This window comes from Clytia hemisphaerica, unplaced genomic scaffold (genome assembly GCF_902728285.1).
Source record: "Clytia hemisphaerica strain Z4C2 unplaced genomic scaffold, Clytia hemisphaerica genome assembly, whole genome shotgun sequence".
Classification (NCBI taxonomy): domain Eukaryota; kingdom Metazoa; phylum Cnidaria; class Hydrozoa; order Leptothecata; family Clytiidae; genus Clytia; species Clytia hemisphaerica.
Genome location: NW_027104380.1, coordinates 386600 through 458688, shown reverse-complemented (window position 1 = coordinate 458688; position 72089 = coordinate 386600). Strand labels below are relative to the sequence as shown.

At 35.6% G+C, this 72089-nt stretch overlaps 3 protein-coding genes across 5 annotated transcripts; 2 read left to right on the top strand and 1 right to left on the bottom strand.

The window, feature by feature from the left end:
* Positions 1-26193: 26193 nt before the first annotated feature.
* LOC136819144 (hatching enzyme 1.2-like) lies at positions 26194-33005 on the top strand. Of its 2 annotated transcripts, XM_067075349.1 has the most exons (8): positions 26194-26299; positions 27362-27520; positions 28449-28581; positions 29121-29227; positions 29982-30050; positions 30766-30864; positions 31539-31694; positions 32829-33005. In XM_067075349.1, the coding sequence occupies exons 1-8, from the start codon at positions 26230-26232 to the stop codon at positions 32936-32938; spliced, it is 903 nt and encodes a 300-aa protein (XP_066931450.1). In that variant the 5' UTR covers positions 26194-26229; the 3' UTR covers positions 32939-33005. The 2 variants fall into 2 exon arrangements, with proteins under 2 accessions (XP_066931450.1, XP_066931451.1); XM_067075350.1 differs by lacking the exon at positions 30766-30864.
* A 1328-nt stretch (positions 33006-34333) lies between these two features.
* On the bottom strand, positions 34334-43750 carry LOC136819164 (mitogen-activated protein kinase 14-like). The gene is made up of 13 exons (XM_067075374.1): positions 43607-43750; positions 42959-43088; positions 41984-42042; positions 41664-41775; positions 40769-40798; positions 40338-40385; positions 39103-39220; positions 38532-38603; positions 37928-38007; positions 37345-37423; positions 37111-37220; positions 36698-36764; positions 34334-35909 (listed from the first exon to the last, which is right to left on the bottom strand). Exons 1-13 carry the CDS (start codon positions 43720-43722, stop codon positions 35842-35844), a joined length of 1089 nt encoding a protein of 362 aa, XP_066931475.1. The 5' UTR covers positions 43723-43750; the 3' UTR covers positions 34334-35841.
* An 8750-nt stretch (positions 43751-52500) lies between these two features.
* Positions 52501-55502, top strand: LOC136819162 (uncharacterized). Of its 2 annotated transcripts, none has more exons than XM_067075373.1 (3): positions 52501-52604; positions 54366-54482; positions 55319-55502. In XM_067075373.1, exons 1-3 carry the CDS (start codon positions 52581-52583, stop codon positions 55433-55435), a joined length of 258 nt encoding a protein of 85 aa, XP_066931474.1. In that variant the 5' UTR covers positions 52501-52580; the 3' UTR covers positions 55436-55502. The 2 variants fall into 2 exon arrangements, with proteins under 2 accessions (XP_066931474.1, XP_066931472.1); XM_067075371.1 differs by lacking the exon at positions 52501-52604 and adding an exon at positions 53907-54097.
* The last annotated feature ends 16587 nt before the right edge of the window (positions 55503-72089 follow it).

Below are 72089 nucleotides of genomic sequence, written 5' to 3'. Positions count from 1 at the left end.
AAACCTACTTTCTATTCAAATAAAAATGTCTCAAGGAACATAATCACCATGGTAATTGTTTGAATACGAGGCAAGTGATGTTCGTGACGTTGAAAAGGTCTATTCTGCTCTTGACAAAAAGGTGTTTTGTAGGACGATGCTATCATCCGTTTAAGGGATAGCAAAAGCGGGAGAAATTTATATAAGCGGAATTTACAGCTGTAACGGGTGACTGACGGAAAAAATAGCGGCGGTAGAGTTTGGGAAAGCCTCCGTAGCTGTTTACTTCGCCACGTGCTAATCCCTGTTCTCCTAATTTATTCCCTTTTTAGTGCCCTTATGGGTCCTTGTGTAGACGATAAGGTCGTCTAATTATTTAACTTTAGTAAACCGAAATTACAGGGTATACTAAATGCAGCTCATGTGCTCGAAACTTATTAGAGAAATTTATAAATGAGATAAGAACAGAATAGTTCTTACAAAAAAAATGTTAAATTCGAGAAATCTGAGTTGTAATATTTGGCATACCTTTGTGAAAAGAACTGCATTGAATGGAAAAAGTTTTCACTGTCTCATTTCTCTGAAGAAATTTGAAATTACACCTTTGTGGGATGGGGAAGGTTTGCCTCCACATTTTTTTCTTTCCTTCTCTTTTTCTGCTTACACGTTTTTTATAAGAATAAACTATATAAGAACATAAGGTTTCCATAGCCAAAATGTTAAGAACAAGTTAAGAACATTTGAAAGCTTTGTGGACTCTGTGGATAATCGATTTCTTATAGAAAAATTGGTCAAAAACACTCACAAAATGGTGAAATTAAGAACATGTTAAGAACATTTTTATAGGTTGAAAACGTAAGAACATCCGAATACTTCAAAATTATGGATGTTCTTTTTGAAAATAACGTGCATTTCAAAACTAAGATCTATTTTCGTTCGTCATTCAGGCATTTTGAAATTAGGCTGGAAAAAATTTCATCAAATTTCACATTTTTTCACATTTTTTTCACATTAAATGATGACTCATTTTCTAAGTGGTAGCTCTATTCCTTATTGAGATATTGGCCCAAAACGAATCGTTATTTGCGTTTTTTTGCTTATTTTAACGAACTTCCCACTTTAAAACACCATAGGTCAAGATCTAGTTATCCTAAAACATTGAAAATGGGTCATCCCCTCCGTCTACCTTTAGTTTACAACATTGCAAAGTTTCAAGGCGAAAAGAGCATTTTCCCAAAGGCTGTTATTCTTTCTGAAGCAAGGCTTTATTAATTTTCCTTTTCTGCTGACTCGGAAATGTTTTTGGAAATTGTTTTTTTCCCACTTTTTATGTTAATCCATCATTTCAAAGTGTTAAAACAATATAAATCGACTCATATCAAAAATATATTTCAAAACCAAAAAATTAAAAATCCATAACTCGGAGTTTCATGCTCTAAGCAATCATCAGATGTAACTAAAAAATTAAAAAGCTGTGTGAAAACATATGTTACAAAGTTGGTAAAATGCTGATTAAAAAGTCGTAAAAAGTGATAAAATCGTAAAACTATGAATTGTCACGAAGGACATCAAATGTGTCCGGAGGGACGTCTTTAAAGTTTTTTAAAAAGAATTTGCTCATATGACGGCACGTGGAGATTAGTTCGGTTCTTTTGTTTATAAGTTTGTCTTTTGAAGTAATTATATGGTACTTTTCGGTCATGCAAAGGTTGCACGATTTGCCCCCATTTGAATAGGGTTTTGCATGATCGATGACTTTCCAGGATAACAGGGGCGAAATGTTTTTGCGCTGTAGTTTCCATACGTGCTTTGAAAGTTCAGTGGAATTCTCTTTTTCCTCATACCTAAAAGTATGTTTGTGTTGGTTCCATCTCGTTTTGAATGTATTTTCGGTAAGGCCGATGTAGTTGACACCCTCGTCGTCTGGGGAGGATTTTACCGTGCATTGGTATATTAAATGCTTATCCAGACAGTTTCCGTTTAGAGGACATTCATTTTTTGCACGACAGTTGCAGGTTTCATGGGTGGTATCATTGGTTGTTTTGCGGTTGAGAACTTTTCTATTATGGGATGAAATAATGCTCGAGACATTTGGGAGGCAGCTGTAGCTGACCTTGAGGTTATTTCTATTGAACAGCTTGTGTAACCTGTGCGTTTTTGGAAAGTTTTTGCTCACGATTGATAGGAAACGTTTTGCGACATCGGTTCTGACGTTGAGATTGAATGGCGGATTAAACCAGATGATTTTACGTTTTCTGTTTTTCTTCTTTTTGTTGATTGTTTTCTTCTTGAATTCGAGTTTTGACTTGTACCCGCTGCTACTTAGTGCGTCGTTATAAAGTGCAGAAGCTCGTTTAAATATCGATTTGTTAGAGGAAATCTTGTTGATTCTGTCTGAGATCATTGATGGGATTTGTTTTATAATGTTGGGTGGATGGTTTGATTGTGTGTTAATGTATGTTGGAAAACTGTTTGGTTTGGAGTAAGGTTGGTAGGTTCCGTTGTTAAGGTTGAACGTAACATCGAGGAAATTGACGATCTTAAGGTTTGTTGATATGGTGATTTTAAGTTTAAATTCGTCCTGAAACATTTGGATCATGTCTTTACGGATTGAATCTGCCATATGGCCATTGATGTTCTCGAAGCAAGAAAGTCCATCATCTCGATAAACACCACTTTTCTTGACACCAAATTTTTTTCCAAGGCGGTAGAGAATGTAAAGTCCGACTAGTTCACACAATTCGGCTCCATCATAACTTCCCATTGTAACGTCAAAGTTGGGGTCGCCTTCTTTTTTTACCCAATGGTTATTATTAGCGAAAAGGAGTGATTTGCGGGAGTGCATGATGATCGATTTCTGCTCATCTGTAAGTTCAACAAAACGCTCATCGACTCATATAAAAAAATGCTTTTAAGAGTACTACCACCTTAAATTAAAGGTTTTTAAATCTTTTTTCGCATTTATGACGTTCAAAGATTGAAGAATCTCTGAAATAAAAATGAAGATCATAGCATCATTATATAAGAAGTTGATTTTCTTCTTCTTCCTTTTTAATTTTAATTTTTCAATTAATTTTTTAAAGATTTCCTTTTTTAAATAATATTCCACTCCGGATTATCTTTTTAGCGTGCACGAAACCGCTAATTAATTCAAATTCTATCAAAAGTTATTGGGGTTTGAAAAAACATTGCCAGCTAATTTGAAATAGACCTTAAAGAAAAATTGCAAAAATTATGTTTTTTCTAAAATACTTATTTTTTGGCCTAAAACCACTCAAAAAAGGCTGAGCACGCGCAGCGCGCTCAAACGCACGTTCCACATCCTTTGGCAAGATCTGCGTACGCTAGACGTAAATTTGTATATGTTCGAGAAATGCTACCGATTTGGTTCACGAAAAAAACCCAGAGCAAAGTAGACTTTTCTTTATTTTATAAAAGTGTTTCTAAAATGTGTTTCTAATCATTTTTGCGACAATTGATTGGAGTAACCATTCCTATTACATCAATTGATCTCATCGAAAACTATTTTTATGGCTTGAGATCAAACCAAATATCTGTAAAAGTCAAGTCAGATTTAAAACAACATTTGAATTTCGAAATATTTTAATATTTAGACTTTATAATTTTATTGGAAATGTCATGTCATGGTTAAGCTTTACATTCAGCCAACAATGATTTTTTTTGTCATGTTGTCAATACACTACACGATTCAACGTATTTGAATAAATGCTTGGTGCATGTCACTAGTCCGACACTTTCTAGTCCGACAATAAAACAGTCCGAATCTATAAAATAAATCCACAACTTGGAAGTCTTTTTTTCCGACGTCACTTTTGTCCGAAAACGAAAGATTTTCGGACGTTGAATGTTGAATAAGGGTTTTTCTCTGAGATATTATTATTTTGGTGACATTTTGGCATAATTAGAAATAATGGACCAATGAAATTTGCGTAAAGATAATTTATAGCAAAAAAAATGTACCGCCTTTAAGGGTCCCTTTTTGCATGTTCATTGTTCAGAATTATGCTATAGTATAAGGGTTGTAAATCACAAACTTTAGTTCCAGCCAAATAGTATTGATTGGCTAAAATTGGCTAATTTGAAGCCTGGAGCCTCTTCAACCTTCAATGTGTCTCCTCTTCGGCAATTTGTATTTCGTTTTATATATATTTTTTTGACTCGTTGTCGGACAGAATTGTTGTCGGAATACTGACGCATTCGTCAAATCCAACATCGGACATTTTTACTGTCGGACTAGAAAGTGTCGGACTACTGACGACCTCCCAACACAACATTAGATAGACTTTGTTGTAGTTTGAGATCAAGCATGGAGGTAATAAAAAATATAGATGGAGTAACAACTTTTCTGTAATAGCCAGAGAAGTCATAAAACTCTTTAGAAATTTCTTTCAAATCGGCCTCCTTTGATTACCAATCCTTGATAGCAAAAATCTGTCAAGATATAGATTATAAGAACTAAAGTAAAGTTATATTCTGTCCAACGAAACCTCGTATTTTTAGGTAAAATGCGATTTCTTTTCGGGATGAGCTGGAGTTTTTATAAGATACTTTACTAATTGGTCATTTGAAGTAATATAGATGACGCGTTCTTTAGAAAAAGTAAGAGCTTGTAAAAACTCCAGTTTGTCCCTTCTTTTCGAGTAATAATTTCTTTATAGTTTTAAAAGAAGTCTTTATTTTATCGGGAAACTTTCGAGATCGAGAGGTAAACTTCTTCAAATTTTGCGAATTCTTTGTTGTTTGTGGAAGGTTCTTTGCTATAAATATCTTTAGATCTAAAATGCAGCTGCCTCAAAATTTTGATAGAATATAGTTGAATGATTGGCATTATTAAATATGTAAAAATTGACAAAATTTGCCGAGGATTCCCTGAGCAGCGAACATTTCAAATTCGATGTGCTGTGCTTATTCTTGCAAGGTTTTCTTATGCTTTATAAACAAAACTGTCATCGCACAATGAACGAATTAAAAATGTAGCGTGATTTTATTCAAATTCTCTTCGACTAAAGTATTCCCATGAGCGAAAGCAAAATTAATGGCTTTTTCCCAAAGCAACAAGGCAACAGTTTGCTATCAACGATACAATACAATAGTAGAATAGTAGGAGTGGTATCTCCATCTATATTTTTATTACCTCCATGGATCAAGCAAACGCAAACATTACCAGATTCCCATCAAGATTTAATATTATGTAGCTACGTATAATATAGCCTGGATATTTTTTCTGGTTTACCTAGATCGTCTGCATTCTCATCTGAGGATGATTCTGCGGATATTCTGAATGGTTGGTCCAAGCGAATCAGAGATCTGAATGGTGGCGCCCGTATAAGAAATTATGCGAGCCGACTTGAAGTGTTCGCCAAAGTATTTGGATGGACCGCGCGGGCGATCAGCAAGGCGCATACGCTGCTTTGCAAATCTCCCTGATTTTTCTTTTTCGAAGCAAATAACAATAGAATACCTAATTATCTCCCTTGGGTGTTTGACCACGCATCCAAATAAAAATAACAATAATGGTAGGGAAGAAGTGGGAAGATCAAAACATGGGAATTTTTAGATGTTCTGGTTGTTTTCTTTTCAATTACTTGCTTAGATATTCTTGTTTTTATCTTCTTAAGACTTGGTTGCATCGTTTATTTTGCTTCAATTCTTCTTTTCTGTTTGCCAATTTTGTATTGCTGTTTTGGGTTGGATTTTGAAGAAAAAAATTTCTCCAAAATTCACTTTGCACTTTCTGTCTAACAGACTTTCCACCACACTGTCTATATTTTATGGTCAAGGCTGCCATTCTAAATTGATTTATCACTGCTGGGGTACCATCGTGAAATTATGCATGTCATTATGGGCATATATTTATTTGCAGCCATGGGATTCATGCAGGAAAATCTGTAAACAGGGGTTCACCTGATTTCTAGGTGAACCAAGCTCTATAATTTTAGAACTTTGTCTGGCTGAGGTAAAACTTATTTTTTCTAAAATTTTGAGCTTGGGTATCCAGGCTACGTATATAATGCAACACAAGAAGGGGGACAAATTGCGAATGTTTTGGTGGTACATGGGATGTTTTGTGTGTGACATGTGATGCTTAATGATATTAACTTTTACATGCAGCAATCAGAAAATACACTCCCATTTTATTTTTAATCTTTTTAAGTCAGTAGTAGAAAATTTCAAATTCACTGGTGCTGGTGGTCGTTCAAACACTTTAAATAATTTCCAAATAAAATAAACTCTTTCACAGCATTTTCCTCAAACATGTTACTGGCAAAATGAAATGCATGGAGGGGTTCGCAGGCACGACGCAACGGATACGGCAGGTACGGCGGCTGCCGTACCAGATTTTCACAAAAATACCCGAAGTTTTCCTCTTCGTCGGTAAAATCGCTATAAAATCGCTTAAATTTCCTCATTCGCCGTACCAGATATAAAAAGCTTCCGTCGTGCCTGGGTTCGTGATCGCTGCCTTATAATATTGGAATGTTTCAAGAGGTTTGAAGTCATTGTATTTGTTTTTTTGATTGCATGAATGTATGAAAACTAGTCGTGGATTATAAATTAGTGATAGTTTGGTAAAAATGGATTTTATTCTTTATATACCGTCAACTGCTCTAACTTGGGACTATCTGACAAAACATGGGACGGAAATTCGGCCACCATTTCAACGAACCTCCAAAGTCATTTGATTTGAGTTAAGGAACGGCGTATTTAAAAATACACGATTTCTCTTTCGATTTTACAGTAAGTGAAAATACAAACCAGATATGAAACAGTCCATGGGACTCATTTCGACCAATCGTCCCAAGTTAGAGCAGTTGACGGTACCACTTTTAGTTATGACATCCTAAACTATCAAAAAGTCTATATTACAATGTCACATTTATTGTAATATTTTAAAACTACCGAATCAAAACAATGACGAGAAAGACTACATTCTTACTAAGACTACACATCAGGCATCAGTGTGTTATTGTTTTTATGACTTCATGATTTAAATAGGGTCGTTTTTTACAGGATACGTTTGTTGAAAAATTCTAGAATGATCTTTTAAAACTCATCAAATTATTTTCAGTTTAAAAGCCCTGTATGAAATACCGTGTTGCTCTTTTAAATACCACTGTAATACCCCTATGTTATTAAATCCATGCTACGATGCTACTCTTTACAGTTTTAGTTGTTTTTTTTTATTTTACCTTGTGAAAAGTTATCTTTGTACTTTTTCGAGGAAGATTTTTTGAAGCTACTACGAAAGTATTACAAAATCTAGTACAAATGACTTTTTTATCTGTCTTTTAATTTTTCCAACATCCTCTTCTTTGACATTATTGTTATGACTCATTGGCAATAAATTCTAGGTAAAATGTAAAGGTCTTATTAGTTTGTTTTTTAAATCGTGTATTAATAATGGAGTCGTCGATTTCTTGTACATTTTGAAATTTCTTCGCTTTGCGAAAACAGAACGCTCGTTCCGCAAGCCCTTTTATGTTGATTTAAAATCAATGATCTTCAAGATAAAATTTTACGATTTGACGATTTCACTTGCCCAAAAATTACAAATTATTTACAAAACATCTTTTCAATAACCGTATAGCGCACCGCGCTGAATCTAAAAATAGATTTTATTTTTGACATAATGGTCATTACCTTAAAGGAAGAAATTTTGGCGGGAATTTAATTTGGCGGATGGCAGAAAAAGTTTTTTCAGAGGGAATTTTATTTTGGCGGATGGACGAAAAAACTAAATTTGGCGGGAATTTAATTTGGCGGTCGCTTAAAAATTTAACCTTAAGATGGCGTCAAAACAGCGAAAAAATAGCAAAAGCACCTTAAATAAAGAGATCATATTTTCAAAATGTTTAATTTGGCGGGAATTTAATTTGGCGGTTGGCGGAAAAAAGAAATTTTGGCGGGAACTTAATTTGGCGGATTTCAGTCAAATCCGCCAAATCCGCCAAATTTTCTTTCCGCCAAAATTTCTTCCTTTAAGGTACTCTCGATGTGTTTGTACGAGTTCCAATCCCATCAACCTTTGCGCTAATTTCTTTTGCACGTTAATTGCATCGTTTGACAAAAGATATATAACAACTTGCACGTATCTTTAATTGAGCCGCGTTGAATTGTGGGATTGCAACTCGTACAAATGTCAAAAAAAGTGAAAAGTAATAATTATGACGTATGCATTGCGGAGCGCTATTACTTCGAATTATTGATTTCTTAGCTTTTAGGAGGGGCGTTTATTCGAGAGGGCGTTAATGCAAGGGGCCGTTTATGCGAAGTAAAGGGACAAACTGGAGTTTTTACAAGCTCTTATTTGATTTGGTTGGTCGTTAAGATGTAATAAAAGAATCTTATTACTTTTTCTAAAGAACGCGTCATCTCTATCACTTTATGATGACCAATTAGTGAAGTATCTTGTAAAAACTCCAAGGCATCTCGAAGTAAAACGGTACATACTAACTCTTATAAAAATAAAACTTAACACATCTTTCTTTAACTTGCTAACTCTTATATATACTGCAAGATTTTATTGGGAAAAAGGTTTCAATAAAAGATCACATTTGTTTACAAATCTACTATAAATCAATCAACTACATTAAAATTCCTCCACAGAGAGTTTTTATTCAGCGAAATTTTCTTCCCACACACAACATTGTCCAACAACATTAAAATGATGATAGTCCATGTTTTTCACGGCAATTTTCTCGCAAACAGCCACCAGATTGACAAAGTTTTCGTTGGTTTCTTCCTTGTAAGTCTTTTGATCCACTAATCCGCATATAAAGTGTTCCAGACCGTTCGGTTGGTTCCGTTGAATAATTCGAATGTAAGTATCTCAGACTACTACTTTGATATCTTCTTTTGAAGTAGCCTTTGAAATCGCTAAAATAAAATCCATTGCTATTCAAAGGAGATATATAACTTGATTTTAACTTAGATAAAGCAATATTCAGCTCGTAAAACTTTTACTGTCCTTTGCTAAACCTCCAAATTTTTGTATTTTCACAATAATCAATGGAGTGAGTGCACTTTTCAACTTCAGAATAAAACAATATTATACGGTTTGTAAGAAGCATCTTTTATAGTAGATATGCCTCCTTTTATTCCTTGCCCTCTTATTTAAAAATATAGAAAAGTCTAATCCATGAAAATATAGAAAAGTCTAATCACCAATCAAAATTGATCTATATTGTTATATTATTACCTCGTCAGAAGGGCGAAAATTTTTGCAATTTTCCAAGAAAATGTGGAATTTTTTTCCCCTAGTGCAGTTTTGTAATTTCCTACCCTTACAGTGCACTAGCTGAACTATAAAAAACCTACCCTTAAGGGCCGAACGTCTGGTAGGTCATTTACCTTGAGTGCCCCCCCCGGATAAGAACATAAGGCTTTGATGGCTAAAATGTTAAGAACAAGTTAAGAACATTTTAAGGCTTCGCGGAATCGAAAACAAGCAATTAATTAGTAAAATGGACACAAAAGTACATAAAAAAGCGAGTACATTAAGAACATGTTAAGAAAGAACATTTTTAGGCTTGAAACTCAAAAAGCTAAGAATATCCGAAGGTTTCAAAAATTTTGGATGTTCTTACAAAAAAATACTATTGCTATTGGTGCAATATTCCCTTGGTATTGCTCATCACTACTTTCTTTAAATCCACAATAAACAAAACGGATTATGGAATGCGATGGAATTCAAATTATTCTTTTGTTTCTCCATTTTTTTCGGGGAATAAATAGATGGACATATGGATGTCGCCACTAACTAATTATGCGTGGGCAAAGCTACTAAATTATTATGCCTCTAGTTGAAGTTGAAGTAATGACAATAAACTTATCATTCAAAAACAACACGACTTCCTTCAAGGGATGAGCTGGAGTTTTTAAAAGATACTTCACTAATTGGTCATTTGAAATAATAGAGATGACGCGTTCTTTAGAAAAAGCAATAAAATCCGTTGTCTCAAGATTCAACCATCAACCGAATCATCGAAAACCTTGTAAAAACTCCAACTAGACCCTTCTTCAAAGGCTTAAGGCTTAGAGTTAATCACAAACACCCTACATACGTAAGCAATAATCTCTTAATAGCTTAAAAATCCACACACTATTAAAATCCATATACCTAAATACGAAGCTGAAACTGTTTATATATATATAAAACGTGCTAAATATAAATCGTGATAACAAAGGGTCTGTTTGGATTTCTTTATTAGTAATATTAAACATGTTATCATGAGTGATTATTGCTCCCATAAAGCAGGAAGAAGAAAATACCTAGACAATTGTGAATGGTATTCAAAACCCGGGTCAAAACCAGACCACAAATATACTTCGACAGCTTTTTTTTAGATTTGCGTTTTTGTCTTTGAATGAGTATGACCGGAGACTTTAGCTATTCTTTTGAAGACTATGAATTACCCAGCTTCCGACGTTTAAAGATAATTAAATACTTGATGCCTCGGTATAAAAGGCCCCTCGTGTACTCTTTCTCAATCAGGTTTTCATATTGTTTATATCGTGACATGTAAATGTCTCTCTTGAACTTTCTATATTTATTTGTCAAAGTCTTTTTAAAAGAGATACACGAAAATAGACAAATATGTCTCATCTTTATATAGATATGAAATCACAAAACTAATTAGTCTAAAGAAGGACAGTTTTAGTTTTAATCAATCATGAATATATATGAAATTTACATTCTTGTATTAAAAGATGTTTTAATTCTAAAAATCTTTTTTTACTTTATAGTGTAAATCAAATACAAGTACACGTATAATAAAAATATAGAAATTTGGAGTAAAAGTTTTACGAGCTGAAGAGTGCTTTATCCAGCTTAAAATCAAGTTATATATCTCCTTTGTATAGCAATGGATTTTATTTTAGCGATTTCAAAGGCTACTTCAAAAGAAGATATCAAAATGGTAGTCGGAGATACAGACATTCGAATTATTCAACGGAACCAACCGAACGGTCCGGAACACGTTATATGCGGATTAGTGGATCAAAAGACTTACAAGGAAGAAACCGACGAAAACTTTGTCAATCTGGTAGCTGTTTGCGAGAAAATTGCCGTGGAAAACATGGACTCTAATCATTTAAATGTTGTTGGACAAATGTGACTGTTGTGTTTGGGAAGAAAATTTTTTGCTGAATAAAAACTCTCTGTGGAGGAATTTTAATGTAGTTGATTGATTTATAGTAGATTTGTAAACAAATGTGATCTTTTATTGAAACCTTTTTCCCAACCAAATCTTGGAGTATATATAAGAGTTAGCAAGTTAAAGAAAAATGTGTTAAGTTTTATTTCTATAAGAATTAGTATATACCAATTTAGGCCCCCATATTACTTCGAATACCTTATATCGGGAAAAAATGTCGGAGTTTTATTTAGTCGGGAAAAATTTCGTCACCCCCTCAAAATTTTCGTCACTTTCCCCCGACATTTTTTTCCCCGATAAGGTAAACGCCCTCTCGAATAAACGCCCCTCCTAAATCAAAGAAATCAATAATTCGAAGTAATACGGTTATTGAAAAGATGTTTTGTAAATAATTTGTATTTTTTGTGCAAAAGTGAAATCGTAAAATCGTAAAATTTTATTCTGAAGATTATTGATTTTAAACTAGGTGAAAAAAAAATTTGGAATATGATTTTTTTTTTGTGTTTTTTCAGCCTTTTTGAGTGATTTTAGGCCAAGAAATGAGTATTTTAGAAGAAAAAAAATTTTTTACAATTTTTCTTTAACCCTTTCATTTAAGTACCACGGTAGTTTTTTTTCTAAGCTTTTTAAAGAAAATCGCAAGTTCAAACTTTAAAGGCTTATATCTCTGGATCTATAAGGAGTTAGAAACTTGTTCATAGCTCGTTTGAAAGCTTAGAGTCTCCTCTTTCTTTTAGGCGTCTTCGACACCACTTGATTTAGGAGAGCCAGGGTGGGTGGCGGTAAAGGTGGGGGTAGGTAAAGGACCTGCCTGACGGACCTGCCTGAATAATAGAAAGAAGGCTGGTGGTGACACTTTAAATTAATTCGACAGAATCAAGTAAAGCAGGGCCAATTTTGGAGGTTCTTGAATCACTCGTTGACCAAAAATGGTCAAAAAAACGGTCAGAGTCTTAGAAAAGTCGATTTTTGTCAAATTTTTGCATTTTTTGACTTTTTGGCTTAAAATCTCGCTGGAAAGAGTCACTTTTGATTTTCTTTTTGCTTGACCATGAAACCCGATGCAATTCCTACGAGTTAGACCAAAATTTTTAACTAAAACTGGGCATTACAGGATGCCACTCCTATATAGCCAATGTGTAGTATACTCGTCATTGGTACTTAAAGTGTTAAGGTCTATTTCAAATTAGCTGGCAGTGTTTTTTCAAAGCTCAATAGCTTTTGATAGAATTTCTTATAGAATGATGCTATGATCTTTATTTTTGTATCAGAAACTCTTCAATCTTAGAACGTCATAAATGTGAAAAAAGATTTTGATAAAAAAATACAGCTTAAAACTGGTTAACTTAAAAAAGGGCTTTTTTTGTTGTTTTTTGATGATTTTTGAAGTCAATAAGGTAAAAATTAAAACAATTTCTCAAATTATTATACACTGGATATACAAGTAACTGATTTTCTCCGATTTCTCATGTTCTAGCTATGTCCGCAGTAATGACATTATTGTTCACCCTCCGTCCATCAGTAAATGATATTTCGTAGCATTTTAATTAAATTTTCATCGGAAATTACTCATCCAATTCCCATAAGAGACTTAAATTTTTCCTCTGAGAGTCAGATTCGTCTATTTAATTACCAATTATATGTCGTTATGACGTTTCAAGTTAGGAGAAAGATGCAAAAGACATGTTATGTATAAGAAATTGAATGTTGACACCAGAAACTTTCAAACTTCAACCTAAAAAAAGAACCCCATGCCACCACGTGCCTCAAAAAGATGTAAATTTTAGCTCTTCTCTGATCAGTGTTGGAAAGATATTCCAAATTGAAAATTTCGTGTCACTATAACCATTTTGGTTGACTTTTCTTGTCTAATGATGTTTTTCTCACACCAAATGTATCCGGCTTGGTATCTAGCCTTATTTTCAAACTTTTTGACTGAAAAGGTTAAAAAAGAAAGGGCTAGAAAACTTTTTAAAAATATGATTATAAAACATTAAAACATAAAACATCAGAGACCTTCGAGCCACCATGACAGTTGTCCTTTGTGGACAAAGCTAGAACATCAATTGTTTTCTGAAACAAGGAAAATACAATGATCGCTATCCATCGTTTTATGAGGTGGGTAGAAAACAGCACCTTACTCCAATACAAATAAAGAATTTGTTAGAAAACCCTAAAAATCGATGGCTACATCGAAAAATAGAAATTAAGTTCATTCAAGTATCCTAAATTATCCTAAACTATTTTTATTTCTTGCATACCTTGTACACAGTACAGATTTCAGTACAAGGCTTGCGAAGTTACGAACGCTTGATGAACTAGTAAAAAGAAGTTTTCCAATTGGAAAAACTTCCCTGCAACATTGCCAAGTTCAAAGAAGGGTATCGTTGTATTTTCCTTATTCGATTTTTAAGGGATTAAGACTATTCTTCGGATTAGAAATAGCAGCAGAGAGAAAGATTGGAATTACAGAGAGCATTTTGCATCACTTTCCAGCTGAGGGGACCATTTTTTTAGTTCGAATTACAGAAATATTCGAATTACAGAAATATTCGAATTACAGAAAGATTCGAATTACAGAAAGATTCGAATTACAGAAAGATTCGAATTACAGAAAGATTCGAATTACAGAAAGATTCGAATTACAGAAAGATTCGAATTACAGAAATATTCGAATTACAGAAAGATTCGAATTACAGAAGATTCGAATTACAGAAAATTCGAATTACAGAAAGATTCGAATTACAGAAAGATTCGAATTACAGAAAGATTCGAATTACAGAAAGATTCGAATTATAGAGGTTCGAAATAGAAAAACAAACAAAATACAGCAAAAAAAAGACATGAGATTAAACACAAAAACATTTCAAAGTATTCTTTACAGATTTCAGTACAAGGCATTTTGCATCACTTTCCAGCTGAGGGGACCAATGTTTTAGTTTGAATTACAGAAATATTCGAATTATAGAGGTTCGAATTAGAGAGAGTTTACTGTATTTACCTAACATGAGAATATTAGGAACATTTTCCAGGAGGGGGGGGGGGGGGTTTCAATAGTTGAAAATTTCATCAAAGCCGTAATAACCATAGTCCGTATAAAAAACCCCGGTTTGGAAGCCTTTTGTTTCTTTCCATTGTTTCTTACGTGAACTTGCGTTTGAGAAATTAATTTGTTTTGCTCACTTTTTGATCATGTGATTAAATCTTAAACCAATCACAAGAGGAATACTTGGTAACGAGATTAAAAACTGAGCAAAGCGAATTTTATCTTTTGATATTAACAAAGGAAAAAGCTAACAATTTAGTTAAAGCAATAAGCTTCCAGACCAGAGTTTTGTACGGACTATGGTAATACTTTGTTTTTTTTGGTCATAATGAGCAGTTATTGGACAGAGTCGAAACCAATTATGTAAAAATATTTGGCGTGCGAGAAAAGATATTGGACGAGACTTCGCAAATATAAGAAACGGATATAAGAAGGACTTTTTTATATAGCTGGATCAGATGGGAGTGCGTGGCTACTGACGATGGTTTTAAAAAAATTTGAAGATATATCGGTAAAAGCTAATTATGTCTTTAAAAAGGCTTCTCCATTATGTTTCCATACAGGGGGTGAGCGAACCATTTAAAGGCAAAAAAAAAAAGATTCTTAAAAATGTGTGCATACCCCATGGATGGATTTTGCATAACTTGCAAAAGAACCCTTGCAAAAATTATTTTCAGACCTTTAAAAATGAGGAACTAAAATCAGTCTTTTACCCACTGGAAATTTTAGAATAACATTTTAAATCCTGGAAAAATGAAAAAATACTCCCCTGGAAATTATTCTCCGATTACCCCCAGGAAATTATCGTCCACCCCTTGTATGGATATAAAATGGAATGGCCCAATGGACGGGGAATTACCCCGGTATCGAGTTCTTTGTCTGATTTTAATGGGTTCGTTGCCGTACAAACTTTTCGGGTCTATGTTCTTCACCCGTCACTATTACCCGTTATTATTCACTCGATCACGTCACACATATGGAATTTGATAATTTTCAGTCAAAAAAATATCCTATTTCAGGACAAAAATAAGCCATATTTATTTGACAAGCTTTTTCAACAAAGTGGGAAAGAAGATGACAAAAATCGTCAATAAATTCAAACTAAAGTCTAGAAATTGTAAGGAAATTCTTTAAAAACGAAGCCCACTGTCCAAATAATATTTTTGAAACAAGACTTTCAAGAAAGCGGAGTGCAGAATCTAGAAAAATGTATAAAGAGGGTCTAAAAATTGAAGGGTTTTAGTACATGATTGATATCATTTGAATCAAGATGAAGATTGTTTTGCTTGCAACATTTTTGTTGTGCGTCAATTTCTTTGCCAAAACTTTTTCGCAAGAACAAGGTAAAGAGATTACAATCGTGGACAAGAGGTTGTAGACTTTCCAAGGTTGAAAAATTTTCAAATAAACTCTGAAAACCCATTTTTACCAGAAGCCAATGTTGTTTTTATTGGATGAGATATTGGGTGACAAGTCCAGAAGCCAAATCCACTCAACATTGAAGAAAACATTATTGAAAAGTCTTCAGGTCGTTTTTTTGTCTGAGATTGAAGGTTCAATGCGGAGTTTTGCACTTCAACTTTTTTGAGAAGCACTTTTAGGGCTCTCTGGTGCAAACAACTAGCTGTGTGGCTAACCATTTGAAACATTTTCAGTCATTTTCAGTCCAAAACTTTCTCAAAATTCCTCAAAACTGTTTCCAAAATTCCCCCAAAACAGGTACCCTACGAGGGACTTATTGATCTATTTTGGTGTTTTGTAGACCCTTCCTGGAACTGGTGGAATTAATAAATACGGATCAAAGGTCAAATGCTATTTCTTTACATTTTTCCAAGCTTAACAGAATTTGTATAGAATTTTTTTTTTGGATTTCACTAAAACAAACCAGAAGACTTACAGTGCTTGAATAATACTAATAGCTCTAAGTAAATGCTGCATCAAAGCATCCTCTGACGGTGGTATTTGTTCAATATCCTTGCCCTTCACTGTAAATAGCAGTTGCCTACAAGAGTTGACGTTGGTACATGGACTAGCGCGATCATACAACAACAAAACGTATCTTTGGATCAGATCAAAATCTTGTTGCTCGATTTCTCCCGAGATTAACCTATAAAAATAGAGGAAATGATAAAATTCCATCATCCACGAACACATAGAGGCAGATCGGATTTTATCATCATTCTCTACTCTATAAAATTAAATTAAGTACATTACGAATCTGCAATACCTCACAAAAGCTCCAGTCACATCTGGATACACATCCCATACATTTCATGCGGTAAAAATTGAAAATACGCGTGTCCGCTTCTTCATGGTTCGAAGGACTGAATCGATTGACGGTCTGCAATAAATTTGATGTTACACCCTTCCCTTTAGTCGATACAATTATCGGATGTTTGATCGTAGCAAAATTGTCGGCAAGCAATTCAAACAGCTCCGTTTTATTTTTACCATCTCTCATGAAAGATGAAAAATCTTTAGGGACTGGAGTGTTATGACGAACTGCGGTACGTATTCCTTGGCCACGAGACTCTCGTGTCTGCGATTTCAGGCTTGATTCTTTGTAAATGTCAAAAACAACATCAACACGTTTGGTGTTTATTCCTGCTTCAAATACCTTCTTTTTCAGCTTGTTGGAGTAGCAATTGGAGGTGGTCGATGTCTTAGCTGGAGGATTCATATTCACCAATGCTGGACCGTCGATAATTTTCATGTCGACTTGAGGTGCCTCCTTGTCTGGTTCGCCTACATCTTTCTTGAGAAAAGTTACAAAATCGGACTTGGCAGTGCATTTCCTCAGTCTGCCATATTCTGAGATGGCGATAGCGTACCCATGGTTCTTGTGGGAAAAGAAGTTTTGAAGATCTCCTTTTCCATGACTGGCAAGCGATAAAGAGTCAAGAAAAAAGTCTCCTGTCTGCAGTTAAGCTTTGAATTCTTTCTTTGGATTTGGCTCACATGGACAGATTGGACTGCTTGAAAATGAGGAGCTTGTTCTTTGGAATCACGTCATACAGGGACTTCTTCTTGCTTTGGAGTCGATCTTTGACGAAGGTTTCAAATTGATTTTTACCAGTCTTCTCAGCCTTCTTTTCTTGGTTTGTAGCCTCTGACGATAGAACAGTTTTGGATGAGATTTGAACAAGGTTTGTTTCCTTTTCTATGAACGGATTACCTATTTCTTCAACGGCGACTACAAGTGAATTGATATCCTTACGAAACTGCTTCTCGAATGCTGGAGTATCTTCATGATGTTTCAAATCAGCTTCATCTTCATCCGACGCGATACGATCACTTCCGCACATCTCAGCGATGACGGGGTTGCTGACTGACCATCTAAGTAGGGCTTTGGGGTTGTCAAGTAAACCAACTGCGCCTCCACGAATTTTGACAAGCTTGTTGTTTTGTTCGTGGGCCTGATCTATTCCAATGTTTGAAAACGGCCGGTTACTACGTTTGATGGTAAAGTATCCATTTTCAAATTTGCTTCGCGTCGAGGTGTCAAGTTTTTCCAAATCATTGATGAAGACTGGAAGCCAACGGGCGTAATGCGTATGATCCATTGAAAACATCTATTGACATATACGTTTCACAGCGTTTAAGAGTGAACTGAAGTCCGCATCGCGTAGGCTCTTGACAAAATCGAATAAGAGAACTTGCATATCGATCAGGCCAAACCAAAAACGAGCGTTAGCATTTTCTGACAAGCAAGATGCTTTCCAACTTTCAAAATCAGAAGTTGTAGTTTGTTGATCAAATGCGTTTCTTGCAAGTCTCGTCCAAGCAGCAAGTGATATTTGATGTACGTACCGCGTTCTTTTAATTTTAGATGCGGATAGGAAACTTTCGATACGACCTGGTGTGGACACGTTTGCCTTTTTCAGTGCTTCTACCCACCCCGAGCCTTCAATCCAGTTGCCTATTGCACCCGGGGGGGGGGGGGCACTGGGTTTGCGGACTGACGGTATGTGCGGGCCAAAAATTGGCTTTTAATATTGCACCCTTACAGTGCAGCAAAAATCAGTGAAAATCATACCCTTAGAGTGCATTTTCCCCAAAATTTTCTATCCTTTTCGTGCAAAAAATGGTCAAAATTCTAGCATTTTTGGTCAAAATATCTAGATTTTTCAAAAATTTTCTGAAATTTCTACCCTTACAGTGCATCTCTAGTTTTACCGACCCTTACAGCGCATTTTAAACATACTGGAAAAGGTACCCTTAGGACCCGCACATACCCGTCGGTCTTTTTGCCCAGCTGCCCCCCCCCGGGCTATTGCATCTATGTAGGCCATTTCGATGTGCAGAGGACCCATCATCCAGATGACATCACTGTATCTGTCGTTGTACATCCACTGCACCTTCTTCCCCAATGTGTAAACTGGTTGATCTGCTGTGATGATAACTTTTTGACCAGGGTTTAGAGAGTAAGTGATGCTTTGGACAATTTCGATGCAATGACGGAAGATAGCTGTCGAGTTGATTGATTCGTCTATAAGCGGGAGGAGACATGATCTGGTTTTTGGCATCGACGTCGCCGATTTTCTTCCAAAAAGGCAGAGAATGACACCCGATCATCTAGCTTTTCTGTATCCATTGGAGCTGTTGAAATTTTGTCCACCCATTATTTCTTTAGAGCACTCGCTGATGAGGTTGGTTGAAGCCTTTCCGTCAAGTGGTTCTGCTTTGTAATCCTTGGTTGGTAGAATGTTTGTGTACGACTCAGGTAAAGATATATATACTGTACTGTGATCTTCCGTGTATTCGAACACTGGTCGTGTGGATGTGCTGGATTCTGGGAACTGGAAAATGGATATTGTTGTTCCATGAAAAGATGATTTTGCCATGATTGATTTCGGATCATTGTCCATGTTGTCGATGGCAGAAACGAAAAATTCGCCAGGCTGCAAGGATGGTGGTAGTACTTTCTTTTCCTCGCAATATTTTTTACAAATCGTTTTAGTGATATTGTTCTCGATAGTAAAAACCCGATCATATGATATACTTAGACCTTTATCGTGCAGTTCTTCGACGATTCTTTTTTCTCGTGTTTGTGAGTGAACTGATAGTCCGATCATAACCGGTAAAGGTGGTTCGTTTGTAGTTGAGTGTCGAATGTGTTCACTAGTTCGCTTTGTTTTCACTGAGTTGAATTTAACGAGTTGAGAAATTTTCAGTGCCAGATCTTCGGTTGCTTTTGAGATTCAGCCTGGTCACGTTTACGCAATCTTGAGAGGAACCGTATTTTGTTAAGATTTCTTGGTATTTGACGCGTAGATCCTCGATCATGAAAACAGGGGTACCCCAAATTTTGTGAATTTAACCATGCTGCAAAACAAACTCAATAGCTTTTATTGGCTTTATTTTCACGAAAAACTGTAAGCAAAAAAGTTGTTCAAGATGAAATTTCCTTTCTAACGGTATATAATATTTGGGGGGTTTATAACTCTACATTTTTTTGAAAATTTTTGATGACGTCACAAGTCAACTTCAGAAGCTTGTAACTTTTATTTGCTTCGTTTTCAGAATAAACTGTAAGCAAAAAAGTTGTTCAGAATTAAATTTTCTTTCCAACAGTATATATACTTGATGGTTTGAACACCTTAAAAAAAAGTGCTGACGTCAGCAGTCACGTGGTTTTCAGATGTGTCTCTGTCAATTTTTTTGTTCAGATTATAATTGTGCATGTCTGTGCCAAGTTTCCTTTTTTCACAAACTGAAGTATTGTTATGATATTTTGGTCTAATAGAGTAAACTAGAAAAAAGAAACAGAAAGTAAAGCGGAAACATGTTTATATAAAGCAAAACGAGATGAACTATGAATTATCCACCTTCCAAGCTTACGCACTAATCTAAACTAAAGAGTTTTGTTTATTTATGGCTTTAAAAACGTAATGTCATCATTTGCATCAAATGCATCAAAAGTATTTGATTGACATTTGATGATAGTATTTTCTTCTCCCCATAAAGCAATAATAATATAGATTGGCTTTTGATTTTGATTGGCTATTGAGACTTTTTTTCATATTTGCATATTTGCTATAAAAGATGCATTTTACAAACCGTTTCATATTGTTTTACTCTGAAGCTGAAAAGTTCCTGGACAGGTGCCCTCGGCGCACTTCATTGATTATTGTGAAAATACAGAAATTTGGAGCTTTAGCAAAGGACAGTAAAAGTTTTACGAGCTGAAGATTGCTTTATCTAAGTTAAAATCAAGTTCATATATACAAATTTATTCAATTTATACAAATTGGTATAGTTTTACTCCAAGGAAATACAAAATCAATTTAATTAAGAATTTGCTAAGTAGGGCATGGAAGATTTGTTCCAACGAACGTCTATTTCTCAGTGACTGGGAAGTTATCAAACGAGCATTGGTTAAGAATAAGTATCCTGAAAAACTACTGATAGCAATGTGTAAGAATTTTGTACAAAAAATGAAGTCTAGCGATGAAAATGAAAGTGTCGCCACTGTCGCAAAGAAAGAAGTGAAACTGTATTTACCTTTTCATGGTAAATTATCTGATGTTCTTCATAAGCAGCTAATTTCGTTATTAGCTGAGACCTACCCACAAGTTGACCTAAAGATCGTTTTCCGCACAACGTTTCGACTCTCAAATCTGTTTACTTTCAAAGATAAAATACCTCTAAGGTTACGTTCATTTGTTGTGTACGGAGTGCACTGTACAGATTGCGAGTCTTACTATATTGGGAAAACTCAAAACGACATATTGCGACACGGTACAAGGAGCATCGAAATATTGAAAGACCAACTGCTGTAACGAGACATCTTTTTAGAACTGGGCACGACGTGTCCCTAGAGAACATGAAAGTTTACGAAAAAGGAAAAACTGATGAAGAGCTTTATATAAAAGAATCTCTAATCATTAGGGATTTGAAACCTGATTTAAATAAAACGGTATCTTCTTATCCTCTAGAGCTTTTTTGAATAAGTATATGTATGCGTTCAATTATGTAAATTTTATGACCTATAATTGCTAGATGTGATTTTGAAATTTTGATCTTTTAACACGTTTTTGCTTGTAAGCTAACATTTGCTTGTGATCATGATACAAGAAGTATCGAAACGTCAAGGATGAACAAAATTTTGTTTTTTGTCTTCACTTTTTTTTTGAGAAGTTCATATATCTCCTTTGTATAGCAATGGATTTTATTTTAGCGATTTCAAAGGCTACTTCAAAAGAAGATATCAAAATGGTAGTCGGAGATACGGACATTCGAATTATTCAACGGAACCAACCGAACGGTCCGGAACACGTTATATGCGGATTACTGGGTCAAAAGACTTACAAGGAAGAAACCAACGAAAACTTTGTCAATCTGGTGGCTGTTTGCGAGAAAATTGCCGTGGAAAACATGGACTCTCATCATTTAAATGTTGTTGGACAAATGTGAATGTTGTGTGTGGGAAGAAAATTTCGCTGAATAAAAACTCTCTGTGGAGGAATTTTAATGTAGTTGATTGATTTATAGTAGATTTGTAAACGTGATCTTTTATTGAAACCTTTTTTCCAACAAAATCTTGGAGTATATAAGAGTTAGTAAGTTAAAGAAAAATGTTTTAAGTTTTATTTTTATAAGAGTTAGAATATACCATTTTAGGGCCCATTTTACTTCGAATACCTTATCGCCCTTATCGGGGAAAAAATGTCGGAGTTATATTTAGTCGGGGTTTTTGTTCGTCGGGGAAAAATTTCGTCACCCCCTCAAAATTTTCGTCAATTTCCCCCGACATTTTTTTCCCGATAAGGTAAACGCCCCCTCGAATAAACGCCCCTCCTAAAATCAAAGAAATCAATAATTCGAAGTAATGCGGTTATTGAAAAGATGTTTTGTAAATAATTTGTAATTTTGGTGCAAAAGTGAAATCGTAAAATCGTAAAATTTTATTCTGAAGATCATTGATTTTAAACAAGGTGAAAAAAAATTTGGAATATGATTTTTTTTGGGTGTTTTTCAGCCTTTTTGAGTGATTTTAGGCCAAAAAATGAGTATTTTAGATAACAAATAATTTTAGCAATTTTTCTTTAACCCTTTAACTTAAGTACCACGGTCATTTTTTTTTTTAACTTTGTTAAAGGAAATCGCTAGTTCAAATTTTAAAGGCTTATATCTCCGGATCTATAAGGAGTTAGAAACTTGTTCATAGCTCGTTGGAAAGCTTAGAGTCTCCTCTTTCTTTTAGGCGTCTTCGACACCACTTGATTTAGGAGAGCCAGGGTGGGTGGCGGTGAAGGTGGGGGTAGGTAAAGGACCTGCCTGACGGACCTGCCTGAATAATAGAAAGAAGGCTGGTGGTGAAACTTTAAATTAATTCGACAGAATCAAGTAAAGCAGGGCCAATTTTGGAGGTTCTTGAATCACTCGTTGACCAAAACTGGTAAAAAAAAACGGTTAGAATCTTAGAAAAGTCGATTTTTGTCAAATTTTTGCATATTTTGACTTTTTGGCTTAAAATCTCGCTGGAAAAAGTCACTTTTGATTTTCTTTTTGCTTGACCATGAAACCCAATGCAATTCCTACGAGTTAGACCAAAAATGACGATTTTTAACTAAAACTGGGCATTACAGGATGCCACTCCTATATAGCCAATGTGTAGTATACTCGTCATTGGTACTTAAAGTGTTAAGGTCTATTTCAAATTAGCTGGCAGTGTTTTTTCAAAGCTCAATAGCTTTTGGTAGAATTTCTTATAGAATGATGCTATGATTTATTTTTGTATCAGAAACTCTTAGAACGTCATAAATGTGAAAAAAGATTTTAATAAAAAAAAAAACAGCTTAAAACTGGTTAACTTAAAAAAGGGCTTTTTTTTGTTGTTTTTTGATGATTTTGGAAGTCAATAAATAAGGTAAAAATTAAAATAAGAATAAACTAAAAATAACTTGGGAAACGTTGTGCTGCGGCGAAGTAATTGTGAAAACTTTTGTTAGGTCATTTCGTTATAGCGAGCCAAGAAGGCTGACGAGATTTTTTGAAAAGGAGTCAAAAGTTCCTTCGTATAAGAAAACACAAAGAATGACAAATATGTATTCCTTCTAAATTAGGGGAACTATGATATGTCATGGAGCGACTATAAAATAGGATAGCTACGTCATATCTTCCTTCGTTTCGAGCGTAAAAAACTCCTACTCAAGAGTAAGGCCTGAAAGCCTGTAGACTACTTACTATAAATACACAAGTCAAATAAACACTACAGATAGGGAAATTCCCAGGTCGTTCGTTCGCTTATCACGAGAGAGCCTTTAAAAAACGTGAAATTTGATAGTCCGAAGCTATGTCCCTCTGCCATAAAGTAAACAGTAAGTTTATTTGGTATTTGACGTCAATCGATATTTTGATGATCAGACCAAGGAATTATTATACACTGGATATACAAGTAACTGATTTTCGCCGGTTTCTCATGTTCTAGCTATGTCCGCAGTAATGACATTATTGTTCACCCGTCGTCCATCAGTAAATGATATTTCGTAGCATTTTAATTACATTTTCATCGGAAATTACTCATCCAATTCCCATAAGAGACTTAAATTTTTCCTCTGGGAGTCAGATTCGTCTATTTAATTACCAATTATATGTCGTTATTTATTATTCAAAAAACATTTCAACAAATATTTTTCAGCATAAGCTTTTCGTTTTATTAAAAAACATCATCAGTGCATATACAAGTAAATAACGAAAAGCTTATGCTGAAAAATATTTGTTGAAATGTTTTTTGAATAATAATTTATTTTCTGGCTATTTTATTACAACATATGTCGTTATGACGTTTCAAGTTGTGAGAAAGATGCAAAAGACATGTTATGTATAAGAAATTGAATGTTGACACCAGAAACTTTCAAACTTCAACCTAAAAAAAAACCCCTTGCCACCACGTGCCTCAAAAAGATTTTCATATCACAGTGGAGCCAAGACACTCAAATCTTGTGTATGTAAATTTTAGCTCTTCTCTGATCAGTGTTGGAAAGATATTTCCAATTGAAAATTTCGTGTCACTCTAAGCATTTTGTTTGACTTTTCTTGTCTAATGATGTTTTTCTCACACCAAATTTCATAAATGTATCCGGCTTGGTATTCTAGCCTTATTTTCAAACTTTTTGACTGAAAAGGTTAAAAAAGAAAGGGCTAGAAAACTTTTTAAAAATATGATTATAAGACCTTCGAGCCGCCATGACAGGTGTCCTTTGCGGACAAAGCTAGAACATCAATTGTTTTCTGAAACAATTGAAAAACAATGCTCAATCTCCATCGTTTTATGAGGTGGGTAGAAAACAGCACCTTACTCCAATACAAATAAAGAATTTGTTAGAAAACCCTAAAAATCGATGGCTACATCGAAAAATAGAAATTAAGTTCATTCAAGTATCCTAAATTATCCTAAACTATTTTTATTTCTTGCATACCTTGTACACAGTACAAAATTCAGTACAAGGCTTGCGAAGTTACGAACGCTTGATGAACTAGTAAAAAGAAGTTTTCTAATTGGAAAAATTTCCCTGAAACATTGCCAAGTTCAAAGAAGGTTATCGTTGCCTTTTTCTTATTCATCGATTATCAAAGGACTAAGACTTTTCTTCAGATTAGGGAAAGATTCGAATTATAAAGAGTAATTTAAACCACTTTCCAGCTGAGGGGACCAAAATATTAGTTCGAATTATAGAAAGATTCAAATTAAAGTGCGTCGACCGTATTTTCCTAAAAGAAAAATATTCATCCGGTCGAAAACTTCATCAAAGCCTTGGGTCAAACAGGTATATGAAGGACTTTTTTATATATCAATGGGCCAGATGGGAGTGTGTGGTTATTAGCGATGGGCTTAATCAGATCTGAATACATATTGGTAAAAGCTATTATGTCTTTAAAAAGGCTGTTCCATTTATTTCTATACAGGGGGTGAGCGAACCATTGAAAGGCAAAAAAAATTCTTAGACTAAATGTGTGCATGCCCCATGGAAAATGGTATAACTTGCAAACAAACCTTTGCAAAATCCTTTTCATGTCTTAAAAGTGAGAGTGGACGAACTAAAATCACTCTTTTACCCCTTGGAAATTTTAGAATAATCTTTTAATTCCTGGAAAAAGAAAATAATACTCCCTTGAAAATTCTTCTCCAATTACAGCTGGAAATTTTCGTTCACCCCCTTTGTATCAGTGGCGTTGTGGCAGGGGAGGGCCGGGGGGCCATGGCCCCTCCTAGCGGAGCTTTTTTGAAGGGGCGCCGAAGAGTGAGGGGCGCCAGAAGAGATTTTTTTAGACGCCTCAATCTTAAAAATCATACTTTATGCGCCTTAAACCGCGCCCCAGGACCAATTTTACAATTTTACCAATTTCGCTTCGGTCGTATTACACATTAATTCTTTAAGTTTCTTTTCATTCTAGCAAGTGCCAAATTTGTCTTTTTTTATTTAGTGATTTACAGTTGGGTATCTTGGCAGTCGATTTTCAAAAAAAATTTAGTCGACCCCAACCATGGTGGGGCCTGTTTATCCCTTTTCCATTCATCAAAGATATATCTACTTTTATCCACTAAATATTCATTATGCCTAGGCAAATGAATTAGTAAAAGTTTTGAAACTGGTGGGTGGGGTGCCACTTTAGAAAATTGGGGGGGGGGGCGCCATTTCAAAGAAATTGACTTTGGCCCCTCCAGAAAAATTTCCCCACAACGCCACTGCTTTGTATTGATATAAAATGGAATGGCCCAATGGACGGGGAATTACCCAGGTATCGCGTTCTTTGTCTGATTTTAATGGGTTCTTTGCCGTACAAACTTTTCGGTTCCATGTTCTGCACCCGTTACTATTCACTGGATCACGTCACATATGGAATTTGATAGTTTTCAGTCAAAAAAAATTCCTATTTCAGGACAAAAACGAAGCCCACTGTCCAAATAACATTTTCAAAACAAGACTTTAAAGAAAGCGGAGTGCAAAATATAGAAAAATGTATAAAGAGGGTCTAAAAATTGAATGGTTTTAGTACATGATTGATATCATTTGAATCAAGATGAAGATTGTTTTGCTTGCAACATTTTTGTGCGTCAATTTCTTTGCCAAAACTTTTTCTCAAGAACAAGGTAAAGAGATTTACAATCATGGACAAGAGGTTGTAGACTTTCCAAGGTTGAAAAATTTCCAAAAAAACTCTGAAAACCCATTGTTACCAGAAGCCAATGTTGTTTTTATTGGATGAGATATTGGGTGACAAGTCCAGAAGCCAAATCCACTCAACATTGAAGGAAACATTATTGCAAAGTCTTCAGGTCGTTTTTTGTCTGAGATTGAAGGTTCAATGCGGAGTTTTTCACTTCAACTTTTTTGAGAAGATATATAATTAAAACCATTTGAGAAGGTTTAATCAATAATAAACAGCTTTTTAGAGCTCTCTGATGCAAACAACTAGCTGTGTGGTTAAACATTTGAAACATTTTCAGTCATTTTCAGTACCCTAGGAGGTATACAGGTACCCTACGAGGGACTTATTGATCTATTTTGGTGTTTTGTAGACCCTTCCTGGGACTGGTGGAATTGAAAAAGGTACCCTGACCAACGTCACATTCCCGTACCCTCTTTATACCATAGTATCCCAATCCGGGTTTCTCAATTTTAACGGTATTTAAAAAGGGTTAGGAGAAAAATCACTTTACATATTTGTTTAAGGTTTTCCTTTCTTGTCAACTTTTATCATAATTCGATTCTGTTAGATGTTTTGCCTGGCTAAGATGCAACCGTAGCTTTCCCCAAAAAACCTATTGAAAAAAACGAAAAGTAATGTAACATAGGAATGTAATAGAATTCCTTATCTTTGGAGTTTCTAGAACGGTTAAATTCCATGCCCAACTGACACAAAACGTTGTTTCGACGTTTATCTAATGTTCACAACGTCCATATAACGTTGGATGAACGTTGAAACAACGTTTTGTGTCAGCTAAGAGTAGATAAACGAGCTTATAATTAAAAAAAATACTATCTTGGCCGCTTAGCTTAACAAAATTTTCGCTTCCTGCTATTGTTCAATTGTAAAAAAGTTTGGGAGATAATGAAATGATTATCTGTGACGTCATCATATCAAGCTCTGTTGAAAAAATATTATCCGCATCTTTACAGCTCTTGTTAAAAACTTCTTGAAAATACTCCAGGTCCATACTTCGAAGGAGACATTATCCTCACACCCGATCAACAGGACGCCATTTTGGAACAGAAATCGAAAAACTCTTTCGCATCGGTGAGAACGGGCCTTTGGTTGGACAATGGAAAAGTTCAAAAAATTATCGAATACGGGATAGACTCTAAACTAGGTAAGCCTTTTTCAAATTATTTTCATTTTCTTAATGCTTGAATCATTATTCTTTTTGGCCCAGCGCGCAGCGCAATGGGCCTTTAAAACACAACTGGTCGAAAAAATTTGAAAATATGGTCAAATCTTTCTTTCTTAATTAGTAGAAAAAAGCTTAAAGTAATTCTAAAACTTTATTGCTCGCCCAACTCGAGTCTATACATTGAAAAAATTCGCTCCTGTTGTATGGCGATTCTGCAGCGGAAAAATATGCTGACAGTGCCAACACTGATGGGCCTTTACGCCGCTTAGGCTTTCTTGTTTTAGAATATAGAGAGAAGGGGGGGGAAAGTTATTTAATCTTTTTATGCTTTCTTTTATTGCTGTGTAAGCAAATGGAAGGAGGTACGTTAAATATGACAATGACTTTTGGTACGAGCTTTTCTGGTCAAAGGAAATTTTAAAATATCTAAAAATTCATCTTGTCAAGGACAGTTATTCCCTCGTTTTATGCTTTCTTTTACTGCTGTGTAAGCAAATGGAAGGAGGTACGTTAAATATGACTATGACTTTTGGTACGAACTTTTCTGGCCAAAGGAAATTTTAAAATATCTAAAAATTCATCTTGTCAAGAAATTTGTCTTGTACCTTAGGTGGATTAAGTTTTGCGTAAACTTTTTTTCGCAAATCGAAAATCTAAAAATTTCACGTGAACAGAAATTCGTGAATCAGCCTTACCTCTTATCTTTTTCACCCGATTTCTTTCATTTTCCTAGGGGTTTGGGGTTTTCGGATTTCAAAGTAGCGAGGACTGAATTTTACGAAAACGGTCAAAATTCGCAAAAATTAATCCACACAAAAAATTTTTCCCAATCAAGAATTGGTAACAAAACGCATAATAATGATATTTTTCAATGAATCAATTCTTTCCGTTCTTTTTTTACGTATAGCCCGCTCCCCGATGGCCGTGCGTGTGATCCGTGAGGCCGTTGAAGAATATGAAAAATTCACGTGTTTACGTTTCAAAGAAGTGAGCGGACGTCCGAAAACTAAATATCACATGTATTTCTTCATCGGACGGGGGTAAGAAACATCAAAGTTTTCAAAATATCAATTTTCTTATCTGCCCTTAAGGGAAGAAATTTCCGCAGTTGTTGTGTCAAATCCACGAAACACGAATATTCTCAGGATTTAAAAAATCAACTCTAAAATTGTTCTTTTTAGGGCAAAATAGGCCAAATTGTAAACAAAAAAAATTTGTCAACCACGAAATCGAATTTCGCGAAACTTGTGAATTTTGAACTGTGAACCGCGAAATTAAATTCCGCGAATATTTCTTCCCGTGAAAACTTCTTCCCTTAATGATGGACCGAGATTTCAGCTGAAACTCGTCTGATTCACAGACCGTGATACTTCTTAAAGAAACTTTTTCGTTAGATGATGAGCACGCTGAAGCTGGAAACCTCAAAGAATGTCAAATATTTCTTAAAGATCTTTTAAACTAAGCTTAAAAACCTTCTTCCTTCCTAGAAAAGGACCGACACTTTTTAAGAACGCAAAGAAAAAAAGTATTTACTGGCAAACTGCAAACTTTTATCTCCATATTATAACTTTTTTGACAGTTGTTTTTCGAACGTTGGACGTTTGGAGGGCGGCAACCGAATCAGTTTAAGTGCAAATGGTTGTTGGACTAAAGGAATTGCTATCCATGAAATGGGTCATAGCTTAGGTAACCAACTCTTTTTTCTCTGTTTCTAAATTTTGCTCTTTCACTCCCTAGAAATATACCCGCTTTTTTAAAGAACGACTTTATAAGAACACGAAGCTGAAAAAAGACCGAAACCTAAGAACAGATTTTAAACCCACTTTAAGTTTTTAACTAAGCGTATTGAGAACATCATAAGAACATTTAAGCCTGAAAAAATATTCAGCATGGTCTGACTTGTAGATTCCTTCCAAGGTGGTGTAAAAGACTTTCAAATCTTTTTCGTCTATCTCTAGAAAACAATACACCTTTTCGACCGTAGCCGCCAATTGCCGTGCGGGCATTTTTTTGTCCGCTTTATCCCACTAAAACCGTCCCAGTCCTTTTTTCGCACCTATAGACAATAGAGAAGTATGTGTCAAAAAGGATTGGATCGAGTTTAGGGGGATAATTTAATAATTAAGTGGCACGCTCCTGACCGCGCGACTACGGTCGAAAAGGGGTATAGAATTTTGACGTAAGGATTGTGGTAAGAGCCCATTTTTTTAAATTTTAAGATTTCATTTTGTTTTGCTCAATACCATGAAAAGGAATCTACAGGAAATATATCTCAAACTATCTGATAACCCCTTTAATACTCCAAAAACACTAAGTCAGCCGGTAAAACACATCAAAACATTTAACGTCCAAACTTAGGTTGGTCAGTTGACTCTTACGTGTTTCCCGATAACAGTTTTAGATTATTTCCCAAAAATCAATAACAAAATTAATTTTTTAGGCTTCTTCCACGAGCAATCAAGAGTAGATCGTGACAATTACGTTGACATCAAATGGGAAAATATGTTTGGTAAGTGTTAGTCCGAGTTATCCCAAGTGATTATTTCGAGTTGTTAAGAAAATTACTTGATTCATGTTATTGAGTCAAATATGTCATGAAAACTCTTAAGTTTGCTTTAAATATTGAGCTATCTTTTGTTTATAAAATTTTGAATTATTTGAGTCGATTTAAATCTGGATTGTATTGCTTTCAGCAAAAGTACGACTGAAAAGGCGCGAACTTTCGTTCAGCTCTTGTATTCAGCTCAGAGTAGAAGCTATCCGGGAGGGGGTACTAGGGCTGCGAGCTTTTGACCCTCGGACCGTTAGCAGGACTAAAAAGGAAATAAAATAGGAAAATGTTGCGATTTTTACGACCCTTATTGGGACTAATTTGACCAAAATTTGATCTTTCATAGAGCAAAAAGTTGAACTTTTCCTATTTTTCCGACCCTTAGTTGGACTGAAATTTAATTTTCTAGATTTTTCAAACCCTACAGGGACTTTCATGTCCCAAAAAAGGGACCCTTAAGGGTGGCACATACCCGTACCCTTCACTTGCGTAAGTAAGCTATCTCCCTATTTTCATATCATCCTCAAAGAGCATAATATGGAAAGCGTTAACCCTCTCCCATTATCATAAAATTAACTTTGTCGCAAAATAAGCTTTTGCAACAGTAAAAAAAACTTGGCAAAAAGAAACATCCAAGCATGTACACTTTAGTCTTAAAACTCTTCTGTTTTAGATGGAGCAAAGAGGAATTTCGATAAATACTCAACAGAAAAATTGTATGACTTCGAAACAAAATATGATTATGAAAGTATTATGCATTATCCAGAAAACGGTAATTTTTTATTCAATCAAACTGTATGTATTTGTTTTTTTACCCAGCTGACAATCAACGTTGTTTCAGCATTCATCTAACGTTTTATGAACGTTGTGAACATTAGATAAACGTTGTGTGCCAGCTGGGTACCCAACCATTTTTCTAGGGCACGGCCAAGGGTAAGCAAACATCTCTATCTTCGGATCAGCTACCGAAAGGGAGCGCTTATAGTTCAGTATCTATCAATCTGTGGTACAGCACTAACTAAATAAAGGGCGCTTTAAAAACGCCCAATTTAGTCAGCCCAAGCAAATTTTGAAATTCTCTTCTAAGCAGGCTAAATATCCTCACATCAATGCATGCAATGGCTTCCTGAATTCTCAAAAACCAATCAACTATTTACTGACCTTTATAAACAAAGCTAAATCCGCCATCTTGAAACATAGTTAATTTTAAAATTGATACCCGCTAAGAAACCATTAAAAATTAACGTCAGACGGGGCTAAATCATCCAAAATTAGACAAAAAGTAGACACAGTGCTCTTGATGCATTCACACCGCTATTGAGTAGTGCATTAAGATACCACTGATAAAAAACTCCTTCCAAACAATATTGTGGTTAACGGGAATTGAGAAACTTTCCCTTAAGTATATAAAGCTCAGTGATTTTATTATATACCCATTCTTTTCAGCTTTTGCAAAACCTGGAAAGATCACAATCGTGGCCAAAGATCCAAAATATCAAAAAGTGATTGGCCAAAGAGGTGGATTGAGTCGTATTGATAAAATTCAGCTCAATCGAATGTATTGTAATGACAATTATACCACCCCAAAACCCTGGACCGTAGGTAAGAGGACTCGAAAGAGGCTTATTTTTTCTGGGACACAGAATCTCCCTAGTTCATGATATTTATTACGTAATGTTTCTATGGAAACAACCCGGTTTTTGCCAAAGTCGTAAATTTTAAACAATTTTTCTCAAGGTTAAAGTTTCCACTACAGGTGAAAACCGGGTTTTCCGTAGAAAACATTACGTCATGAAATCACGTCCTTTTGCTTTTAAAACAAGATACCAAGGCCGAAGAGGGTCGGTACATGACTCTGGTTAGAGAATTGGCTCACCCCCGATTGTTTTTAAAAGCAGGGTGGGATTTCTGGAACTCTATTGAGGTCTTGGTAAGGTAAGGGATTTTGCGAATTTTGTCTAAATTTGCCGAATTCGCCAAAATAAGTTCCCTTAAGGTATGTAGAGATTAGAGGCTAAGCATCGACTTCATTCTAACTACAATCATGACCAAAATATATTTAGATTTTTGGGTATTTCTAACTTTTCAGAATTTTTGGGCGAGAACGGCCAATTTCTATTTCCATTTTATTTTATGAGATATTTCGATTTGGGGACATTTTTCAGTTTCTGGATCCTGAGATCCTAAGGTCGTAAACCGTAAGTCAGTTGGAGTTCTGCACTCCAGAAGTAAGTTAGAGCACTTAGAAATCATGTGTGATTTTTAAGACAGTTGTCAAAGCAGTTTTTTCTGTGAGACGGAAAATTTCATGATAGAGATATTTTGGTATACAGTGGCACCCACAGGCCACCATGGTTGGAGCCAAGGGCCAGAAAAATTTCAGATTTTCTACCCCCTAGATTGGCTAGAAAGGCACTAAAACTTTTTAATCAAAACAATTCAGAATGTTCTTAAAATTCATACAGCGAAAATATATATATCTAAAATAGGTTGAAAAATAAAAACATAATGAACGTCATACTATGTATATACAAGGCCATCAGCCATAAACACAGTTTTAATACGAGATTTCTTTCTGATGGAATTATTAATTCTAGAGAATAAAATAACCATTTTTAACTGAGACGGAAAACTTTGACAAAATTTTCTGTGAGACGGAAATCCGTCTGAGACGGAAGAATTTTGACCGTAGATTTTTTATGCTTAAAAGATTTTTTCCCAACCCAACTTTTTCAGCACCGAAAGATTGCAAAGATAAAGACAAAGAAACATGTCGTAGATTACGTAATGTTTGTAAAGCCGACGCCGTCAAGAAGATTTGTCCCGTCACATGTCGTGTCTGTTAAAAGAAACACTTTTTGAGTTTTAACTATACAGAACCTCGTGTAAAATAAACTTTAATCATACACAATATTTTTTAGTTGTTTGTTTGAATTTCTAGCGTTTCCCTGAAGAATTTACCTTTTCGGCGTAACATATTATTCGATGGCGCCGCCCTCTTCCTTAATCGCTGCACTCCAAATAAGTAAGTAAGTTTGCGACCTGAAGGCTCCCTTTTTTCTAGCTGTCTAACCGAAGGTAGGGGAGGGCACCACTTCTTTTCTCTGGATTTCTCCACTTACACTTGATCTGCCTCTTTAATTGCTGAGTATCAAGCAGAATGGCATCGACTACCATTTTGAGAATCCTTGGTATGACCCGGCTGGGGATCGAACCCACAACCCACAACCTTGCACACCGTAGCTCCTTTATACTAAAGCTGCACTCCAAAGAACGCCTTACTTAAAAGTCAAAACTTGAAAAGAGCATCTACCTCTTCGGTGGAGCGCCGTGCCGGTAAGATTTTTGGTATAATTTAGTGGGGTCAATTTAATAAAAAATATAGCTTGTCCGGGGGGGGGGGGGGGGGTGTAAACCCGTTTCCGGGGGGCCAAAAGTCACTTTGTCCGGGGGGGGGATCACTAAAAGTTGTTATATCTTCCACCCCCCATATTCATTTTTTTACTTGAAAAGCCCATTAAGCAGAATTTTGAGATGGAAAAGCCACTTTAGAGACGGAACTCCATCTAAGAAGGAAGAACTTTTAGCAGTGAAATTAGCGTGGCAAGGAGCCATGATAAATCAGAAAAGCAATTTATACACTATGCAAACTTATTGCTTTTTCATCAGACTCTTGAATGTCAAAAACACTCGACTTTCGTGAGGATATTCTGAACCGTTTCCTCAAATATATTTTTCATGTATGCTCCAGTTATGTAATTTCCACCATTATGGGAGCAAACGTTCGAATCTGTAGAGGCGTTTCCTTGGGAAAATCGAACGTTTGTTTCCATCACGGTGGAAGTTGCGTAAACAAAACATGAAAAACTTTTATAGCCAAGCTTCCGCAAGTCAGGAAAAGCAAGAAAATAATTGCAAAAAATAGCATCAACTAAACCTGATGCAAAAACATTGATGGTTGGAATCCGTTGACCGGGAAGTCTGAACTTTCATGAATTGGGAGGGGGGTCAACTCAGGAACGATGTTATATCCTCCACCCTCCATCTGAAAAAAATTTTTTTTTCTGGAATATCCAACGAAAAAAAAAACGATTATAAAGAGGAAGGAAATGGCGAAAAATGATTTAATTACTTTAATGATGTCCTTTACCATCACCTTAAAAAGCACTCGAGTAAACCATTGGTCTGGAAAAGTTCACTGTTCAAAAATTGAAAATATCAAAAAGAATCATTTCAAATTTCCTTGACAGAGGTTAAAGTTTTCTCATCTTTATATTTTGAAATTCTTAAAGGTGTCAAATCGATGCATGGCATGAAGCAAAAAAATTCGTAAAAAGAAAACAAAAAATTACAGTAAACAATTTTTAAAAAACGCAATTTATAAATTACTATAAAGCAATTAAGTACAAAAGAAATTTCAAATGAAATTGAAAATGAAAAAAAAGTGCTATGAAGATTTCCATCTTAAAACTGTAACTAACTTCTACATTATTTAGTATTTCGACACTCGGAGTGTATTTCTTTTTCGAAAGGCTCATCTCTGATTTTAAATTCACCAAAAAAGTGAAAAGAGTTCAAATAAAAAAAAAATTCAATTTAAAAAATAATCCATAAACATTTTTTTGCAATATATAAAAAAAGAAATTCGTGTCAAAAACTTATTTTGAGATGAATTTGGCAAGGTGTATAATTTTCCAAAGGGAAATAACAGAATATACAATCCATTAAAAAAAAGTAGTGTTAAGATTTCCTGCAACAGTTTGCTCCCATAGAATATTTAGCTCATTCAATTTCAAAAAGCGTGCACTCAAATTTTGCAACTATGTGGGAACCACTCTCAAAAAAAATTACTCTTTAAAATTACGGTTGGTTTCCACAAGATAGAAGCGAGTTCATGTATTTGTACTTTTGAGGACGGGGGAACGATAGTCTAGTTAACTAAGCCCATATTCACAAGGCTAGGACACACGGCTAATGGCAATATAGCGTTTTCGGCGCTTTAAAGATTTTATATATTTACGGATTTTAAGTTTGCCTCGGAATACTGTTATTCAGTCACAACTTACCATCAGATCCTGGTGACTGAATCAAACTAGCTTAGATTTCTAGGCTAGGGGAACGACTGAAGCGATTTGGAAAAACTCTCAGACCTGACCTGCGAAATTAACCTGCTTGTTTACCATCGTCCTCAGTCAGTCAGGATGTAGAAAAACCAGAAGCTGACCGTCTCCGTCGCAGAAAGACAAACATACATGAACTCGCTAGTGAAGAAGAGTGCACACTTAAAGCACACCTATTCATGATATTCACCATTACAAAGTCTTCTGACATTACATCACGGATCCAACAGCTGATTGGTTGTAACTGACGTAAAATCAGTCAATACGTCACTTTCAACCAATCAGCTGTTGGGTCCGTGGAAGACATTGTAATGGTGCCATATCATGAATTATACTCATGTAACAATGACAAAACAAGATACCCAAAGAAAAACCAAAATACCACTGAATTGGCAACTGTAAAAACTCCTCTGCATTAATTGATTGATTAAATATCAAAATGTTTCAATGGATTCTTCACTTAAAATTTCAGTGAAAAGCCAATAGCCTCGGATTCCAGGGCGTTGCCGGTGATCAAACCATCAGCCTTCCAGGCTAGTACGATATTACATTATATTATACACCATGAAATGCATGAAACTTATTAATTTGTACAGACAAAGTTTAGCGAGTTATGGATAAGGCCCTATTTACATCATCATCATATCATCTGGAGGTGGAGTGTACACAAAGTTCTTGATTTCATTGAACATCAGCTCTGAAAAATATGAAGCGAAAGAAAAATTTAATGAGAATTTTAAAATTTACATGTTTTTTCTTTTATAAGCATAACGTCTATAAGCATAAGCAGGCTCAGTTTTTGGTACCTAAACGATGGCTCTATTGTTTGATAGCAATATAATGCTAAGCATAATGCGAGCCTGATATAGGGGAAAAAACATGTACAGTAATTTTATGTACAAGATAGGATTGACCATACAGACGTCATCTAACGACACTGATTGACAAACAAGATGTTCAACTAAGGTGTTTATCCTTCCTAATACTGATACTGGAGGATTAGAAATAAACAGGAGTGGATTGACAAACTTTTAAATAACAAGAGGGGGGATGTAATTGCCTCCCGGGGAAGGGGGCACTCGAATGTAACACGACCGCACGTACGGCCCTAAATTAGGCACTTGAAATCGGACCCTTACAGCGCAATTTTTATCATCTTTGCTCATTTCAACCCTTACAGTGCACTTTGGGAAGCTTGGAAAAATGACCCTTAAAGGCCGCACGTATGGTCTGTTGTTTATCTTGTGTGGACCCCCCCCCCTGGATTTGCCTAGACGGTGGGTTTGACAGTAGACTAGTTTTGAAAATGTTTTAAAATCATCACTGGTAGACGCATAATGAAAACCTAATAAGGTAAGAACGAACAAACGGACAGAACCTGAGAGGAAGTTCAAGTAAGTATCTTTCTAATATAATGTGAAATTTCGGAACAACAAAATTTGAATGTAGGCAAAAGCACAGTTCGATGACGATGTGTAAACATACCTTTAAATTGATCGATGGTAAGCTCAGCACTTTCTGCGTATCCAACGTCAAAAGGAGATGCCGTAGGCTGAAAAAAAAAGAAGATGAAAACGAATTTAATTTACAACAGGGTGAACGTTGGATTAAAAAAAGAAGAAGTCGCTGAAGAAGAATCTAAAATAAAGATCATCCCTCATCGGTGCCTAACAAACGCAGCTCCCCCCATTTATCAATTTCTGAAAATATTTTCAACTGTTAAAGAAAAGCTAAATTGGTTTTTATAACTAGTCTATAACTACCTTATTTTGTGGGTACTTTGAGGTACGTAGAGTTTCCAGCCCCTAGCAATTAGGTCCACCGTTTATTAGAATTTGATTTTTCCTACCCCCCATAATCAATGGAAGGGCCCATAGTTTTGAAAACAAATACTGTACCTCATCCTCTGGATCGTGATATGAAGCGAAATACGAGTGTTTGAGACAGTCTTCAGCTGAAAATCTCTCCGTTGGATCCAAATTCAACATATGGTCGAGAATATCACGTGCTAAAATAAAAAAAAAGTTTTACTAATGACCATAGCTGACAAAAAAGACTATAGATGAACATCGAACATTGATGATGATTTAACAAAAACATCCTTTATGATGTAGAAAAAGGAGTTAACTTACCAACAGGAGTTGCGTTTGGGAAAATTCGATCGAAGCTTTGTTTCTCAAAAGCTGGCATCGATAAGATGTAAGTTCTTGCCTGATAATCAAAAGACAAAAATATGTTTCAAAATGATCTTCTTTGAAAAGTTCAAATAACAAGACTGACACATGATACATTTAGTATTTAGGCTTTTGTAGATGAAATCCAACTTGGTGCTAAATTTATATATCGTAAACTCAGGAAAAAAGAAGGTAGCACTTATCAAAACAAGTCTTAATGTGTGATTGCATCAATGCCAAAAATTGAATTTCAAATCAGCGTCGACTAGATTAAGCTCTGACATTCGAATTTAGCGTGAAAGAATAGTGTTCATCGCAAGCGTATAGAAAGGAATGTCCACAATGTCTGGCATAACACCCACAGTCTTGTAAGGAGGTTTTTAGAGGTTTTACCAAAGTTATATATGTATGAATTTGTAGAAGTAACTCCTTACGCAAATTGAACGTTTTCTTCCATAATGGCAAAATTTACCTAATTTATCTAAAAATCCTTTAAATCAGAAATACGTTACCCGATTTCCTACCGGGAAGAAATTCTTACGTTCGCACTAGTGATTCTGTTCAAGAACATTTCGGAAGGCTTGCCAACTAGCTGCATAATCTTCGTCAATTGGTCAATGTCTATTTGTTTGTAAGAAAGGTCAAGGGAATTTCAAAGATATTCTTTATTTGTGATATAAGAAAGATGCGCGTCTAACAAAGCCAGATTAAACAAAAGAACTTCTCAAAGTTTCTGCTCCAAATGACGTATTAGACAGAAAATGTTTTTTTTTCTTCTTATGTTTAAAAATGCTGTGCAAGCAAACGGTAGAAGATATGTTGAATGATGGCTTTTAACAACTTCTAATATGAATAAACACTTGCGTGTTCAAATAAAAAGTTATCACAATCTAAGCGTGACCTTAGAGAGAAGATCTGGTTATTCTCCCTTCTTTTCTTTTACTTGTGTACCTACCAAACAAGCGTCCTATTGGTAACTTTTTTCAAAATATTTAGCTAACTTCCTAACTTCCATACCTCCTATTAATCTTCTCCCGCCCGCCAGGCGCTTATCCCAATCCACTGTCTTTTAAGTACGTCGAGTATTGAAAAGAAAAAATCATTGAACAAAAGAACCATGCAAATGAAAGCTTATGAAAAGATACGATCGTTTCCAGGAAATAGTGTGGTCCTTGTTAATAGCTCGGCCATGATGCAACCAACAGACCAGATATCCACTAAACAGGGAAAAAGAAATTGAGATTAATTTTGATAAAATTTGAAATCGAAATTTTGGTCAAAACCCCTAGAAAAATGAAAGAAATGGGGTCAAGACCCTCAATTCGCGAAAAAGTGAGTCCCCAACAAAAATTAATCCACTTAAGGTAACTGTTTTTCCAAGGAGGCTAGCGTTAGCGACAGTTTAAGTATGTACATTTTTCTGAAACGGAGACGGTTAGCTTTCGACTTGTCTAGATCCAAACTGCCTAAGGACGGCGGTAAATTAGCACTTTTTATACCGTCCTCGATCTTGCGGGTTATTCAAAATCGCTTCAGCCACCCACCGCCCTCAAAAGTGCAAATACATAAAACCGCTACTGATATTTAGAACAACACCAACCATTTAGTGGCCGCAAACTAGTATAGGTGAGCAAACGACAGTAGGTAGCAAAAAATGTCAGATTGACTTGACACAGCTCCATCAACAAAGCAGGGAGTTTTTAAAAACTTTCTTACCTTTTGAATTGTATTGCATCCAGTTTAACATGATTTCCGGTGCTCGATACCATCGGGTGGCCACATATCCGGTCATACCCTCCTCTGCTCCTATCCTGGCCAATCCGAAATCAAGAATCTAAAACAGAGAAGTCCAGATTCATGATAACCTTCACAAAAATAGATTTTATCTAAAGATAAGTTTGGAAATCTTGAGTTTATCGTACGGTATATCTTCCCGGGGGGGGGCACTGGGTTTGCGGACTGACGGTATGTGCGGGCCAAAAACTGGCTTTTAAAATTGCACCCTTACAGTGCAGCAAAAATCAGTGAAAATCATACCCTTAGAGTGCATTTTCCCCCAAATTTTCGATCCATTTCGTGTAAAAAATGGTCAAAATTCTAGCATTTTTGGTCAAAATATCTAGATTTTTCAAGAATTTTCTGAAATTTCTACCCTTACAGTGCATCTCTAGTTTTTCCGACCCTTACAGTGCATTTGAGGTGCCTTGAAAAAGACACCCTTAGTGCCCGCACATACCCGTCGGTCCTTTTGCCCAGCTGCCCCCCCCCCCGGGTATATCTTGTAGAGGGTGTTTATCTTCTCCTCGTAGAGTGCTCGATAAGTAAATAGAGCGTTACTATAATAAAGAGTTGACTCAATATCTTTGTTTCAAACTCAGAGTTTCATGGTGCACAGGCACCAATCTTCAGTGAAATCTTAAGATTTCTATTCTACAGATTTCACTGAAGATTGGTGCCTGTGCACCATGAAACTCTGAGTTTGAAACAAAGATATTGAGTCAATTCTTTTATTATAGAGTTTATTATATACAGATAGATCTCGAATAAAATGAGAAAAGTTACAACATCCCAGCTGGCACACAACGTTGTTTTAACGTTCATCTAACGTTATATGGACGTTATGTACATTAGATAAACGTTGAAACAACGTTGTGTGCCAGCTGGGATACGTAATTAGTCACTCAATAACTTCATACTCATCTTTTTAAGGAACAACTTTGAACTTCAAGGGATCAAAGATGTTCTTTCAAGTGCAGAAATATTTCGGATTATGGAGAGTATTTTATACCACTTTCTACTTGAGGGGACCAGTAGTTTAGTTCGAATTATAGAAATGTTTAAATATTAAAGGATCGAATTAGAGAGAAAGCTGACTGTAGCTCATCTTCAAGGTAACAACAATAAATTTGACATCGAACAGTTGTATGATTCTAATAAGATTTCATTGAAACCTTTAATTCACAATTTTCATTCACTGCAACATTGCTCGGTTTTAGATCCTTTAAAAGAAGAGAAATGATAAATTAGAGGTAAATAAAATGCAAAATCTAACCAACAAAAAGAAAGAAAAGATACCAACGTCAAAGCATCCAGCATTTTAACCTACTTCACTTGCATAGGTTAACAATGGGTTAGAACCCAATAACATGCTATCAAAAAGTTGAAGTCCATTTATTGAGGAATCATTATACGATCCACAATAGATAAACATAGTTTTAGCCTGTATTAACCTAATCCTAAACCGCTTGAAGCTCTGGCGCGAGGATGAACAAAATTCAGTTTCAGGAAGAGCCACAGGACATTATTATTTGGGCTAAAACGTGCCCAAAAAACTACAAGAAAACAAACTTTTAAAATATGTTTTTATTTCAGAAGAACCTACCCGGTGGATGATTCCAGCTGAGTGTATGTACTGAAAAAAGAAAAGTAAGAGAAGTTGGAGATGTTTGAATACTGGTGGTGAATCTGTACACTACACTCTTTTTCTAATTCTAATACTACTTAGCAGGCTGCATCATTTGAGGCGTGCGATAGCACGCGCACACCTCCACACACACCTAAAATGTCTGAGGAGTGCGATCAATCACGCCTCATAAAGTAAGTTTCACAACTGAAAGTTGTGCGTAGCACTCCTTATCACACGTCTAAATTACTAAAATTAAGGTTTTAGGAGTGTGATTGACCACACGCCTGAAATTTTCAAATGATGCAGCCTGACTTAGGTCTCTTATAAACGTCCCTAATAAACACCCCTCCCCCCATTTATTAATTTTTGGACATATTTTCCGCTGTCAAAATAAGAGCCCGTTATTTTGCTATAACAAGCCAGGTTTTTGTCTATAATTACCTTATTTAGAGGTACAATGTCCACCCCCTGTATTAGGTTCCCCGTTCATTTAAATTTCAAAATTCTTCCGACCATCCCGTTTATTAGGCACCTGAGAATAATTCTGGGAGAAGGGATATTGAGGTCGAGCAGCACATTCTACTCATAGCTCCCACTAAAATTGCGTTTCAACCAGATTACCAAACCAAGGCTAGGCCAGTCATTGTGAGTTGGTGGCAATCGGAGATCAGACCTACAAACTTCGAATTAAAAGGCGAACACCTAAAGCCATATCAATATTAAATTTGAACATAACATATAAGACATGAATAAGACATATGGAACATCAAATTCAAATTTCCGAGGAGAAATTAAGGTCAGGAGGTCTGGAGAAAATCGAAAAATCAACAAGCAAACACTTTTTCTACATGATATTAAATTAGACGTATACCTTGAGACCACGCAAAAGTTGATATATGAGAAATTGAACATGTTCATCTGAGAGGTTTTGTACTTTCACTATACTGTTTAAATCGGCTCCCATCAAAGGTGTCACTAGGTATCTAAAATAACAATGCAAACCAAAAGTGATATTGGACCTGATTGGACTGAGTGGAGAAATGTGAAGAAATAGCGATGTTTTATGTTCAGCAACCTGATTTGGAATAATGGTTTCCTACATTATGTCATAACCTGTCAAGAATGACAACAATAGGGCGACATTACAACAAACTTTGGTGAACTTTTTAGACAAAAATTCAAATGTCTTACACGTCGTTAAATTCTGATAGTGTTTTTTGTGGTGTAAACGTATCCAGTAGACAAATGACCTATAATAGAAAAATGTGTTTTCAATCGGTTTCAACAGTAAAAAAAATACAGTAAAAATTTCAATCATCAGCCCTCAAAATTCTACATTAAATAAAAAGATCTTCTTTTTCAATGAGCTTTCAAGTCTTTAGCTTAACTTCCCCAACCAAGGTTATTCAAGCCCCGTATTGTAAATGTCTGGATAGAAAGTCTGAAATTCACGTCATTGATAACAAAATTAGTCTTATTTTCTGTCATGAAATCACATTCAGAAATCTGAATAGACTTTTCCCAGCTACAAAAAACTTTGATATTCATGATAATATGCACCATTACAATGTCTTCCACAAAGCCAACAACTGATTGGTTGAAAGTGACGTATTGACTGATATTACGTCACTTACAACCAATCAGCTATGGATCTGCGATGTAATGTCAGAAGAACATTAGTGGTGTATATCATAAATACCTTATCATTAGCCTTTTCAGAAACCACAAATTTTGAACTCTTGGAATTTCATTGAAAGTTTGACTTTGAGGCTCATGTGGCCTGAGTTTTCCTTCAAATTGTTTACAAATCAACAAAAATTTCAAAAATGCAATAAAAAAGAAGGTCTTTTTATAAGAACCAGTAAATTTTGGCTCAGCTTACCGTTCCATATTTTTTGAAATTTTTAGGCCTTAAATGTTATTGCAATATTCTTAAATGACGCTTAGTTTCTTTATTCAAAAACTTTAATGACGTTTAAAAATCTGATAAAATCAGTACTGCCTATAATCTTTGAGATCTGAGGCTCATATTGATCTTAATTTGTTCTTAGGTTTTTGCCAGTCTTCAGCCTCATGTTCTTATAAATTGTTCTTATAAAAAAGCGTGTACTCATAGCCGGCAGCAAACGTGTTAGAAGACCATAATCTAAAATTATCCATCCTTACGTTTTCATGCATCATGTGTTTCAATAGTTTAATTTCTCTGTGAGCGCGTTTAGCATGCATTATGGATTGGAAAGGTCTGGAAAGCTTCTTGATAGCAATCTGGGTGCCTGTTTGAGTGTCCATTGCAGAGCTAGAAAAGAATATTTTAAAAATAATTTGAACAACTTTTCAATACAAATTAATGAAAGACCAGGAGAAGCGGGGAGGCTGGGGAGGCTTCCCACTTTTAAGCAAATAAGAATTTTTTCTCAAATTCCAAGCGAAAGTTTATCTCATTTTGAGCCCTCAGCCTCCCCGCTTTTATGGTGGTTCCGCTGGGCCTGAAAAAGGCATTTTCGAGCTGGACATGGCAATAAAAAAGTTTGTTTCTGCTAAGTATAGCTGAAAAGACTTAGAATGTGAACTTCCCTCTTATGTTTTAACTTTGATGTTTTTCATCAACAAAATAGCAAGAAATTAGGGTTTTAGCTAATTAAAAGCCAAAACTTTTTACAAAATACAAGATATTTACTTAAAATTTTTCTTGTTCTTTGGGTGGGCCAAAAAAACTGCAAGATCAACAAGTACAGTCTAGAGGTGGTCTTGGTTGACCCTGACAAGTAGTTTATTATGGGTTTTTAAAAAGTAAATAAAGGAACTGTTGCTTACCATACTTGCCCATAAGCACCAGTGCCAATTGTGTTTAAGTTCTGATATCTATCAGGAACTACCCAAACACTTTTGTTTAGTTCTTCTTGATAAAACCCCGGAGGTACTTCTGCCATTTTTGAAATTATGTTTTATTAAGAATTTTCTGAGGAGCATGAACATAATAAGAAGTTCATTAACGAAATTTATAATAAACAAAGCCATTCTAAGCATTATATACAATGTTAATTTTAAATCAATGACCAAGAAAAAAAAAGGGACTCATTGAAAGTGTATTGTAATTTGCCATTCACAACTACTTTTTAGCAAAATCTAAAGACTGGGTGGAAAACCCAACAAATGGCAATAACCTGAAAAGAAATTATAAAAAAGTGGTGGTTACCAACACCTAAAGACTTCCTCCTTTATTTTACTGATATATTTATACTCCCAGATCCCAGGAAAGAATTAATAGCGCAAGAGTGCATATAATGCACCTATTCCATTAAAACTTTGCACATACTTCAGCTTCATACTACTTTTAGTGAAAACCAAATTTTGGTCTTATGTGATAAGTCTTTTGTTAGAATAGAAGCTCAGAAAAAAATGTAAAAAAGCCGATGGGGAGGAAGATGGGAACACCCTCAAATTCATAATGGCGAACATGGTAATTTTTCTACAATTAATCAATTTAATGACGTCAGCATTTTTACTGAGAGCAATAGATTGGAACGTCGACAAGCTCATCATGTACCCTGAAAATTAGCTTTCGGAAAAATATATGGTTTATTATGTTTAGATCAGCCTTTGGCGAGATACGGGCTCAGATAAAATTGTTTATAACACTTATTTTTGCTGAGTCAGCACTTTTTTCAAAGGCCATGATATAGTTTGTTAATTACAGACCCATAACTCCCAACCAAACTGGTGCTATGGCTGTTTCAAAGTGAAATCACAAACCTGCAAAAACAGGAATTGACACACTTCCTTGTCCGCCATCTTTAATTTCCCAAATGAATCCCAGTGAAATTATCGTTCACTTTCGCTATCGCGGATATGACACTATGATGCACTGCGTTGCTGTATTTTGCTTTTTCGCTCGCAATATAGCCCCGCTGATTGGATCAATATTTCCGCGCCAAATTTCTTAGTATTACTCTGGGGCGGGGGTTCATCATTCTTTTCTTAATCATGTTTAGCTGCTAAGAAAACAATAATATTGAGGTTTCTTAATCTCATGGGTGTTTAAAGTTGCACTTTATAAGAAGTTATGTGATCTGTAATCTCATAGTCTGCTAATTAAGGATAAAGGAAATATTTTTCTTTAAACCACTGTAAATGGACTCCCTAAACACATTCAAAGAATAGTTTTCTTGGATTTTCAAAACAAAGGAACATGGTTTTGGTTTAAGTCATTAGAATGGCTTTGTTTACGATGATTCCACAAGTGTTTCATAAAAAGGATTTTCAAATAGACTTCGTGGCGTGGATGATAGAGAAATGTCTGGAAATGACTTGAAAATTACCCTCTACAATGTGCATTGTTTTTCATATTGGAATGCTATTAAAAAGTCCAACTTAAAAACATCCTAAAAATTCAGAAACTCCAGAAGTGTAGCCACAACCCTTCACTAGCAGCGTTCGGAATGTTGGAATTTGGCAAAACTATGATTAGTCTACACAATATACAGCTCCAGGCTTTAAGCCTTATTCTCTCTATCTTGGTCTCAAGGCTCGAAATAACGATTTCAAGTTGGTCGGACAAAATGTCCGATCAGGGTTGCTTTAGCTTGAAAATTATGATTTTTAGGTCGGACATGAAGCTATTTGGGTCGGACAATGTCCGATGTCCGACCGTTATTTCGAGCCCTGTGGTCTTTAGGCACTGCTATAGGCGGCCACTAGTAACCCCCACCGGGAATTGCTTATTAATAGCATTAAGGAGAAAAGAAGTTTTTCACAAAAGATGTTCATATCAATAAAGATTCAGATAAATTAATGTGAATGTTTAAAACACAGCTGATTGGCCAGGATTGGCTATAGGTTTGGAAACTCTTGTTTCACTGAAACCTCAGTACGCATACAATGCAGTTAGCGGAAGTACTTCGATTGATTTGTGAAGCGTCTTTACGTCACATAGAACAAAAGAAAATAGAGCAAAAGAGCAAAGAAATTACCCATAGCCACCATTTCGCAACCATGGGGAATCGCGATTTTACGAAAATGGGAATCCTCATATCGAATAAAGCAGCTTCTGAAAATTTCATTCTTCCCCATAATTGATAAAAAATGTGAAAATGAAAAACAAAGAAGCTTTCTTTTTCTGATCGTCTTTTTTATCTGCCATGAAGTGTTATAAAGGAGAGAAGTTTCCCGTGGTTGCCAAAATCAAAACAATGGAAAATTGTTCATACGCATGCGCAGTCGACACTGTTAAACGGTGTATTGGGGGGAGCACGAATTTTAAAGACAGGTGGGGGGGAGGCCAGATGGGGGGATTATAGCTCATATTAGGGGGGATCAAAAAGCTGGAGGACGCCATGCAAATGTTAAGCAGAATATTCAAAATGGGCTAGCTCCTCCAGCCATGTATCATGGTAGTTTTATTGATATCAGAATTGATTGTGACGTGACTGCTTGTATTGCAGCTGTCAAAAAACACACAGAGTAAAACAGAACAGATATATGATTAAGTTTTGTTAATCTCATTCAATTCAAATTCTGAAACTGTGGCTAGCTACACTTTTCGCTGTTTTTGAGACTGCTACTGGACTGGAAGATTTGATTTTCATAAATTCAAGATTATTCTTGAATGGATCAGCTAGAACAGCCATACCCAGCTTAATCAAGTGGATGGAAAAACAACTTGATGTCTGATATCTGTCGGATATTAATCTCCTATATGTGTACTACATACATGATTATTATTGGTGTTTGAGGAACGATAACTCGCAGCTGGATGGACAATCAATAAATGTGAATTAAAGGATTTGTTTACTTCAAATAAACTTTATTCAATGTTTTGTTGTTTGGTTATGCCCCACACTGGATTTTCAGAACATGACATTGGGGCAAAATTATTTTAAAGGGAACCAGAGACCACCTTGATTTCAAAAGGATATTGTGCATAAAGTGGAGATTGTCATTGAATGATTTTAATTTCAGAGGATGCACAATAAAAAATGCTGAAAAATGAGAGCTCATACAAGTCTGTAGCACAAGCGAAACTAAAGTTGTGGCATTTTAAAGCTCAAAAACTGCCGATTTTTTCCATGAAACGGAGTGTCACCCAAAAATTTGCATTGTTAAAGTGGTTAATAAATTGACATTGACTGATGATTATGCTATCAAAGTCATGATTTTTAGCCATAGCAACGATAACACTTTGAGAAAATCAAAAAGATTTTGGGTAACACTCAACCATTTTTTTAAATTTATCATGAATGCGGTACACATGATATGAAACGGAATCAGCTGTAAAAATCTTATTCAACTTTAGAACCCTAATATAGGGTTAATGGAAAGGTTTTCAAGATGGATCAAATGCTTAGATTTTGATACAAAGTTACTGTATCAGCTTAAAAAATGTTTGAGGTGATAAAGTTAAGTGAAAATTTCATAATTTTTATTTCATTAAAGTAAGATAATTTTCCGTCATTCTGTAACCAAAAATGATTTCTCAATTAAAAACCAGTCTTCCCCCAATGGTAATTAATTTATGCTTCGTTTGAAAGTACTCAGTAAAGAGGTAGAAACTTGCCAAATATTTTACTCTAAAAATGCTTCCTTAAAACTTTACAGCATTTTTAATTTTTCCGTCATTCCGTAACCAAGATTTTTGGAAAATAAAATCCTCAACCGTTCAATCCAGGGAAGGCCAACATACTGTAAATGAGTTTTCTTGATCAATTGTTGGCCTATGTTAGATTTTGAATAACTAAAACTGCAGCATTCATTGTATTTTTTGTGATATGGCTGTGGCTGTTTTTTAGGCTAGAAAGCTTTAATTTCAAGGCTTTTTAGCCTGAAAAATGGCAAAATCAAGTTTCGGAAGTACTGTAGCTCTAAAACAACTGCAAATGAGTTTAAGATACTATGAGAAATGATACATATAAATTTCAAAATGCTTACTTAAAAAAAATTTTCAGCTCCCAGATGCACTTTTTGGTTCCCTTTAAAATAATTTTGCCCATTGCATCTAGCAAAATATCTATTGGCAGCGGAAACTCCATGTAATGATTCCAAAAAATTGGCTAGTTCGAAACGCAGGTTCAGGTTTCAGGTTTCAGGTTACAGGTTCAGGTTTCAGGTTACAGGTTAAACGGAATAATTGCCAGACCAGATATATCATTTCGACTTGAAGTTTTCAGACCAGATAAAAAAAAATCTTATTTTTTTTTCTTTTCTGTGTATGTTAAAAGATTTTTTTCTAACATGTATATAGTTTTCTCCAGTTTTCAGATCATGGCAGATTTCGTTGAGATCTCGGGAGCAGCACCTTTCCTTTTCTGAAGGGCAGGGGCAGAAATGCTTCTTACCAAGGGTAGAAAGTGCAAGATTCCAAGGCCAAGGGCAGCATCTACAAACCACCGCCAACGTCCCACAGCTGTTCCCCTCAAGCAAAATCATTGATTCCGTAGAGGTCACCATAGTGTTCTCCCCCCTGGATTCAGGGGGGGAATGGGTTTTGAGGTCAAAAGGACGTATAGGGGGGAAAGAATTTTTTTTGAAGCCAGGGGGGGGAACGAGGGGGGGATGGAAAATTTTCATTCTAGGCATGGGGAGGAACTCACCAAAATCAATTCAAAATTGAAAAACATCTGGTTTTATGAGATGATATAGCATAATGCTTAGTTTTATTAATATTATGGTTTAAAAACACCATCCTTTCCATTTCTTCTTGAATTAGAACTACCTTAGGGAAAACAATACGACCATGCCTATGCCCGGACAGTCCGGGGCAAATGTCTGGGGTCTGAAAAAAATAACTTTTTCCCCGGACCTACGTCCGGGGCTCCAATTTTTGCGCCATAAATTTACCCTGGACGTATATCGCCGAGCACACTTTAAACCCCCGGACATTTTATCCAGGTCTAAAACTCACTCACGGTTAGATTTTAGAATTTGATTGCTGAACAAACCACGCTTGAGATTTAAGGTTCAAATACAGGCCTCACACACAAAACGCCAAAATCAGGACATTACAAGATCTTTTGGAAGACGGCGTTTGTCCACGTAAGAATATTTCAATGAATTAGAAAAAAGCCCGCGCGGTCAGCGATTCTATAAAAAGCGACCGCGCGGGCTGTCTGGGGCGTCCGGGGTAGTCTCTCAAAAACAAATAATACGGACCCCGGGCACGCAGCAAAAAAACCCCGGACTGTCCGGGGCATAGGCAGGGTCGTAAAACAATAAGCGTTAAGTTCATCAAATTACAGCTTTTTAATTTTTTGCTTGAGGGGGGGGGGACAGAGAAATTTTTGGAGGCAGGGTGGGGAAAAATGAGGGGGGGGGAATGGAAAATTTTCATTCTAGGCATAGGGGGGGGGGAAGAGACCCTGAAGGACAAGTATGGGTCACAAAATCGCTGTCAACAGAAATAAAAAAAAAAATTCAAAATGGCGGCTGAGTGAAACTGACAAAAACGAAAAATCATGAGTTTTCAATCGCTTATTGCAGCTGACTGAGGCAGATAAATCCAATGAAATAAAAAGTAGACAAACCTTGAACCTTTTCTCTGTCCAAATAAAGAAAATAATCTAGCTATAGTAATGTTTACATCCCAAAATAAATCCATTTCCGACCAGACCTACATCAAGTCCCACAAAATTTCAACCCACGCCGCGGCGATGCAGGCAAAACATTCTGACCTGAAACCTGTTGGAAAAAATAAAGATTAGGTTAATTACATTTCAAAATGATATATTTGCAAGCTATTAGTTGCTTTCCCAGGAACTGAAGAAAAGATCCAAAAAATTGAGACGGGGGGTAAGATTTTTTTAAATAAATTATAAAATAAGACGTTTTAATGCTCAAACATAAAAATATCACTTGTTTTCATAATAAATAAATGTTATGGAAACTTTTTTTCATACAATTGGTTTTCTAAAAGTGTTTGGCTTCCCCGCAACGAATCTTAAAATTTCTGCAAACCCCCGGTTTTTATCACTTTATTACGCGCGTAATATGAACAGGGCCTTATAGCGCTATAAACAAACGATTTCATTGGTTGATTTTTGTTGGCAGATCACGTGACCAAATTCTTGATTGAAGCGAGCGGGAGTTGTGGTCATACGTCGCATGATGTTTTCGCGTGTTTTGATTTAGCAAAATTTAGAAAGTTTGACCACTTATCAATGTTTAGATTTTTCTTGCGTGGATTTCTGTTCAGAGCTAAAATATGGTTTGTGTGGGATCGATGGTGGGACAGCTGTGGTCCGCCATCTTTTCTTCCGAACTGTTCCGAAAATGATTTCGACAAGATTACGGCGACCGAAATTAATAAGTTTACGCCCAATCGACCGCCCTTTTTAATAAAATGCGGCCTTCCGTCCTGAAAAATAACGCCCTCGACACTATTGAACATCTCAATCGTTGTACCAAAACAAAGATAATAAATTTCGCATAAAATACCCCTAAAAAATTTCGCGTCTGCGGCGCCCTTTTTGCGCCTTTGGCGCACAGCACTATCTCAGGGGCAGCATTTCAAAAGTCAAAAATCATCTCGGGGGCGGCTATGCCGCCTTCTGCAAACTGGAGTTTTCTTCTGTATATATTTCTGGTATACCTCTTGTGGGTGATAAAAGAGAAGAATTGACCGACTAAAACACTGTACGGCCTGGCAATCGTTCGTACGGGGACGTCCTGCAGGGTACCTTGCACGGCCCGTAGTCCGGCGACCGATGACGGTGAAAATTTTAGTTTGAACGCTCATTCGTCAACAAATTTTTCAGAGATTACCTTCATATGCAGATTTCATTGGCCCAAAAGTTTGCGTCGCGGGCAGAAAAACGAAAGAATAAAAGTGATTGAAAACCGTCCCTCGATAGGACTACACAGTCCCTTCATCGAGAGATGCGCGTACCCAGAATGAGGGACGTAGTTCGATCGGGTGATGTCCCCCGATCCGGGTAAAATGCCGTATTGGTGGAGTGATGAAATTTGGCATGTTTTCCCCCTAACATAAAATATCAAAACCTGGTCAAAAATTCGGACCCGACCTGTGTCGGATTCGATCAGGGGATCCACAGGGTGTGAACTTCAAATTAGAAACACCGGTCTGTAAAATGAATATTAAGTCAGTAAATTGAACGCGTTTCAAAATAAAAACAGACATTTTACTTTGTATGATAATTCAATGACTACTGTAAACAATTATAGAATAGCTTCACTCTAGCTACACGTTGGGATATTTTATTTTTGAAATTTCCATCAAGATTTAACCTGTAACCTGAAACCTGAACCTGAACCTCTAACCTGCGTTTCGAACTAGCCGCCAAAAAATAACAGTACGATAGCCTGATAATAGCAACTTTTTAGCGCTTAAATTTATCTGACTGTGTTTTTTGAACTAAACATCAACATATGTCAGGCAAAAAAGTACACCTAAATTTGTTTGAATCACAATTTTAAATAAAAAGCTTTAATTTGAAGTGTCGCATCATAGAATATACCGTGAAGTCGGGTAACTTGCATCAGTGGAGGGAAACTTGCATAGCCATCAAGTAACTGACCAATCAAAGCAGCAAAATTTCAAAACAAATTTAACATAGAAAACATTTGTGCATTCCAGAGGTAACTTACCCCAAGTTAATTATGAAATTCCCCAGCCTTTCAGGCTGCAAACTGTTTCTTTCAGTTTTTTCCCCAATCTTCCCTGATTTTTATCGGGTTTCTTAAAAATCCAGAATGAAAATTTCGGGTTTTTTTGGGTTGTAGAATAAGGGCGGCGATTACCTGGCGTCAATTTCCGCCCGTACTGCCATTATTTTCTCTTTCCTCATCCGACCGACCCCGCCCGCAAGCTCGTTTGTTCGAGCAGCCCTAGTCAGTCGTCTTATCTACAATTACAATCATGGTCGTAATTAATATTTGAGAAAAAAGGGAAATCCACCGGGAAGTTTTGAGACCACAATCGATTTGTAAGTGCTCTCTAAAGTAGGTTGGAAGGGTAGTAGAGTTTTAACTCTGAGTTTTAACATTAGACTTAAACTTGACCACCAGTACCCAGGGTAATACCTTCCAGATGTTGAAAATTTTCCCGAATACAATCATGGTCAATTTCCTCGTTTATCGAAACTTCGAGTTCGGGCGAGAAAGTCGATTTTGGGCCATCTCTCAAATCTCAAATTTGATCGGATATTTCAATTTGGCTCGGGTTTATATAGACCTCTCGGCTATATTCTGAGCCTTATTGGACTATTTTTGACTTTTTGATCTCCAGATTCTAAGGTCTTAAGTATTAATTCTAGCGTTAAAACTCTCACTTCCAACTCAACTTAGAGCACTTCCAAATCGTTTGTGCTTTTGAAAATTCGTGGGAATTTCCCTTTTTTTAAAATATTACAACCATGATTGTAATAAAGCCTTGAATACTGTACCATGAGTTGATTGAGGCAATTTATTCAGATTTTTCTTGGTTGACCCGACCCGAGAAGGAAAAGAAGGACTCTCTCGTCGGATTAACAGAAACGCTCTTGAGAATTAGTGGAACCTGGCCATATACAAATGTGGAGCGATCTGATTGTTTTATCAAAATATAATCATCATCAGCGCGTCAAAAGTATCATAATAGCGCTTCGTTATGCAAACGTTATGATTATAATTTCGTTTCTCTCATATTTGACCGAAATTCAATTCCCACAATACTTTTCGTCTCCAATTGAATAGTCGTGAAAGTTATCACTTTTTCTTGAGTAGTAGTGTAATTTGTGTGCAAACGTAGTTAGTGCAAATGGTGATGGGGAATTGAATTTCGGTCAAACGAAACAGAAAAATGTCAATTTTTAGATTCGCCGAGGTATGCTATTATAATTTTGGAGAAAATTAATACGTGTATGTGTTTGTACAGTTGAGCAAATCTATCTAGATAGAATTTTGATTTGCAAAAATATCATGAACTACATGTTTTTTATAAGCATTATAGATTAAACTTTTAAGCATATCTAGGCTTAGATATGGTAAAAAATTAAAAAGCATATCCTAAGCATTATCCTCAGCCTAAATTCTCCACTTTTGACTGTTCTTAGAATTTACGAATTTCTGAATTTCTCTAAGATTTTGTTCTAATACCTATATGCATTCTTCAAGCATTTCTCTCGATTTAAAGCATCTCCGAACCAACTTTTGGATTTTTAAATGCTCATAAAAAACTTGTAGCGTACATGAGAGGCTGACGGAACTCGCTAATAATGATGAGAGAATAGGAGGAGAGCTTATGCTCTTGTTGTACACCGAGAACACTGCAATCTTAGCCTAATATCACCTAAAGAATTTCTTTTTGAATAACCCTTTCAGTCCCACGCGACCGCACTGCGGTTCCTTTGGACCCGTCGTTTTTTCCCAGAGGACTGCAGAGCGGTCCCTGATTTATTTTTTAAATTGTGATGTTTTGGCGGGAAATAAAGAGATGTCTTTAAACAGCTTTCAAAGAAGATAGGATAGCGCGTCGTGTGCAAAAAACCGCATAAAAAAAGCTTGTTCGAGTAAAAAGTTTTGTTTACAAAAGTATTTACAAAAATTTTTGCAAGCAAAGTCTGTAAGGCCGAAAATGGGATTTTTTACAACTTCTATCAATCATTATGATTTTTCTATGAGAGCTAATCAAACAATTCTTTTTTCAGTTAGTAGATACTGTTGTGCTAAACATTTATCATAAGAATTATTGGGTTTTAATCATTTTTTCATAAAAAAAATTACCATTGAATGGCAAAAAATTGCTGTTTTAAAATTTTTTTGTGCCTTTCTCTGGTCACGTGACACGCTGATGACGTCATTTTGCAAATTTTTTTCTTTCAAAATTATCCTCATACTATAAGTGAAAAAAGGTGAAAACTTGAGAGGACTAGGTTTAGTGATTCCAGAGATATTGAAGAATGAGTGAATGCATTCAAAGACTCGTTTTACGGCTCTGGGAAAGTAGCTGTGAAAACTCTGGGACTGAAAGGGATAAGGCTGAATGCACATGTGCCCGGAATAATCCTACAATTGGTTATACTCAAAACAAATCATTTTGTGATGTAGAATCATCTGTGCAAATTGTAAATAGATTATGTGTAACTTGAAAAAGTAAACTTTTGGTTGATTTCTATTTGAAAGACATTGACATTCACAAAAACTCCCACATAAAAGTTACTTTTCTACTGGAAGAAGCTGGTATTGTAAAAAAACACTTCATAAAATATCAACATCAGTATACAGAAGAAGAAAATGCGTTTTTATCTTCTCACTTGTCTTGTTGTCATCACATTAGCACGTGGCAGTAATGGGCTGATCGACTCTTTATTAGGAAAGGTAAAAAATGCCAACGATAACCTGTTTTGAAATATCTGTTGGTTACGTATATTCGACTCTAGATATCTCGATCAAATTCTTTTTTTATTTGAGCTCTTCAGTCAGGTATATTCTCCCCTTTCTAATTTTTCACCCCCTGGACATAGTAGCAGTTTTAGCAGGATTTTCAATACCCCTGGATAATATACCTTCCAGCCCATTCTTGGAGCTTTCAGCGCTTGGGTTCGTGAATAGTTGACGAAAAAACACTTTTCTTCTTACCTTTTAGAAATGCACTGTGGATGCGGATTGCGAGGCGAACGAATGTTGTACACCCACATTGAGTATGGGTGACCGATGTCGTGGTCATATGACCGAAGGAACAATTTGCTCATCTTTCACTGAAGTAAGTTTATACATTGAATCCAAAGCAATTTTATATATCAAACTCAGTTCCACTGTTTCACCCAAAATTGTAGTTTGCCCAACTAAGCATCAACTTACTCACTCATCTAGGATGTTTTCGTAGCTTTTACCGGTATTATCAGCATTAGACGATCCTATCGTCTACGCACGAGGTCACTAAAAATGGAATAATTTAGGAAGGGGATGAATTTTGTGAAAAAGGAGTTTGGTCCGGTACGGAGTAAGCAGTGACGGCTCAGTTTGTTCCATATTCTACAACCGCTATTTTTCCCTATACTGTCCGAACGGCTCTAAACTCTTTGCATATATTTTCTCCGCTTTCACTATTCCTCTAACGGACGATAGCACTGTCTTAACCATTGCCAGCCTAAAAAAAGTATATAACTACACCCCTGGCTCACAGCCCCGATGGAACTTTTTTCTTCGTTTGGGTAAAGATTCCTATTGAAATCTTAATAGGGATAGAAGTTTTATTGCTCCAAAGTTAAAAAACCCAGTGGGAATGGTTTGGAGTGCAATCTTTAAACATGGAATTTCAAAAGGATGAAATCAAAGTCAATTTCCTAGTGGGGCTGAAACTCAAGGGTATTTTACCACCGTGGACGAAATTTTTGCCTAATTTTCCAGTGGGGCTGGGGTCCCAGTGGGTCTGTGACACAGGGGTGTATGATTGTGAGGTACCACTATATGTCTCTTGATTGAGGTCAATCTAACAATAATCTAACTAGACTAGAGAAGGGTACCTAGATTTACGGTGAAAATCCAACCTCTCAAATGACAGACAAATCAATTATTTTGATCATTTATTTTGCATAGGAATTGATCAAGCGGCTTCACCGAAGATGTCCTTGTGAGGCTGGCACCTCTTGTAAACGAACTGGTAGCATTCTGGGAATCTATAAGATCAACAGATGTGTCAAAGACGAAGCTTAAATCATGATTTTCAAATTTATATATAAAAAAATTATTATCATGGGAAATAACAAAGTTATCGAATTTATTTCCAGTTCCCGTCAAGAAAATCTCTTAAAATTCTCCCCACAATTCGAATCTCATTGTATTTCGAACAAATAAGATTCCCCATTCGAAATCGAATTAGAGAGAGTCAACTATAGTTTCATCCTTATTCTTTATTCTTTAATCCGTGTCTGCGGATAGATGTATTACGCCCAGAACTTCGGTTCTTTGAGCACTCTATAGACTTTGTTGAGGAGCAAGCTCTGCTTCTCTGTTCACCACAAGTGATTATGCGAAGCTCAACACTTAGTGTTTTGAGCACTCTGGTGATCAGCAGTCTATGCTCGCTTATCCGAGCCACACTGATGAGTCCTGGGAAGGACGAAACACGTGGATGCGGATAGATTTATTCTTTAATATCTTTTAATTCTTTGATACTTTGAATCACAGATCTCCAGAAACCAGAATATAATAGGATTGTAATAAAAAATTAATATTGATTAGCCTCGAGCTAAAGAAGTAAGAAGTCAAAGAAGTAAGTGTTTTTGGCATGGCACTTATGAGTTTTATTTTCAGGTTTCGATGCTACCTAGCAGACTGAAACATTTGTAAGGAGTCTCGACCAAAGTTTTAACATCTTAAAAATATGATTGTTTTTAATTTCATGCTCTTAAAGTCAAATTTTCCAATTCAAGATGAGATGGATAGACTCGAGGGGTAAAATCTGAGATAAATTTAGTCTAAGAGATAATAAAACCATTTTTCTCCGTGGAAATTTTAGTCACTTTGTCGAAATAAATGCTATAACCTTTTGTTGAACTTTACCACCACCCCTTAGATAATCTTGATTTTTTTAAACTTGAATTTGAAAATTCCTCACAGCAGAAGTAATTCCAGCAATTGTACAAGTTTTTTAAAACAACATCCAAAATTTAGAAGCCTTCGAATGTTCTTAACTATTTTTAGAGTTTAAAGTGTAATATGTTCTTCGAAAACTCAACCTCTGATACTCAGGGTAAGTCTTAGGTCTGCAACATAAAAAAATTAGATTTTCTGTCACTTGACTTTGAAACTTCCACAGGAGAAAAATTCCAGCAATTCTTTAATGGGCTAATTTCGCGGGAGTTAAACTTTGCAGATTTCGTGGATTTGGGTGTCAGTCCGAATCAAAATTTAGAAAGTCCTAATCTGCGAAATATTTTTAAACAAAACTCGTCAAATAAGCTACTTATAAATGTTTTCCTGGCATAAAAGAAGCGCTATTGACGCGTTTTTTGACAACCAGCGTATACGATATTTGGTAACAAAAGCAACAAAATTGTGGAAATATTATCCCCCAGTGCTCCCCACGAATTCTTAAAATTTTGCAGATGAGCTAAACTGCTAAATTTAACCACTGCGAAAATTTATCACATTTAAAGTATATTCCAATTGTTCTTACAGAAAAACTGTGAGCAGGGAGAAAGTTTGTTTTGATGTTAGAGGTTAGATGACATCATCTTTGGGAACAAACCGCATTTGTTTTCTTTGAATGCCAACTTGATTAACAAACATAAAACCAAAATAGAAAGAAATTTTACGATTTCCTGTCAACTACAACATGTGACTTTTACTTTTCTGTCAAAAGTATTGTTTTGATGATCTGGATTACCAAAATGATAATATTGAATCGGTGTTAAGAAACTTGTCCAGCTTATCTTTTTGAGCACGATGTTAAAGGTTTCCGCTTCAATTTGATAGTCACCCCTGTTTCAATTCTCCAATTCGCAAGAGTCTAGTTAAACTATAAATTCAATGACTGTCTATTCTCACACCCCCTTCTCACAGACCCGCTAGGAAACCTTCCCACTGGAAAAATTGTCCACAATAACCTCAAATTTTTGTACCCACTGAAAAATGTTTGAAAAAATTATGATATTCTTCCCATCCCACTGAATTTTCTGACTTGAAATCCCCAGCCATAAAAAATATGGAAATATCAATCCTCATCGAGCTTCAGTCTGTGATTTTCATCCCCGCTGGATGGAAAAATCCTACCGGGTATGTGGGAAGGGGGTGTTTTCTCCCATAGGTTTTTTTGTGAAAAGACCAAATACAGTGGACATAACATATCAAAGTGGTGTGTATGAAACTTCCGTATTGTGGAATCGACCAGTTTTTACTTTGGAATTTCGGTAATCGTTTAAAATCCTTTCAGTATATATTTTGTATTCTAAAATTGGCTCAATAGTCCTCGGTAATGTGGATATTTCATTAAATTTTTGATTTTGGCAAAATGGCTCAAAAGAAAGATTATTATCATTTCTACCCGGCAAGGGTTTATGAAGATTAGAATAAAAGATAAATTTTGTGTTTTAAAATGTACTGGTTATTAAAATATACTATAAGCTATCATATTTACATTCGTCATTAAAAATTCCCTGAAAAATATATATAAACTCTAATTTTGCAAAAAAACTATTTGGAGTAGAAAAAATTTAATACAAAAAATATTAACTAAACATCAAAGAATCTAAATTTCGGCTTTTCATCTTCCATGACATAATTTCTAAGTCTCAAAATGTCTGTTTTTCTCAAAACGAGGCTATGTTCATCATTTAAACTTTCCATGACGTCATCTTTCAGAATCTGTTTCAATAGAAACCCATCAATCGAATGTCTTTGAACAAATCGTTGGAAAGATATCATGTTGATATGTTGGAGATACTTGATGACGTCATTAACAGTCCAATCTTTCGCTAATTTGGAAAGCCATGTTGCATGATCGGTCGCGCTACCTTCCTTCCCTCGCCAGCCGTCTAAATAAGAAGTCAATTTGCGAGCTTCAAATTTAGTTAAGTTCATTTCAATAAAATCACGTTCTGATAGTGCTTGAAGTTTTTCTCCATCAATCTGATGTTCTTGGAACAAGCTCACATGGTGTTTCATGAGGTTGACTTTGAGCAAGTTCCCAACCTCTTCAACGCTTAATTGTGCTATATTTGACCTGCCCATAGGTGATGTTGCTCTCGTGAAATGTTCTGCGTATGAATAATCGTAAACCGTACTATAACGTTCATCAGGTTGTCCGGTAGGTGATGTTTTATCAGAATTGGTTTGTTTTCCGGACGATAGTTTATCTAACTCTTCGCATGAGATATAAGTGTAAATATGTTGATCGCAAGTCAAATCATACATTTGATGGTAATCGTCTTCATCGCAAGTTTTATCGTAAACAACTTCCGATTCCAGATCCTCATCGCTAGCGTCTTCATCATCGTCACAACTATTCTGATGATAATTATACGCCAAATTATCAGTATGTCGTAATGTTTGCGCGTCATTGCCCACGGAGACTTTTGGTGAGTTACCGTCAAACGGAATAATAACGTAACCTCCGTCATCAAATTCGACAACAAGCTCCCGTGTCTTACGTTTCTTTACGTTATCTTCCGTCATTTGTCCATCAAATAACGACTCGTTGACGTAATTCTGTTTTGTTTCATCGTCAAAAATCGAATCACTTTTCCCATCCACGCTTTGCAAATAACGACTTGCAGTGTCAGCATTTTTTCTCTGCTGATTGTTCCTAAGATAAGTTTTGATGACACGTTTTTGGATGGATTTTCTGTTAATTGGTTTCTTAGTCAACAAACGTGTATAAACTCCCTCCTCCTTAAATTGATCAAGCTCTAGAAATATTTCCTCAAGTAATCGAATGATACCGACTTCGTTATAAGTTTTAAAACAATAACCATTTGCATCTCTTTTGCTGTTTCCTTCAAAACACCTGATCATAAGGTCTATCTCTTCCTTTTCTAAGCGGTCGATTGGTCTCCTCCCGGTAAGAACTTTGGCATACAAGTCTCTGTTGACAGGAAAGGAATGAATTTGTAACGAGCCGCGAAATTTCTTCGAAATGTATAAAACAGTGTGTTCCATTTTACTCTTGACGAAATAACGTCCTGTGAAATTTGACAAGTCACCCATTGAATCACTATTTGTGTGTGGAATATTTATAAAAAATGGAAAGTTAGCTGACTTTAATAATTCTGAAAGTTCGATCGTTTGTGTCGTTGTAGGCGCGTCACATTTACGGAAATCTCCTTCAGCTTCTAGTGACAGGTAATACTTTCTCAATGAAGGGTACGCGAAGACTGTGACGCCACGTATGTTACGGTCTCTTTTAAACGATGATAACAAGCCTGCAGGCGCGAACGAAAATATCTGTCCTGCATGAAAAGTACTTTTGTCATTGACGAACGGCTTAGTTGATGTAAACCATAATATATTTTGATCACGCTTTTTACAGCGCACCTCACCTAATGTTCGATACAAAGCTGTATTATCAATAGATAAAAAGTTTACCACAACTGATTGGCTTTCTCTACTGATTGGGATGTTAAGTTCTCTACCACTAGTAGCCGTCACACATTGTAAAGTAGTTGAATACCGGCATGTCTGTATAGTAGAAATCCCGTTATATCTTTGTTGCGTTTCAGTATTATTGTTGTTCCTTTTACCGAAATTCTTGATATTAACTGTCAATGGAAGCTCATGTTTATCCAGTAAATGTTCCATCAAAACATAGTCACCTCGCCTCGGCACAGCCTCTTTACCCTCGCCATTGACACTGTTCGATAGAGCCAAGGCTAGTTTACTTTTGAACTGAGTAGTAGAAATACTACTCCTCTCACCTGCTCCTCTCGAAACGGTCATCTTCTGTGATTTGATCCTCCGTATCATATCTTACACTACATTTATATCCTAAATCCTTCCTTTTGTTTTTCTCAAGATTCGATTATTTGGATGCAACCACAACTATCCTCAGTGAATATGATACCCTTATGATTGTTATCGAAACAAAAAAATCACCTTTTTACATATAACCCATAATGCACTATGATTGAACTTGTTGCGGTTGTTTATAGAATGTCTCTTATTAAAAAAGTGTGTTTTCTTAAAAACACCAAGCTTTTTTCGATACTTCAACAAAATTATTCTTGGCACGCGCTCTTCGACAAGCACGTCAAATCAACGTAACGGAACCTTCAAATTGGCTTGACATCACATTTAAAATATCTCAATCTAGTAGTATTCCCTCTCTATTCTTTCTATTTGATCTATTGTTTCTATTAGAATAGATTCATTATCAGACATTATATAGTATTTGCTTGTAAGAAAAACGTGCTTAGCAAACTTAAGACATACTTAGAGATTATTAAAAGTGAGACTTCACAGAACGTGCTTCGGATTGACACAAGAAAAGAGATTAAAACAAAAATTACTTCAAGGACTTAAAAAGGCCAAAAAGTCTCAACAAAGTTGCAATCAAATATTGAAATTAGACCCCATCCAAACACCAGATTTCTTATAGTCAGGCATTAAAATTATCGACTTAAGAAATACATGATCGCTTTTTTATTTGCTTATATAAAAAGCAAATCGGATTTATTAAACCGATATCAACTCATCCATCTTTACAAAGACCCCGATAATTGACTATCAAACAAAAACAAAGCTAATTCTATTTTTGATGGACAATGGAACCCCGGACATGGGTCATATTTTGTCACCCCTATTTTTATGCTGATGTCATCATTAATAGTGTGAATGAAACTCATTGCAATGTGAACCCTTTCTCTATTTAACAAACAACGAAAGACATGTCAATGAATCAATGCTTTTAAAAGCAAAAGCTGAATCCATTAATGAATTGATATGTTGGTCTTTATAAGCACTGATTAGAATCTAAAATATCATTTTATCTTGCCAGACAATCCTGAAAGAGTAAACGGTTAAAATAAACCAACGAAATCAATGTAATGTATCCCAAAGCATATCAATTCCGTCAAAGTAATTCAGACAGTAAGCCACAGTTAAACCGTTAAATTCAATATCAGACATATGGTTCTACTAGTCCATGTTTTTGAATTATGTTCTTATATGTTTTTTCAAACACCATTTATCGATGCAAAATAGGCAACCGTCTTCGTGCATAAAAGCTCGTGCTGATTATTGCGTGCCCTTGTCAAGTTCTCGGTCAAAAGAGTTTTATTTACATCCATTTTTATTGTTGCTTTCGTATTATGAAGATCCTCTGCCAAAAACATGAAATTTTCTTTCTATCAGCTCTCTCGGTTGCCACAAATCTTCAAAACAACGTCCTTGACGTCCATAAGGTCTGGATTTCTTAAATACACTCCTGTCTCACAGCACCGGTAGAACTTCTTCCCAAAGTGTGGATGAAATACAAATGGGTATAGAGATTTTATTGTTCCCAGGTCGAAAGATCCAGCGGGGATTGTTTTTGAGTACAGTTTTTTCCATTGAATTTTAAATAGGAATAAAATCAAAGTCAATTTCCTAGTGAAATTGAAATGGTAGGGTATTTTTCCCATTCAGGACGATAATTTTGGAAACATTTTCCAGTGAGGCGAGGGTCTTATGGGTCTGTGACACAAGGGTGCTCCGGTGATTTATTTCATAAATCAGTTATCTATATATTAATACGCTTAAACGTGTGTGTTTACAACGTTTTGTAAAAAGTTTTCGAAAATCTAACAAAGCTCTACAAAGCCTCCTATTCATGGCGTTGAACCATCATCTTTTTGCACCTTTAGCAGATTTCCTACCACTTGACTAACTTTGAGACCCCAAGGTACTATTTTCTATTCACCAAGTTTGGAGCTTGATGGGTTAAAATCAACCTTCTTCCCAAATTTTTTTGTTGTCATTTGAAAGAATTCTTATTCAGATGCTCTTTAAAACTTTCTGTTTACTATAGCGGCTCCCTATCACTTTCAAAGTCTTTCAAAGTCTTTCAAAGTCACCCTCGAATGTCCAACCACGATGGCTAGCCACGATGGCAACGAAGATCTAAAATATACTTTTGCTAAGCCATTTATTTAATTGTGGTTAAAAATTGCAATGCAATGTTATCTTTTTTCTCCTTTATTTCCTAAAATCAAAATCAAATCATCAATCAGTGGCTATCTTTCTTCCGTTAGAATTTTTTAGATGTGTAGTGATTCACTGGATTTGGACACGCAGCGTTCGACGCTGCGCTTACGGCTAGTATAAATATATTACGTAACTGTTCTAAGCAGTGAAAGTATTACAGTTATAAATACATCGCAGAACATCACTTTTTAAGTTTTATACAATATGCACCTATAAAGGGTTTAAACATCGATGGTTTAAGATATCATCAATTTCACCATTAGGATTTTGAAATTCATTAAAACTTTATTAAGAAATGTTCAAGATTTATTTTGTAATGTGGATGGCATCAATCACTACACAGAGTTATAGCTTTTTGATAGACTAGATTGATGGCGCTGATGTAATGCCGGTGTAATTTGGCAGGCTTCATATTTTGGCTTTGCTTGATACAACGGCAAATACATCCCACTAGATCCACTCCCTTTTCGGAAAAAAAACAAACAGAAGACCATGTCCAATAGACCTTTTTTAAAGATTTTGGAGGTTTTTTCATGTTCATATTATGGTTTCATAAATGTTGATGAATTTCAGCATATATTTTATTGTTTTGTTGTTTTCTTATAATTTTTGAAAACGAAAGTGAAAAAATTCAAGATGGCGAAATCCTCTAGCGCCATCAAAATCATCAGAAAGCAAAGTTCATTCAAAAGTTGACTCTAGTCTAAGTTATACGTGACACTGCACGGGGTTGCAAAGTATGGATCATGTTATAAAAATTTAATCAAAATAGTTTAATCGATGTACAGTAATCGCTGATTCATCACTCTTAAGATCTAAAAGTTTTGAAATCCATAAGATTAATTTTGAATGGGACATATGTGTTCACCCTATTTCATTATCGGGCTAGTGTATTGTTATTCTGATTGGGTTTGAAATAAACCGGAAATTTAATCCAATTGACAATTATGTATTACACGAATTGAAATCGTAGATTTATTAAGCCGCTGTTCCTCAATATAGCTCGGAAGGGTACTCTTAGGTGCCAAATAACACAGGAAAAAATTTTCGATTTCCAAGGTTGGAAATTTCAAGTTTTCTTAGTTGGAAAAAAGATAAAATCCAATGGAAAATCCAACCTGAAAATGTGGGACATTCTCCAAGGTTGAAAATTTTGCATTTTCCATGGCTTGGAATTTTCGTAAATCCAGGTTGAAAAAAGCCAAAATCCAAATTTAACAAGGTTGGAATTTTCGTAAATCCAGGTTGAAAAAAGCTAAATTCCAAATTTAACAAGGTTGGAATTTTTTAAAATTCAGTTGGAAAAAAAGCCAAAATTCAAGCTTAAACAAGGTTGGAATTTTCGAAAATCGGGGTTGAAAAAGCCAAAATCCAAATTTAACAAGGTTGGAATTTTTTTAAATTCAGGTTGAAAAAAGCCAAAATACAAATTAAACAAGGTTGGAATTTTTTAAAATTCAGTTGGAAAAAAGCCAAAATCCAAAAAGTGATGGCAGAGATGTGGAAAAGAGATCTTAAACAAGGTTTTTGTTTTTGTGAACAGTCACTCGCTAGCCTAGGCTCGATGGCTCCCGGTCAATCTCTCGTTATTGTTCGCACAGATACGTGGTTGATCTTAGATCACTCACACAGCTCAGCAGGGCGCTATTTGAAACTATGACACAAGTACCCTATGTGCTTCACTGTGCGAACTCACTGCGATTGACCGAGGCTGCTCCGAAGAGACGCCTCACCTGACGGAAACTTACAGCTTGACTGCTCACATTATAACCTAATATCTAGGTTAGCTATATATCAAAACAGTTTTGAGCGAAAAATCGCTTGTGGTTTTCCCAAGGACATGCGCAGAAAATGGTTAGAAAAACGTAATTTCCACATGGATTTTTAACGTTTTCCAAACTGTTTGGAGAAACACAAATTTCCAACCCAAAAAGTCTAGTTTTCCAATCGAAAGAGTTTCAATTTCACAAAAATGTAATTTCCACATGGATTTTTAACGTTTTTCAAACTGTTTGGAGAAACACAAATTTCCAACCCAAAAAGTCTAGTTTTCCAATCGAAAGAGTTTCAATTTCACAAAAATGTAATTTCCACATGGATTTTTAACGTTTTCCAAACTGTTTGGAGAAACACAAATTTTTCCAACCCAAAAAGTCTAGTTTTCCAAGAAAGGGTCTCAATCTTAGAAAAATGTAATTTCCACATGGATTTTTAACGATTTCCAAACTGTTTGGGAGAAACACAAATTTCCGACCCAAAAAGTCTAGTTTTTCAACTTGAGGTATCAAATTTACTAAAATATGTATTTTCACATCGATTTTTGACCTTTTTTTCAATTCCCAAACTGTTTGGAAAATAAAAATTTCCCACCCAAAAAGTCATATTTTCCAACCAGCCTTGGAAAATTGTCATTTCTACATGTTTTTTTTTCACTTGATTTTTCAAGGGCATTGGTTTATTCTACAAAACCTATGGGTAATTTACGTTTTCCAAATCAGCTTAAGGTAATCGCTCAAATTTCCAACCTTCAATTATAAAACCAAAATTTCCAACCCAAAAATATTGAATTTCCAACCTTGGAAATCAAAATTTTTTTCCTGTGTAAACGGGGAGGTTCGAATAAACGGGGGGGGGGGGTTGGAAAAAATTTTCAAATCAAATAAACGGGGGGACCTAATTACCGGGGGGGTTGGAAAATGGACTTTTAAAACCCCTAAAAAGGGTCAAAATAGACTAAATTTAGGCTTTTTAGAGTAAAACAAGAAACCTTCCTTTTCGGAGTTGGGAATTTTTTCAAAAATAAACAAACGGGGGGGTCCTAATAACGTCCGGGGGGTTGGAAAAAAATCGAAAAATTAACAAGCGAGGGGGGGCCGTTTATTTGGCACCTAAGAGTACTGAGTTAGCAAGGTAATGCCCGATTATTAAATCAAAAAATGCTTAGCCCAGATTACAGAAATCACGATTAATCAATAAAGTCATAGCGTGTTCTCAATCTGAAAAGTTATGGTTAAAGCTCATCTGTGCAGTTTAGGAAAACAATAGAATTTCTTCATGAGTTCATGCAAAGATTTATTATATACTGGATAGACTACTCACTCGGGGGTACCTAAGGCACTCCCCAATGGTCGCATGAGGTTCCGCCCCTTAACGTAAATGTTTTTTAGGTCTTTTCGAAGCATTTTGATATAGAAAATAGGATGGGGCATGGTCAGATGGTCCCACTTGCTGAAAAATTGAAAACTTTTGAGAAAAACCTAATTTTTTAGCCAATTTTCATGATTTTGATGACGTCACAGAAATAAGAATTTGAATAACTTCTAGTAGGTGAAAGCCTTTGACTTCAAATTTTCACCAAATGTGTAAATCAATAAAAGGAAGCGATTCAAGAAAAAAAATTATAATTTTTTGCTGACGTCAGCATATTTCAGCAAAAACGGTTTTTGCGAATTTTGCTGACGTCAGCAAAAATTGAAAACTTTTTTTTCGTAGATTGCTTCCTTTCGTCGATTTACACCATTGGTAAAAATTTGAAATCAAAAGCTTTCTCCAACTTAAGGGGTAGTCATATGAGAAATTTGAAATGTCATTTTTTAAACTTTTTGTTATATCTTGTGAAGTAGTAAATATTTTTCAATGAAACTTTCCACAATTGTAGCACAACTATAAAGGATATGAAAAATTAAAAAAAAATTCTAAAAATAGCAAAGACGGGGGTAATATCGTCTAGGGGGTAAAAGCTATAAAAATATTGTGTCAACCTTTTAAGAAAAGCTAAGAAAGCTATTCAAAAAATTTTTTCTGGTGAAGGTTAGTATTATGAAAGTCTCCAGAATGAGTGGAAAAATTTTTCAAAATTTTCAGCCAGGGGGTCTGGAACCTAAAAATTTGTACTTTTTCAGTTTTTAAAAGCCAAAAAATGATTTTTTTGAAAAACTGCTTCATTCATCCTGAGGCTTACCATAATGGAAAACTACCCTGAAAATTTCAAGTCAATAGCTTTTCTCATTCCTGAGAAAAGGCTGACAAGGTGCGCGAAAACCCCCTAAAACGTGTTTTGAGAAAACGGCGCAGAAAGTTGAAAATAGAGGTTTTTCTCAATTTTTCTGCGATACATAGACCGTTTTACAAAATTTTTGCTGTGGTTGACCAAAATGGATTGACACATAACTTTTAATGTTGAAAAGGTACTGGAAATACTAAATTAGTCCAAGTTTTTTGAAAAAAATGGCCTTCCACGTGCTCCGGGAATCTCCAGGTATTTTGCGTCAACTCTGCGTACAACGCGTAAACATGGCTTTAAGTCAATAAAAGTGCATTTTCTCATCAAAAAACATATTACCAACAAAATATATCATCCTTGTGCTCTCTCCAATCTGTTTATATCATTTACAGTTGAATTTCAGTGTTGATCTTAGGGAAACGTGTCTTCAGGTTGAACGTCAATCATGCATAGTTTTACTTAATTTTCCAGGATCGCCTCTGGCGCCATGACTGCCATGACTCATGAAAGACTAGATTTCCACTGGATTTAAGAATCATAATGGATACATCATTGAATGTGTTTGGTTCCTTGCTTCAAACTTTATTCAAAGTCTATAATCCATCACTTTGAAAAGTTTTTTTCGGTGTACAAGTTTTACTGTTCGAAAACATCAGTTCGCAGAATCAAATTGTTGCTTTCACTCAAATTAAAGGCTTCCAAAGCTTTCCCAGATGTGAGAAATGAAATAAAACATTCAATAATATCATAATTCAATCCAAAACAATACATAAGCTCAGTTTCCATGTCAAAAACACAGCTGACTGCCCCCAAAATGTGAATGTTTTTGCAAATACCACTTCTTCGGTTACCATCTTTAATTACGTCATATTAAGAAATCCCGGGGAAAAAAGGCGGTATTGACTTAGACGCCCAAAAAGGGCGTAAAAAGAGCTTTCATTTGGTACGTCATGATGCTATGTTTAGAGCAGCCATACGGAAATGAGGCCCTAGCAACTGATGCGATTTCCCGTTGCTAAGGAGAAAATTGTATACCAGGGCTCATAAGAAACCCAATATATCGGCAGATATTTATGCTACGGCCTTGAAATTTTCAGGGTATGTTCAGGAAGGATAAAGGATCCTAAAAAGCCCTAAATCCCGAAATTGATGAATTTTTCACCAATTTTCAAAATCTCATATGACTACCCCCTTAAAGTTATTCAAGATTTTCTTTTTATGACGTCAACAAAATGGGGCAAAAATGAGGTTTTCTCGAAATTTTTCAAATATGGAGTAAGTGGGACCATCTGACCATGCCCCATCTCATTTTCTATATCAAAATGCTTCGAAAAAACCTAAAAACCATTTACGTTAAGGGGCGGAACCTCGTGCGAACATTGGGGAGTGCCTTAGGTACCCCGAGATAAAACGATGGAGAGCGATCATTGTATTTTCATTGTTTCAGAAAACAATCGATGTTCTAGCTTTGTCCGCAAAGGACAACTGTCATGGCGGCTCGAAGATGTCTGATTTTTAAAAATGTTTATCAGTCTTATTTTAAAAAAGTTCTCTAGCTCTTTCATTTTGTACATTTGCAGAAAAAAAGTTTGAAAGTAAGGCTAGAATACCAAGCCGGATACATTTGTGAAATCTGGTGTGAGAGAATCATCATTAGACAAGAAATTCAGACAAAATGCTTATAGTGACACAAAATTTTCAATTGAAAATATCTTTCCAAGACTGTCCCCAGAAGAGCTGAAATTAACATACATAAGACTTGAATGTCTTGGCTCCACTGTGGTATGAAAATCCTTTGGAGGCAAGCGGTGGCAAGGTGGTTTTTTTGAGGTTGAAGTTTGAAAATTTCCGGTGTCAACATTCAATTTCTTATACACAACACATCTTTTGCATCTTTCTCACAGCTTGAAACGTCATAACGACTTATAATTAGTAGTTAAGTGGAAGAATCTGACTCTCACAGGAAAGTTTTAAGTCTCTTTTGGGAATTGGATGAGTGATTTTCAATAAGAAATGCAATAAAAATGCTTCGAAAAATCATTTAATGAGGGAAGGAGAGTGAACAATAATATCATTACTGCGGACATAGCTAGTACACGAGAAATCGGCAAAAAATCTGCTACTTGTACAGGGTGTCCCTAATTAAAGTATCGAGTTTGAACATGCGATTGAGTAGAAAGTTTTATGTGCGTGTTCACAAAATTGTATTTTAAGCTCTCCCTCTTTTTTCTTTGTCATTACGATTAATTTATACGTTGTAACTACCTTTTGTAATAAGCCTGTGTGATGGAGAACGTTCTTATATTTTAGCGATAACACACACGAACTTTTCTACTCAATCGTATGTTCAAACTCGATACTTTAATTAGGGACACCCTGTATATCCGGTGTATAATAAATCCTTGGTTCATGAACATTCTGAATCAGCATTGGTGAACATTTGAGCACTATAAATACTATTAATATCGCAGACCGTGGAATATGGAAAATCGTGGCCACACTAATGTATTGAATTTTTTATCTCAAAAGGTTTTGCGTGATTGACCATGGTGAAATGCCTTGGTTACTACTGAAAACAAAAATTACCGTATAGATATTGGAATATTGACTTACGGGACAATTCATGACGACGACAAACAAAAAGTCGTTGAAAATACTGTTACAGTCTACCTGTTTAGTAGTAAGCTCTAATTTAGACGACAGACTTTCTGTCCTGCCAATTTTATCTGATTGTTAGAGTAGGCAAAAAAGTGGGCACGAAGTGGGTAGTTGAAATCTTTGCTTGAAAAAGATTGAAAGATGACATTGTGTTGACGTCAAAAGAGGGCAATGCTTAGACTTTAGATAGCCCACCTTATGCCCACTCTAATTCGCGATTGGAATAGGCAGGGCGAAAAGTGGGACATCTAAACCAGAGCCAAGAGCCGATGGGAATCTGTATTGAAAGATATTGAAACGTAAAACACATTTTCTTTCAACGAAATCTCGATCTTTACAGATATTATAAGTTATGATCATGTACTGAAAAGATAAATGCCAATGAAATACTTACCATCATAAAGCCAATAAGTTGTTTACTTTCGGAAATATCTAAGCCTTGGATTAATATTTTTTCTTATGAAATACCAGTAAAATTTGCGTAATATAAAACTGTCTTGACAAGTTTTTGTTACCATATTCTTTCTGGGCTTAGTTTTAAAACTCCTTGACAAATCAGGGAATTCTTGATATCCTTTTAACACCCCTGTATCACAGCCCCACGGTGGAACCTTTTCCTCAGTGGGAATAAAAACTTTATTACGAAATTCTTTTGTATCAAGGTTAAAAAATCCAGTGGGATGGTTTTAGTGTGCAATTTTTAAACATTGAATTTCAAATGGGAATGAAATCGAAGTCAATTTCCCAGTGGGACTGAAATTTTAGGATATTTAATCACTGGGAACGAAATTTTTGCCAAATTTTTCAGTGGGGCTGGGGTCCTTTTAAGCAAACTGTGTCTAGTAAATGATATAATGGTGAGTTTTAGAATCTCTTTTTAAAAATAGGAAGTTTGTTGAACATACTTGACAGATATCTATATTGAGCTTATGTAGATAATGTAAAGACAACCCATAATCATTTAGCAAATTGCATGTTTGGTCTTGCTTTCTTTGATTACGATTCTAACTTTGGCACTAAAATTGGACATTTGAATACTTTTGAAAAAACATTTCCTGGGTATGACTTTCATCTTACTATAATAAATTATTTTTGTTAACTTCGGATATTTTTATAATGAGAGGAATAAAGAGTCAAATAGCCAGAAATGATGGTTGCATGAGGAACAAATTTAGTTCTTATTCAGAAACTTTCAAATTATCAATCAGGAAATCCAGGAATCAAGCAAAAATTAGTCATCTCTTGCATTACCTAATGATCACAATGCAAGCTACGTCATATGACGTCACATACAAATCAAAATAGAATATTTGGTAATTACTCTTTGAAAATTAATTTGAACTAATGAGGTCACGGTAATTGATTCATTTGCTTTGTAACCTTGTAATGTTGTTTTGACATTATTAAGGGTTTTTTTTGGGGAATTCCAATCACCCAAAGTTATGTTTTGCTGATGTGTTCGCTTGGCCAAAAAAATTGGTATTTAGTTTCCATGGCCCCAGAAAATTTACACGGTTTAGCGTTCGATGCCTCGATAAAAACAAAAAATAATGTCCGCTGAGTAAACCACTGGGTGACTAGTACATTGGAAATCCTAAAAGAACCCTGCAGTAATTAGAAAATCTGACTTTTCTTGGTGAAAATTTCATAAAACATGACTTTTTGAGATTTAGGAGGTTCTTAAAAAACGTCATTTCACCAAATGTTTCTCCAAAAAAGTCTTAAACGTTCATTTCCGTCGGGACATACAACACCCAAATGATAAATTTTCCTTCTTTCGAGAGGGTGAATTGCAACATAATGTCTTGTTTCGTTTCCTTTTGCACAAAGTGCTTTGTGAAGAGCTGCTGCCAGCTCTCTCTCAATCTAAAGTCATGGGGTTTTTAAGAATGACTAATTTTTTATCTAAAATTTTCAAAACATCGCTTTGAAAGCCAAAAAGTTTGTAGATACTAATCAAAGAAAAACATGTTTTTGTTGACACACTTATCTTTATTCTTTGTAACTCTAATCTATTGCTATTGGTTGGAAAAAGCCAAAATTAGATTAAGTTGGTGTTATGTTTAATGGACTTTGTCATGTTCCATTTTTGTTTACCTTTGTACGTTAACCACGAACTATGATTAAAATAACCTAAAAACATAGCATTTTATATATTTTTAACAATAAGTTTCCAAAAATATTCCGATTGGCTATTCATGGGACTTAAATCAAGCTGACAGATTTAACCTTTGTACCAGCCTTGAAAACTCAAACTAACTAAGATTTTAAAAACATCTTTCAACTTTCAAAAAGTCGGTACATAATCCTCACTGCATGAAAAACTGGGATTTCTAATATGTGAAAAACCCAGCAAAAAGCATGAAATATGTGTGAATGTGAACTTTCGGCACATTTGCTTTTTGAAAATGTGAACTTTCCGCAATAAAAAGTGACGAAAATATCAATATTACTCAAATTGACGCATAAGTAAATATCGTCTTTTCTAAAAACAGGAAAAGATGATATTCATTCCAAGAAAATGTCAGAAAATACCATTCCTCTCGACAGAATACAGAAATCCCAGTTTTTCAAACAGTGTCTGTGGCGTCCAGCCGCCGTTCCAGGTGCAAATAATGATGATTTATGGAGTGAAAAAGCACATAGGTTAGGGAACGGTTCTCCCAGTAATACTTCGTCGTACTTATTTTATGTCCACTCTGTCCACTCCAACTCAGCCGTCTGAATTTCCTAATAAGTTTTAGTTCCAGAGATGCAATATATTTCCGATTTTAAAAATATTATTGGCCGGCACCTACCTGTCATTCAGGAAACTGGATGCTATCATAGGTTGTACTGCATGCTAACACAACCTGATAGTGATAACAGATTACGTATTCCCTATCCTAGTACGCTGGAAGCTGTAAAGACACGAGTGAAAAATAGTTTCAGCGGATTTTTAGAGCTTCAGTGGTGTCGCGTTAGAAAAACTCAACATCTGTTATCAGGTTATTGATGGTAAAAACGATCAAAATGTCGAAAATTCGA

Coding starts and splice junctions, on each gene's coding strand:
- LOC136819162 (XM_067075371.1), top strand. CDS start 54,014: ATGCGTTTTTATCTTCTCACTTGTCTTGTTGTCATCACATTAGCACGT. Junction 54,098..54,365: donor TCGACTCTTTATTAGGAAAG/GTAAAAAATGCC, acceptor CTTACCTTTTAG/AAATGCACTGTGGATGCGGA. Junction 54,483..55,318: donor TTTGCTCATCTTTCACTGAA/GTAAGTTTATAC, acceptor TATTTTGCATAG/GAATTGATCAAGCGGCTTCA.
- LOC136819144 (XM_067075349.1), top strand. CDS start 26,230: ATGAAGATTGTTTTGCTTGCAACATTTTTGTGCGTCAATTTCTTTGCC. Junction 27,521..28,448: donor CGGGATAGACTCTAAACTAG/GTAAGCCTTTTT, acceptor TTTTACGTATAG/CCCGCTCCCCGATGGCCGTG. Junction 31,695..32,828: donor CCCAAAACCCTGGACCGTAG/GTAAGAGGACTC, acceptor CAACTTTTTCAG/CACCGAAAGATTGCAAAGAT.
- LOC136819164 (XM_067075374.1), bottom strand. CDS start 43,722: ATGGCAGAAGTACCTCCGGGGTTTTATCAAGAAGAACTAAACAAAAGT. Junction 36,765..37,110: donor ATCACGATCCAGAGGATGAG/GTACAGTATTTG, acceptor TTTTTTTTTCAG/CCTACGGCATCTCCTTTTGA. Junction 35,910..36,697: donor TACCATCGATCAATTTAAAG/GTATGTTTACAC, acceptor CATATTTTTCAG/AGCTGATGTTCAATGAAATC.